The 72089-nt window shown below is 43.4% G+C and overlaps 1 protein-coding gene across 1 annotated transcript; it reads left to right on the forward strand.

Moving 5' to 3' along the window:
- The first annotated feature begins 13833 nt into the window (after window positions 1–13833).
- On the forward strand, window positions 13834–28852 carry LOC129153544 (uncharacterized). Its single transcript, XM_054732901.2, has 3 exons — window positions 13834–24226; window positions 24546–24717; window positions 27707–28852. The coding sequence occupies exon 1, from the start codon at window positions 20258–20260 to the stop codon at window positions 21482–21484; it is 1227 nt and encodes a 408-aa protein (XP_054588876.2). The 5' UTR covers window positions 13834–20257; the 3' UTR covers window positions 21485–24226; window positions 24546–24717; window positions 27707–28852.
- Window positions 28853–72089: the final 43237 nt, after the last annotated feature.

The raw sequence follows: 72089 nt of genomic DNA on the forward strand, positions 1-72089 counted from the left end.
ACATGAGGAAACACATGGTTAGAAACATCCTACATAAATAAAGGTCAACAGTTTTTGCATTTTTCTTTTATGGTTGAGTCAGGGCACTTGGACTACAGATGTAGATGTTTTCCTAATTAACTTTGTATCTTAAAATAGAAGAAATAGATGGATTTGCTTTACTTGGAGGAATAGGTATCACACTGATGTGTATGGATCTAAAGTAGCTGTTACCAGTTGAAAAAAGAAAATAAACAATAAAAATAATTGTAATGATAATTTTTAAGCGCCTTTCATGACACCCAAGGACATTTTACAACAAGATAAGCACAGTACAAAAATATCTAAAACACTATAATGAGAAAATTTAAAAAACATAGTTAAAAAACAACAGTGAAATATAACTAGATGCTAAAGGCTTGTCAGAAGAGGTGGATTGCTAGTTTAAAAAGAAGGAGAGAATGAGTGGTGAGAAGGTCAGGGGGAAGATAATTCTAGAGGTGGGGAGCAGAGCGGCTGAATGCTCTGCTCCCCATGGTGACGAGGCAAGCTGGGGGAGCCGAGAGTTGGGGAGCAGAAGACAAATTAAGTGAATGGACACGAGTGGTGATGAAGGAGATCGGATAGGCAGGATGGTGCAAGGTTGTTAAGAGCTTTGACTGTGATGAGCAGAATTTTGAAATTGATTCTCTGTGTGATGGGAAATAAATGTTGCAGAATGGGGTTGATGTGCCAATGTATTGCAAATTTATTAACAAAAAAATAAAAGACATTTAAAAAAAATATAAGCTAAATTATAAATAGTATCCTCATAAAATGATGTCCTGCAAAAACTCCTACGAATAATTTTTATTAGGTCAACTTTTGATTAAATTACATTTTTATTTTTGCTTCCACAACCTTAAGAAACAATGAAAACACAAATAAAAACAAAAATACTTCACATTTAATTGTGTGGTTATTTTGTACCACAGTGAGCAAGCATGTTGTGGCAAACCTGATCAACTTTGTTGCTTGGAATTAAAGATGATTCTCCACGGTACACTTAACTAGTTTTTTTCCACTTATGCTATTTTTCAGCAGTCATATTTTTAAAATGCCATAAAAAAACAAGATTAATAAAGTAAAAGTGTCTTTTTATAATTGCTAAATTATGTGAATTTATTTTAAAACACTAAAGTTGTGCAGGGGGCGGGGCTTATAGAGTGAAGCACTCATCGGGAGCAACACATCCAAGCATTGTGATTAATGTTTAGGATAAAAAATGTTTAAAACACTGAAGGAATTCTTCTTTTAGCATCCTACATTAACAAAACTGATATGTTGTTGAAATAGGGAATTAATTCTTGAGTTTCCTTCCTACACAGCCTAATAACGCCACAGATATATTCACTTAGCTTTTAAAGACACTGTCTGCTCAGATAAAGTTAAGACAGACTCATGTCCTTGTTGGGTTGATAGACTTCATAGAGTGCTCTTGCCCTTGTACAGTGAATCCTCCCCTTTTTCCATTCCCCCGTGGCAGCAATTAGCCCTCGCTCTGTCGGAGGCTAATGGCTTTCTAATTCAGTCTCCACAGGTAATGTACCTGTTTCCAGAGGTCAAACAGGGACAGGACACTGTTCTCCACATGTAAGGTCTTCCACATTTAATGGTTTTCACCCTACTGCTCCTGAATTAGTTTGTTCATGTGTTGCTCACATCTGAACGATTTCTCTGTTAAAAATGAAAAATGTTGGTTTGTGTGTCCTCAATCATATACACACACACACACACACACACACACACACACACACACATATATATATATATATATATATATATATATATATATATATATATATAAATATATATATGGGGCACTTTGAGGACATAGAGAACTACATCAGTGCATTGCTACACTGCTCCATCCTTCTTTTATTCTTGTTGAAGTATCTCATTCCAACACACTCTGCACTCTGCCTATCCTCTTACCCGGCTTCAATCTTCTTTCCAATATCCCTTTCCAGAGGTCCATTTTCCTCTTTCCATTATCATTCCCACTCAGTGCTCTCTTTTTGGAGCCCGTGTTTCATTCTGATTCTACGTGTGAGTCATTTTCTCTTTCTGCAACATCAATCCCACTTGCTGTATTTTTTATTATCATTTTTTTGCTTTCTAATTATTTGCCAGTTAAATTGGCCATTTGTTAAATGCTACTAATGTCTTGATAACATTAATTGGCCATTTGTTAAATGCTACTAATGTCTTGATAACATTGACAGAAGTCACACAAGTGCCTCATGATTTTTATCTTGAGAGGCAATATATGAGATTGTTTCTTCTTCTTTCTTCTAATTGCAGACAAAGCGAAAATGGGTGTATAGTGCAATACATTTGAGGCTGATCTAATTTTTGCTCCAAATGCTTACAGAAATAAGGAATGGATTATTCTAGTTGTCTGACATGTCTTAATTTCAAAATATGCGTAACCCATGGTTTTTGGCACCTGCCTTTAATTTTGCTACAGGTACGGTACATTCCTCACCCTGCAAAACCTGTATGAAATCTATCATTTGCAAATTAGTTGTCCTGCACCAGTATAAATAAGCATAACTATATTGTAGGTAGGTTTGACCTTCAATGCTCCTGAGGGGAAGACGTTGCATCATGAACAGTCAACTCTAGATCCCCCCTAGAACTATAGTTGTCATGCTGTCAACTGTCTCCTCCTCATGCTGACTCTGCTGCACAGTGTCTGCACATGAGCTGTGCGTGTAATCTTCACACTGGCCAGGGGGGGGGCTTGTGAACTCTGGTGTGTGCTCTTCCAGGTGAGCCAAATCAGGCAATCAAGAGCTCACCACTAGTGGCTTCTTAATGCATGCAGCAGTCATTCAACCAGTGTGTGACAAAACTGAGATGGCAAGCAAACAATTCAGCTGTGAGGAGGACTTTGATCTTGACAGGCTATCGGTAAGCTCTTGGGGTGATTCACATGGACTTGTTTCTGAGCCAAGTTTTGTGGCAAACAAATGTGTTGGGAGGAAGTTTGTGTTTTTTCTTTGAGTTTATCAGAAAAACTATGGGTTTCCATTAGTGATGATGATGTGAAGCCTTTTGAACCAACAAAGCTTTACAATCCAATTGTATTGAAAAAAGGTTCAAGGGTCGATGCATCAAAACTCTGTGAGGACATCTGCTGGTAAATGTTTGTATTTCATTGTATTGTTTTCAGCCAATTGTACTGAAAATGAATGGTGTATTGAACTTTATGGACAAATAAAGCATTAAAAAGCTTCCTCAGGATCATATAATAAAAGTATCTTGAACATTACATTAAATATAATAAAATTGCTTTTCTTGGTGTGAATACTTGAAATGAAATGAAATGATGTTTATTTGGGACAGTGCATGTTAATGGACATACATGTAGGGACAACATGAATGTAAACAGGCCAGATTGTAGCCTAGGGCTGATTTCCATCTATAGTCCCGAGGACTTCGTGAAGGTGATTTTGGTGAGGGGGGTTGTGAACAGGTGGTTGTGCTTGGTGACAATATGGGGATCAAATGTCATTTTTATTCAAAAACAGAATTTGTTCAACAGTTCCAGGGCTGAGCCTATTTCTTCTTTTGCTGACAACCTCCCCAGCTTTGGAAAAAACCCTTTCACAGGGAACAGAGGATGCTGGGATGCACAAAACCTCCTTGGCAAGTACATATAAACTAGGGTACACGTTTCTGTTTTGCCCAATATTTAAGAGGGTCCTCTCCTCTTGGTATGTTTGGTTCCACAAGATATTGCTGAACCTCGACTGTGGCATTTGCTGTGGCACTGGACACCTTCCTTTTCTCTGAGACCTGGCTGTCCAGCAAATCCCACAGGCCAGCCACTGATCACAAACAAAGTGTCAGAAAAGGGCACCATTTGCTTGAGAACTTTAAGCTGTTACCTGAGGATTCTGCCGATGAGGAAGCTGCAGGCTGTGGTGGGTCAAGGGTTGTGCTACTGTTACGCAGCAGAGTGGCACATTTGGCGGTCAGTCTTTTTACCGCAGTCTCTGAATTTGTAGCATTACAGAACCCCATCACCTTGAATCTGGGGTCCAGGAGAGTGGCGAGAGAATGTTGACTGGCTGTCTCATAGTGGCTAAGCTTTTGGTTCATGAGCTGCACAATGTTACTACACAGTTTGCTGGCCACAACACCCCTGACCTGCCTCTGCTTTGAGGTGATGCTGTGCCTCAGCATACGAATTAAGGGTATTACTTTTGACCCTGACACGGATTTCTCTGCCGACAGCTCCACAGTTGCTTCTTTTAAGGGTGGCAATACCGCGTCGTATTCTGCAGAGGTCAGGGGAGCCACATCAGTATGTAAGAACGCCAGAGCTGCACTTACTGGTTCACGCTGCTCATACGGCCTGGACAACATATCAAAAGTGCTGTTCCATCTTATGTCCACCTACTGAATCAATTTATGGACAGGGGCCACTGCCTCCATCTGCCTCTGTAGGAAAAGCAGCCTCTCTCTGGCCAAAGTACTGGTCCTGAAGTAGGTAGCAACCTTTCTGGCCTTGCCCCTCATGCCCTAAAGACCAGGGGTCAAATCAAGAGCCTTCCTTACTACTAGATTCAGGACATGTGCAATGCAGTGACTGTGCCTTGCATCCAAATTATTTGCACATGCCAGCATGTTTGCAGCACCATCAGTCACAAGGCACATAAGCTTGGACTGTATGTTCCATTCCTCCATCAAAGTAGCCAAAACTTTAGCGATGTTAGCTGCTGTGTGTTTCTCAGGAAAATTCCGAACAGTCAGTAACATAGAAGTTAACTCATCACTTTCATTAATGAAGTGGCAGGTTATGGCAAGGTAGGCATCCATGTGAATAGATGTCCACATGTCAGATGTCAGACTAACTGCAGGGGCTTTCTGAATGATTTCCTTGGCCTTCTCTTTCTCCCTCTTATATCTGGCATCAACCATGCTCTTCAGTGCCAGCTGTGATGGAAGAACATATGTGGGATCCAAAAGGCTTACAAAGGCTCTGAACCCTTTCTCATACACAATGCTAAAAGGCTGCAAATCTTTAACAATCATATTGACCAGGGCTTCATCAATGTTGTCCTTTCTGCTGTCTACAATAAAACAAAACAAGTTATTTAAACAGATAATGTGACATTAAAACACATACATACTGACATTTACCCTGACTGCTGGCTGCAGCTCGAGCACAAGTGTCATGCTTGGCACGAAAGTGCCTCAACATTGATGAGGTGTTGTTATTGTAAGCCAGTTGTTGGTTGCAAATAACACACTGCACCTACAACACATAACTATTATTGAAACAATACGTTTTTATGGGATACGTGATGAAATATATCAAATTTACACATATTAACATTCTCTACATATTCAAATATTTTACTTTTCACATTTCTATTGGATTATTAGGCAGGAATAATTAGCTCAATTTACATATCTTTTTTACAAATAGAGTAACAAAATGAAAATTAGAAAATTCACATAAGGATAGGACATACTAAATTCCATTACACGCACAACCAAACTGAAAAGCTCATCAACTATTATATTAATTACCAATAAAAGAAGAAAAATCATACCAAACTAGATTTTAACGTAACTAAAGGAAAATGACAGACGGTCTAAAAGATACAGCCCTACAATATGCAACAATTATTACTACTATAAAGGTAATTTACTAGACTAGACCAAATACATTTTCAAACTTTATTTGGAGAAATTAAACTGAAACATTCCCACATCTCAGAACGCCCTCTTTTTGCTACAGGATCCATTTTTGCGACTCGGTGTTTAATCACTGAATACTGAATCCTAAACCGTCAATCTCAGGTCATACAAACCTGCGCCTCTCGGTTTGCGTTGCTTTAAATGTTTGAAACGACGTGTGAAGCGGTCACATGGGTGGAAGGGTGAATCGAAGCATCGTTGCTCATTGGTCACGTGACTTTCAGTAAACAAATCAAGCTCTGACACATTGCTTTGCTCTGCAATGGTTCGTTTTGGTGATACAAGCTTCGAATCCTGCGTGTCACAGGTAACATCACTAGTTTCCATCCCAGTTTATGGAAATTTAATATTTAAAAATGGTAACCCAAGATTCTTTGTTTAAATCCTGAAATTAGTGAATATATTTAGTTAAAATGTAAATAAAATTCTTTGTAAAAATCCTTACTTAAAACCTTAATTAAAATGTTTAAAAAACACAGGTTAAATACTGAAAATGTAACTGTGAAAGTAAAAATTTATAAGGTAGTAAAATCTGAGGGAAAAAAAACTTTTCTTGTTTAATTTAAAGACTAAACATATTCTAATCTTTTCTTTCATCGTGCAGTTACCCACTTCTGGGATTGGCAACTAACATGGTTAAAGTATACTTTTACTTAGAACTTAAGTACTTCTATTTAAATTACAGATGTTGGTTGAAATTAGTTTGTGTTACCTGTAAAATGCATGTTTAGTTTTGTTTTCTGTGTGATCTTTAAAAAGTTCTATTTTTGTATTTAAAGGTTTTCACCTGATACTGATGTTGACTTATGATGATCCTGAAACTGGTCAAATAAAGACATATCTGAGTGAAGCCAAAGTCTGGTCTTTTAAAGTGTAGACACCTCACAGAAAGAAGAAATACTTGACAATAGTGATAGTGTAGTTGCTTCCCCTGCTATAGAAGGGTAGTAGGTGAGTATTTGCACCCAATCACATGCTTAAAATTAGTGACTGTTTTGCCTAAATTAATATAAGTAATGACAGTAAACGAAGCAGCAAAAACTCTAATTATACTGGCTGCATTTGATGCAAATGTCAATCACTTTCAATGTGTAACTCTCTTACTGTCTTTAGTTCCATGCATTAGAGGAATTTAGTAAAAACTGCACATTTAAAATAAACGATGCACATTCCGGCAGAAATGGTAAAAAGGTAAATGGCCTGTATTTGCTGTAGTGCCTTCTAGAGTCCTGGAACTCCCCAAGGCACTTTACAACACAATCAGTCATGCACCCATGCACACACACACATTCACACGCTGGTGGGGATGAGTTATGGTGTCGCCACAGCTGCCCTGGGGCACACTGATGGGGCTGAGGCTGCCGGGCACAGGCGCCACCGGTCCCTCCAACCACCACCAGCAGGCAAGGGGGGTTAAGTGTCTTGCCCAGGGACACAATGACAGCGACAAACTGAGCGGGACTCAAACCTGCAACCTTCCAGTTATGGGGTGAGCTATGGGGTGAGCACTTAACTCCTGTGCCACCGTCACCTCGTAAGAAAATCAATACAATCTTTAAAAAGGTATAAAAAAAATGTAGCCACAACAATGTAATGATTTGTTAGTTACATCTTGCGTAAGGAACCATCAAAGGTGAGATTCCATAGAAAATATGAAATCAGTTTGACGTATCTTTGAATATTACTTTACATAGAAGATCGGAACTTTTTATTGCAGGGATTAGGTAACACTTCGTATTAACCCAGAGTCAAAGAGAGAGAGAGACAAGTTTTAAAGTTTAAGATTTATTTCTAAACAATTTAAAACAAGGCTAACCAACTCTGAACACTCTGTGTGATGAATGGATCTAGGTGTGAATGAGGCAAGATGGATGGTGTAATGTGAATGTTGTTATCAGAACTCTCATTTCCAGAGAAGCATTAGTTCTGTGTGAGAGCAAATGTTTTTGCTCTAAACTACAGTCGGAGTTTCAAAACCACATTCAGACGCCATATTGCCGCTCTACATACCCTTTGCGGAGACCTCCATGTTAGATCCAGAATGCCAGGTCCTCGGACCCCTCTGTTGGTACCGGAGTTGATGAAACAGCGTACGATATGACAAACTTGTCTTGGGATTGCCTCCAGGTAAACGACAGGTGATGACAGCGTCAGCGGGACCCTGAAGGGTCAGTGAGTTCAGCTTTACTCTGCAGGAGCGTTGCATTCAGGTGTAGCTTGCAATTATCCAGCTTGTCAAGGTTCTTTGTGGTTAAAAAGTTACGAGTGGCTGGCTCGAAACTCTGGACCGTTTAAACACAGTTAAGGGTGACGTGGGAATTAGTTTTATAATTCAGATGTTTTGATTTACTGTTGAATCAGAATTTGACATCAAAATTAAACACAGCACAGACCACGCCCCGCGTCAGAAAAGAAAGCTCTGATTGGAGAGACAAATTACCTTAACATTACGTGTGATCAGTCTAGTGTCTAGTTTAAAGTTCTATTACTTATTATATACTGTCATAGGATTATAATTAGGGCTGCAGCTATCGAATATTTTTGTAATCGAGTACTCTATCGAATCTTTTTTTCGATTAATCGAGTACTCTAATAAATTACCCTTTTGTGTTTGTAAACCATTATATCATATATTGATGAGCCAAGATGGCGCCGAGTATGGCTGCCTCGTCGCGAGCTCCACCAAGTTCCAACATTACATGCTCCATACTGTACATTAATGCCACTGTTTTGCACATACCAACCTCTGTACATTTTACATCTCTTATCTTATTGTTTACTTTATTCATTTGTATACTTAGATTAGCCATTTTTATATTTTACTTGTTTTTACATTACTGTATTTTTGCACAACTCTGTTGCTGTGAAGCTCGCACACAAGAATTTCACTCGCATGTACTGTACCAGTGTACCTGCACATGTGACGTGACAATAAAAGTGATTTGATTTGATATCAAATAGCATGTTATAATTATGAAAGACCTCTTGAAATGAGAAAGCAATTGCCAGTTATTCTTCAAGTTTTATTCAAAATTAGTTTGCAAAACTTCAGCACTTCAACTTTACTTCACTTTAAACAAATGCCTGTGCAAAAAATAAGTAAACAACCTGAGCCGATTTTCCCCTCGTGCGAGAATCTGCCAGCCTGCAAGCCAGACAGAAACTAGGAGGATAACTGTTGAAGTAGCGCTGCGAGCGGCTGCGGCCCAAACAGAACCAGAACTGCTCACGGCGCAAACAGCTCGCCGGCTGTTTCCCTATTAACACACGTCCGTTTTAATTTCTACACTTTTTTTCTCACACTAACAAGGATTGCCAAAAGCATGTTTGCTGTGGTTTTGTCAAATTATACTGATCACAAAACATTTATTTACTTTCTTTCGTTTTCCTCTGCCACTCATAAATACCCGTGTCCTCCTGCAGAAACCCCGAGGGACAACAGACGTCAATAACAACACAATAAAAAGTCCGACGTGTTGTGTAAAAACTGCTATTTTTTTTGGCACATTTTAAGTCTGACGTGTTGCTACCAGACGTATGGTGTGAGCTGAAACTGAGTGCTACAAACGAAAAAGTCGCAGCGTCCGCAGAATATATAGAAATACAGGCTAAAATGCATTATCTTGTAGAGGCTCCGAGTCCGCTTGCAGAAGTGACATTTACAGGTGCTGCAGGATGTGGTGTTGTGGTAGGCTAAATCCATTTTACAGTATTTATACTGGACTACGTTTTCCACCTTACGACGTGAAAAATGGTCCCACACCTTTGACATTTTCTGTCTTTTTCGCACTCCACCGGGGTCCACGTTTTCTGCCATGGCTTAAGAGAAAGTAAAGTTTTATTCGCTACTCGCGTGTGCATTCAGTCCAGTGGGCATGTGCATCACTTATTTCGGTCTGGGTGAAACGGGCGATTGCAAAGCCATGAATTTATTAAACATGAATTAAACGAAGCCTCGAGGCAGAGAATTTGACTCGAGGATTTTTTGTACTCGAATTATTCGAGGTACTCGAGGAATCGTTTCAGCTCTAATTATAATATCAAGTAATTAGGGATGTAAGAAAATATCTATATGGCAATATATTGTGATATTTTTTCCAGCAATATTATATCGATATTCAAAAGCTGTGTATCGGAAATATCGATATGGCAATATATCGTGATATTTTTTCCTGCGGTTATTACATCGATATTCAAAAGCCGTGTATCTAATTTTTGAAAGAATTTACATGCAAACATTTGTGTATTTTCTTTTCGTTTTGTGCAATCCAATCGCCACCTGCTAGTTGGAAGCAGTGTGCAGCGGGTTTTGTTTCCACCACTGAAATGTAAATCCCTCCATCACGGGTCAGATACCTCATGTTAAACATTCTACGTATCAATTTGGACTGTTTATTGAACATTCTTACCATAAATTTAGTAAAAAAAATTGCTTGTACTGTCTGACTGAATGTATTTCAATATATCGTGATAAATCGTATCGTCTCCCCTGTATCGTGATATGTATCGTATCGCCAGAATTTTAACAATACACATCCCTGCAAGTAATTAATATTCTCATTTCACAGATTGATTGAACTTTAGGCTTCACATGATTATTTGGACTAACAAAGTTATTTGATTATTATTTAAAGAAAAAGAGTTCTTGGTCTTCTTTCTTCTTTCTTGTGCTGTAGGGGGAGGCAAATAGCTAGTGAAAACAGTTTAGATGCAGAGGCATCAATGGCCTTGAGCAATATCTCAAGGAGATTAGTTCTTCATGAGGAGAGAGGGGAAATGACCTTTAGGTGGAAAACAGTCCCTTCATGACGCTACAACAATAACAGACAAAATCATCATGGACAAGCAGAATAAATGTGCTTTGTGGGGCTAATCAACGGAGGAACTTGTCTGCGGTTTTGAAGGTTTTCAAATCCATGCACCCGGGAAGAAAAATTTATTAGAAACAGCACTCTAACAAAAAAATTTGAAGTTAACAGTAACACGTTGTGTACGTGTGAAATGTAATATGACCTGCAGTGCTTGATTTCATTACCAAACTGGTTCTGTGTTGGCGTCTTGCACACCACTACAGAGTATAGCTTGTGTGGTAAAGGCTTATAGGCTTAGGTTTTAGTGATGCATATAACTGAGCCAATTTAGTTTTAATTACGGTAGTTTTTTTTCCCCCTTTTGTTGCAATAGTTGAGTTTGTGTAAGATTGCTGAGTTGAATGAACATTGTTTTGGTATAGTCAACTCAGGAAACCGCCATGTGTCACAAAAGATGTGACAGTAAAATGCAACTAAAGGAACTGAATAATCATCAGCTTACATATTAAATTTAACATATTAATTCAGTCAAAAATGTAAAAGCAGAGTAAATTGACATTTTCCACATTGCACACTGCGTGTAAAGAGATTTCTTCCTCTTTTACTTTTTCTCGGGCCAAAGTCAGAAAGTTGAGAAATCCCTCAAGTGACTCGGAATAAAGTAACCCTGCCCCTCCTTCCTCAGAACACACGGGCAGTCAGCTGTGAATGACGGCCAAAGAAGTTGAACCCCTTGAGCTTTTACCCCTTTTGGAAAAGATGAACTCATGTGACGTCTCAAGAGGAAATGCTGACAAGAGTTACAAAATACACTGTAAGAAATGATTCAGGAGGTTAGTTATTAGGACTTAAAAACAAGACATTTTTTCAGCATAAAAATTAGAAATTGTTACATGTCCATTGTTAAGTTGAAAAGAAGTTAAACAAAACTAAAACTAGTGAAAGCTGTCTTAACTCAGATTTTGGATAAGCATTTCTGCCTTCACTTAACAACAAAGAGTAATAAGTTATTGAAACTTAATATTGAATTATAATATTAAGTTGTTGCAGCAGCCTTTCACGTCACGTATGCATGGAGTGAAACCAAAGAGTGAAATGAAACCAACGGCCATTTTATGCTGCCAGACTCCAGCAGCAAAGCGAGGGAAAGACACCAAAGGTCAAGGTTAGATTAACTTTAATTGGTAAGTAAATATGTTTCTCTTAATTTTCTTAATTTTATGTGCAAAAGCAAGTAACTATCAGCGCTCAATTACACAGCATTAAAATGGAAAGCAGACTGCTTCGTCCTCAGGTTTAAGCTATCAGTTAGCTAGCTAATGTCTTCAAAGTAACTTAGCTAACTTATAAGTGCATTACAATTGGCTTAACTTATAAGTGCATTACAATTGGCTCTAAGGTGCTGAAACTTGCAGTTCTAGAACTGCTGGGCACATTAATGTTTAGTTCTACTTTTTGCAGACATCTATTTTAGCTGACATTAGTGAGGAAATGTAGTGGAAAAGCGCTAGCCGTTAGCAGTCTTTAGCTCGCCAAGGGGGAAAGACCACCATCTGCTTTGTGCAGAACAGTCCCGCATTTTCATTACTTTTCACACCTCCAGTAGGGCTGCTCAATTAATGAATGTTTAATCACAATTACAATCTGAGTTTTGAACGATTATTAAAAACAAAACAAGGCGGTTATTTGCTCCTCTCTCGTGGTTTACTCCAAGTTACAAATCGAGTACACCTCCTAGTGACTTTGTCGCTATTTCTTACTTTTCTGATCCTCTTCTTTGACCTTTTTTTTGAAAGTAGCTAGCCAACAACCTAGAAACATTTCTGGTCACCATTAGCTACTTTATGGAAAACTGTCGTTGACATTTCATACAGGTTAGCAAAACACTCAGCCTGTGCTCCGGACCGTGTAGTGAAATGTTGTTCGCAAACGAAACGGGTCTCAGAGACACACACTGTACTCGCAGGCTCCCGAGACACTAAAAAACGGAAAAAATTCATGCGTGCTGCACACGCACACACCAGTAGAGTGATTGCCGTGAGATTGGGAGAGGGTGTGTGTGCACGTGTGTGAGTTGCAGCGCACCTCCGATTGCTGTGAAAGCAGGAAGAGGGATGGCACGCACAATATGTCTGGGACATTTATTACAACAACTGATGGGACTTGTAAATAATTAGTTTAAAAATAGTTATAAATAACTTAAGAGGAACTGTGAAATGGTATGGAATAGTTTGCTGTTTGCTTGTTTAAGTTCAATTAAGATAATTATTTTATGTATATTTAACAGTAACATTAAAGCCAATAGGCAGAGTAAAAAAAAATTTGAGCTGGTTTTGACTGTATTTTTCTTTTTCAGAAAATGACTAACTGGTTGCAAGATTTCCCAACAACTGTTCCCAACAACAATATCAAAAATTTCAATAACAGCATATGGGCAAGTTTCTGCTGCACGACATTCTCAATTCGCAGGCAGGAAGTGATCAATGAAGCACCACCAGTCATTGACTTAAAAGACCGATGGCCTGCTCTTTTTGATGCAGTTTAGGTAAATATTTTTTCATAATGGTTTGCATCATGCACTGTATTGGAATTGATAACAACATTAATAGATTAACACTAAAAACAACTTTTATTTTTCTTCCCTTTATTTCTATACAGACAAACCAAGAATTCAGAAGAATCACTACAGTGAACTTGGAGGCAACATTTATGGCAAAACTGGACAAGTACACCCTGAAAATAATGTCATTTGTTGTTGGGTTACAGCTGAGTAGATGGAGGTCTAATTGGTCCACCACCACTGAGAACTACATCTCCCAGAATGCACCCACAAAAAGGCGACTGATTGCTGATAAAAAAAACACCTATGCAGGATGGTGGCTCTCAGTCCTCAGTCAAACAGGAACAGCACAGCAAGCTCTACTCATGAGTTGACTCTAAAGACGCCAATGGTTGGTGAATATTGCTTTGTTTATGATATGAAGTTATTTAGGTTGACCACTAAAGTCATGTTGTTTGAGTTTGATTGAATACAGGTGTTTTCAAGCATGTAGACATTTGATTTGTCATTGTCATTGTTACACGTGATGCTTTAATATCCCTTTTTTAAATGATTGAAAACTTGATTTATTGATTGAATTTTAGTGATTCAGTCACGTTTTAATTTATTCATTTACACTTTTAGTGTAGGAAGATTTAGTTTAGAAAATTTTCATAAAATACAATAAACAAAGAACTATGTGATATTTAACACTTGTCTCTGTTCTTTGAAGGTTATGAACCTGATAGTCACTGAACTGAAATTAATAAAGATTGCTGGAAAGTGAAGGAGTTCTCCCAAAGTGTCCCTTTGGAGTAAAACTAGAGTGGAGCTTGACAGTTGATAACCACAGAGCACCCTGGATGAGAAGATAAAGGGCTTCAAACCAGAAAAGCTGTGGACGCAAGAGGAAATAAAGATGGCAGAAGAGGTCTTGGGGAAGACGGTCAAACTGCTGAAGCAGGAGAGGACCAGTGCTAAAAGCAGCTTCACCAGACTAGCCAACTATATTTCAAGAGGAGCAGACACCATGCTGAAGACCGAATTAGAAGAGGAATTTGGAAGACTTTCACACCGGTTCAGGTCAGTTCTTGACTCTAATGATGACTATAGGTTTGGACTGGAGGCTGATGTCAAGGCAGCGGATGAAGAAGCAGAACTTGATGAGCAGCAACTGACCAACATTAGAATGACTATAAACGATGCAGAGAAAAAATGAAGGAAGTTACTGCCATTGTACAAACTAACATGTGAGGAAGGAATGGAGAAAAGGAACTTAAAACATCAATTCATGAAGCAGAGGAAGTAGCTGATGAAGCTGAAAATATGCAAGTCAAAAGTGACAATTTGGAGGGCTGTGAGGTTCACCTCACGTTATTAGGTGAGAAGGCTAGTTAAACCATCTCAGCTATGTCTGCGTGGGAGAAGTGGATTCCTGAATCATCGAGAGATGCAGTGAATGGGAGACTGGAAGGACTGAGAGCGGCCCACAGCAGGCTAAAACTGAGGAAAGCTGAATTTGCCATATCAAGGAGGCTAGCTGATCAAGGCACGAACGGTAAACCTATCCAACCCTTACCACCTGTTGTGAAGATAAAACCAACTACTCTTCCCATCTTCCAGGGAAGTATGAGAGAGTTCTACAGGTGAAAAAAAGACTGGGAGAGCCTGCAAAGGCAGGGAGAGCCCACTGGCTCACCTGAAGTGCTCAAGATTCAGCTCCTGGAGAATGTGAGTGAGACCATTGTGGAAGAGCTGAGACTGTCAACTTATACAACTTCAGATGATATGTTCAGACTCCTGGAGAATAGATACGGCAACAAGTCTACCATTACAGTTGAAATCCTTGAAAAATTAGACAAAATGCCGCAGGTGAAGGGGAACCAGCCGAGGAGAGTCATTGACCTGATTCAGTCTGTAGAGAAAGCCCTGGCAGACCTGACAGAGCTGGGGAACATTGAAGCCATAAAAAATCCGTTAGTCATTAAGTCCATTGAAAGCAAGTTACCTGACTTCATATAAAGAGACTGGCTAACACTTCTAGTTAACCCTAAAAATAATGTCACAGCAGATACTCACTTTGACATGCTCTTGAAGTTCCTGAAGAATCAAGAGGAGATATTGGAAAGACTTGAACAACTGAGAATTGTGGACAAGGTGGGCAAGCCAGAGGAAAGGCATGCAAGAAAGTCTACATCAGCCAGAGCTACAGCAAAAGAAGTTGAAAAGGGTTGTGGTGTCCGTGGTAATTATGGGCACAGCAACAAAATCTTCTTCTGCAAGAAATTTAAAGCTTTCTGAAAAGAAGTCTGTTTTGAAGAAGCTGGGAGCATGCAATAAATGCTTAGGATACCATGATGATGATGGATACTGCAAAGACAATTTCCTATGCAAGAACACGTACTGCAAAAGGGGAGAAACTGGTCCAGACCACCATTATTTCTTGTGTCCAAAAGCTGAAACCAGAAGACAAGGGGGCACAGTTGAAAAAGACGGAGGAGGAAAAGGAAAGTTCACAGAAGAACAGGAAAACATTTTATCACTACTTTCCCCTGAACTAGCAGATCAGTGCAGAAAGGCATTCACAAACAAATCTTCAGTTACACTCAAAGCTGCAGACCAGTCTGAATTACTGAAGAGGAATGAGCTGGTTGAACTTCCGGTGATCATGATGCTGATGCAAGTGATGGCCAATGCAGGTCAGAAGATAGGCACCCTCATTGACCTAGCATCAGACACCAATTACACAACTCACAGAGCTGCTGAAAGATTGGGCCTCAGGAGTGAAGAAATAACCCTGGTTGTACATGGGATTGGTGGATTGACCATGAAGTTGTCACAAGGAGGTACCTCCTAAAAGTCAGAATCAAGACTCCAAAGGGGACTGAAAGAGCACATCAACTAGTCTACTATGGCTTGGATGAAATTGCAAAGGTTTATCAAGCAATTCAGCCTGAAAAGTTAAAGATTCTTCCCAGACGTCCAGCTCGAAGACCTGAAAAGACCAGCCGAAGTCGAGCTTCTTTTAAGCCATCGAGAGGGAAGACTTGCACCCCAAAGAGTTAGTCATTGGAGACCTTGTTTTGTGGGAAGGCTTATTGGGAAAACCAGTGGGCGGAGCCCATCCTGATTTGTTTGAAGAAGTAGAGGTGGCAGCATATGAGTCAAGAACCCATTTTGCTCGCTCTATGCGAACCGCTGCTGTCAAATATCAGGAAATTACAGTTCCAGTAACCAAGCCAGCTTGGCAACAGCAGGAAGATGTGTCTCTGTCCAGATTTACATCTGCCAGTAAATGTGAGTTCCTTGAGTGGTGGCACTGGGACAGCATCGGAACCGCATGTGAGCCAAGATGTGGAGGTTGTCGATGCGGAAATTGTCCACCAGGAGGAAGAGACATGACCTTGGCTGAGGAGAGAGAGTATGAGATCATTAAAGGAGGCCTCACGTACATGGAGAAAGATGCTCACACACCATCACCACATTGGGATGCAAAGTATCCTTGGACTGAAGATCCCGCCTCCCTCCCCAACAACAAAAGGGCAGTCCAGGCTTGTTTCTTAAGGATGGAAAGCTGAGCAAAGAGCCAGAATGGAAAATCGCTTATGCAACCCAGATCCATGACATGGTCGAAAGAGGTGCAGCTATGAAACTCACCAGTGAAGTCCTGGACAAGTGGACAGGTCCAGTGTGGTACGTTAGTCACCTGGTGGCACTAAATCCTCATTCGGTGACAACACCAGTCCGCAGTGTATGGAATACAAATACAAAGGTGTGAGCATGAACGATCTTCTCCTGAAGGGACCAGATGTCCTTAATCCCATAAGAGCTGTCCTGCTAAGATTCAGAGAAGGAGTGCAGCTCTGGGAGATATAAAGAAAATGTATAATTCTGTCTGGTTGGAGGAGCGAGAAATGCATCTACACAGATTCCTGTGGAGAGACAGCCCTGCAGAGGAGATCTGTGAATATGCAATCACCAGAGTCAATGTCGGCGACAAACCTGCAGGTTGCATTGCGCAGTTGGCCATGAGGAAGGCCACAAGTCTACCTAACTTCGCTCACTTGGAGGATGAACGAAGAGTTATTGAAGAGGACAGTTATGTGGATGACCTCTTGACCTCCCACAATGATTTGCACAGGCTTGACAATATTACAGCAAAAGTTGAACTTTTTAAAAGGTGGGGGTTTCTTCCTTATACCCTGGGTCCGGTCAAGGCAAAGTGGGAGGGAAGGAGCCGAAGCAGATGTGCTAAACCAGGATCAAAGGAAAACCGTAATTCTTCCAAACCAGAGGAGAGAGGGAATCAACAAAGCCCTGGGCATCGGCTACCAAGTAGATGAGGACAAGTTCTACATGCTGACCGCAGTAAACTTTTCTAAAAGGAAGAAGATGCGAGTTGGAAAAAATCTTCTTGAAGAAGAGGTGAGAACAAAAACTCCTAACCCGCTGACTAGGAGAGTGCTCTTAAGCCAAGTTGCTGCACTATACGACCCAATTGGCCTAGTTGCACCAGTGAAGCAGAAAGGAGCGATTCTTGTTCGTAAAGCATTCCAAGAAGGAGGGGGTGTCAAGCTGACCCAAGAAATCTGGGACGAACCTCTCTCAAACAGTCTCTGAGAAGAAGCCATACAGCTTTTTGAAAAATAGGTGCAGCTTAGTCAAGTAAAATTCCATAGAAGCCTCATGCCATCCGACTGGAAAGGAAAACCTTGGGGTATCACATTCTCTGATGGAAGTGATAAATCCTATGGAGCTGTGATGTACTTAAGATGGGAGACAAGTCAAGGCATTGTATTTGTCATGGGTGATTCTGCAGGTTGAGTGCTTTGCAGTCTTGTTTCTGGTTTTATTGTATTTTTGGTACTTCCTGTTTTATTTTGTGGATTCACTTCCTGTCTCATTACAGGCAGCTTCACGCCATGAGGCTCCTCACTAATCTGCCTCATGTCTTGCACCTGGGTCCTGGCTTCTCCATTTAAGTGTCTTTGCAACAGTTTCCTTTGCCAGTTTGTCTTCTTCAGTTGAGTACTGTGAACCTGCTCTCAGTAACACTTTGTGAGAGTGTATTTAGTTAGTTTTTGGACTTGTTCAGTTGTGCTGTACTGCCAGGAATCCCTTCTGCTGATTAAAACTGTGTGAGCTCTGCATTTGAGTCCTCTTTGTGCTTTGATAGTACAAACTGGCCACTAATGGACTCAGCAAGCTCTGACTCAGTTTTGGGGGCCCTGGGGGCTCAGGGGAAGAGGCTCCTCCAACAGGAACAACAGATGAGCCTACTGCACCAGGAGATGGGGTAACTCAATGCTCGACATGATCAGTTTGCTACCTCTGTCAGTGATCAACTCAGTTACCTGGTGGAGAAGGTGCAGCAGCTCCAGACCTCTTCAACCCAGCCTCCAGAGAAGAACCACATGCCGCAGCCCCAGAGTAACGAGGTGGAGGTGACTCCTGGAACATTCTCTGCATCCCCTGGCCTATCTGTTCATCTTGCTCATCCTGAGAGGTTTTCTGGGGACTCTGGTGATTGTCAAGCATTTTTGACACAGTGTAGCCTCCACTTTGAACTGCAGCCCTTCTCTTTCCCCACGGAGAGAGCCAAGATTGATTTTCTCATCTCCCACCTTTCGGGCAGGGCCGAGGCTTGGGCCACGAGCGAGTGGGAGCGCGACGCGGACATTTGTAAGTCACTTGATCTTTTTACTAAGCGTTTCACTCAAATTTTTCAGCACACCAGGCCTGGGAGGGAGACTGCCAGAGCTCTATGTCAGCCGCAGCAGAAGAGGAGACGTGTCGCTGATTATGCTATTGAATTTCGTACTTTGGCTGCTGCATGTGACTAGAATCAATCAGCACTTTTTGATGCCTTTTTGAGTGGTCTTTCCAGTGAACTCAAGGATCTGTTAACCCCTCTGGATCTGCCGGAGGATTTGGACTCTCTCATCGCTCTGGCGATCAAGATTGACAAGAGGCTCACAGACCGACAACGAGAGAGAGGTTTCAACTTCCCTTCTCCTCCGGACCGGTGGAGGCGGGGCGCTGCTAATGGTGGCTCCAGTTGGCGTGCGTCAGCCCCTGACTCTTCTCTCAACGTGTCCTCAGCTTCACCAGCTTCATCAGAGGAGCCCATGGTGATTGGCAGAGCCCACCTTCCACCTGAGGAACGTCAACACCGCTTTCGGGAGGGTCTCTGCCTGTATTGTGGCCAGCCGGGTCACCAAGTCAGCGACTGTCCAGTAAACAAGAAGGGACCTCTAAGGAGGTTTTCGTTGGTGAGTTGCACCTCCTTTTCTAATGACATCCAACGTGCAAGCCCCACTGTCCAGCTCTCCACTCCTGAAAAGACTGTTGAGCTGGTGGTGCTCATTGACTCTGGTGCAGATGTTAACTTGATGGATGCTCAATTTGCAAGACAATTGAACTTAGACTTTTTGCCTCTTGAAAGGCCCCTGCAGGCTGTCGCCTTGAATGGACATCCGTTGTGCTCTGTCTAGTCGAACCCGACCTGTTAAAGTGACTTTCGCTGATAACCATTCTGAAATGATTACGTTTTTCCTGTCTGATTTTCCTCGGCACCCGGTCATTTTGGGTCATCCCTGGCTTGTTCGGCATAACCCTAACATAGATTGGTCCTCTGGTTCAATTTTATCTGGGAACTACGACATTGGGGATCGTGAGCTATTGGCCATCACAGTGGCCTTGGAGGAGTGGTGCCACTGGCTCGAGGGGTCCAAGCTGCCATTCATCGTGTGGACCGACCACAAAAATTTAGAGTACCTGAGACGGGCCAAGAGGTTGAATCCTCGTCAAGCCAGGTGGGCCTTGTTTTTTACACGATTTAACTTCACTGTGTCTTATCGACCCGGTTCGAAGAATGTGAAGCCTGATGCTCTGTCCCACCTGCCTAACAGTTTCCTCTGTTCCTGAGGTCCCAGCACCAGTCCTCCCCTTGTCTTGTGTGGTTGGAGCAGTGACCTGGTCTGTGGAGGAGCAGGTAAAGCAGGCAGCTGCTTTGGTTCAGGCCCCTGATGGTTGTCCTGCAAACCGGCTTTTTGTTCCCCCTACCCAGATGTCTCAGGTTATTCACTGGGCCCATGCTTCCCATTTTTCGTGCCATCCGGGGGTCAAGAGAACAATGTTTGTAATTCAGTAACGGTTCTGGTGGCCATCTATGAGACATGATGTTGCTGAGTATGTGGCAGCCTGTCCAGTATGTGCTCGACACAAGACCTCCCACACACGTCCTTCGGGCCTACTTCTCCCTCTCCCTGTTCCCACTCGGCCCTGGTCACAAATCTCTCTGGATTTTGTTTCCGGGCTACCTGTTTCTGAAGGTAATACCACTATTCTCACTGTAGTCGACAGGTTTTCTAAGATGGTGCACTTCATTCCCCTTTCTAAGTTACCCACGGCCAAGATGACCGCAGAGGTATTGTTGTCTCAGGTTTTTAGGATCCATGGTTTCCCGGTTGACATTGTTTCGGACCGTGGCCCTCAATTCATTTCCCATTTTTGGAAGGCCCTTTGTTCCCTGTTGGGGTCTTCTGTCAGCCTCTCTTCAGGTTACCATCCCCAGAGTAACGGGCAGGCTGAGAGGCTAAATCAGGAACTGGGAACCGGTCTACGCATCCTTGCCGCTGAGTGCCCCTCAACGTGGTGTAAGCACCTAGTGTGGGTGGAGTTTGCCCACAACACCTTGCCAACCACTTCTACAGGTCTTTCCCCATTTCAATGTGTGTATGGTTATCAACCGCCTCTGTTTCCTGCTCTAGAAGGGGAGGTCAGCGTCCGGTCTGCCCATGCCCTTGTTCGGCGTTGTCGTAGGATCTGGGTTAGGGCGCGTCGCACCCTCCTGAGACAAACTACGTCCTACAAGTTGGCTGCTGATCGTCTCAGGGTCCCTGCTCCGGCTTACAGGGTGGGACAGAGGGTGTGGCTGTCTACTCGGGACCTTGCCCTCCGTACGGACTCTCGTAAGTTGTCCCCGAGATTTATTGGGCCATTTCCTGTGTCAAAGGTCGTTAACCCTGTGGCTGTTAGACTCAAGCTCCCCAGGTCCATGAAGTGCCACCCGACGTTTCATGTTAGCCGGGTTAAGCCGGCCAGGGAGAGTGCGCTGGTTCCTGCCTCCCGGCCCCCTCCTCCCCCCCGGATGGTTGCGGGGGGCCCGGTCTATTCTGTGCGGCGGCTGTTGGCTGTGCGGCGTCGGGGTCGGGGTCGTCAATTCCTCGTTGACTGGGAGGGTTATGGCCCTGAGGAGAGGTCTTGGGTTCCGGCGAGCGATGTTTTGGATCCCTCCCTGATTCGGGACTTTTATGACCGGCACCCGGATGTTCCTGGCCCGTCAGGCGCCGTGCGTGGGGCGGGGGGTGATGTCATGGGTGATTCTGCAGGTTGAGTGCTTTGCAGTCTTGTTTCTGGTTTTATTGTATTTTTGGTACTTCCTGCTTTATTTTGTGGATTCACTTCCTGTCTCATTACAGGCAGCTTCACGCCATGAGGCTCCTCACTAATCTGCCTCATGTCTTGCACCTGGGTCCTGGCATCTCCATTTAAGTGTCTTTGCAACAGTTTCCTTTGCCAGTTTGTCTTCTTCAGTTGAGTACTGTGAACCTGCTCTCAGTAACACTTTGTGAGAGTGTATTTAGTTAGTTTTTGGACTTGTTCAGTTGTGCTGTACTGCCAGGAATCCCTTCTGCTGATTAAAACTGTGTGAGCTCTGCATTTGAGTCCTCTTTGTGCTTTGATAGTAGTCAGGTTTGTGGAAGCCAAAGCCAAGCTGACACCCTTAAATCAAAAGGGAGATGCCATTAAGGCAGAAATCTGTGGCGCAGTCTTTGCAACCAGGATCAGGAAGTACGTGGAAAAGCATGCTCGAATGAAGATTAAGAGGTGGTTCCACTTACTGGACAGTCAGACAGTCCTAGGAGCTGTCCAATGAGACAATTATGGATACCAAACCTTCTTTGCAAATAGAGTGGGTGAAATCCAGAACGCCGGGCCAGTGAAGTACTGGTGGTGGATCCGTGGAGATCTAAACATAGCTGATATCTTAACCAGAGGAGGCGCTCCTGACGATTTGAAGGAGAATTCCACATGGCAAAATGGACCAGAGTTCCTGAAGTGGCCAGTAGACGAGTGGCCTATTCGATCGGCTGGAGAAGTGGCAGCCCAGGCCAGAGAGAGTGTAAATAAGCTGCAAAGAAAGGCATTTTCAGCTGCATTGACAAGAGCTCAAGCCAAGATGGGTCAGAGAAAAGATCTTTGTAAAGAAGAAAAATCCACTCTACCAAAAAGGTTTCCCACTGGCTGGGTTAAACATCTCGTGGACATAACACGATTCAGTAGTCTAACCAAACTGAAGAGTTATTGCCTGGATCCGTCGAGCTGCTGAGCAGTGGCTAAAGAGGACCTCAAACCCAAAACAGCAAAAATGGATTGCAACAACACCTAAGCAGGCTGGACTGAGAAACACAGAACTTCAGGATGCATGCGATGACATATTTTTCTCATCTCAAGTGGGTGTAACATTTCCAGACACAACTCTCAGCAAATTGGCAGTATACAAAGATGTGAACACTGGACTGCTACTTTGTGGAGGTAGAATCCAGGTGTTCAATGAAGAGAGGACTGCTGTGCCTGTTTTGCCATATGAATCCTGGGTGTCTACTCTGCTGGCACGAGAATCCCATGCAGCTTACCATGAGGGGGTAGCGGGAACCCTTCTCCGGATGAGGAAGACAGCTTGGATAATAAAAGGCCAGAGAATTGCCAAGAAAGTGGTTGACAGTTGTGTGCGCTGCAGGAAGAACAGAGCAAGACTGTGTCAACAAATAATGGCAAACTTGCCTCCGGAGAGAACAGGCCCAGCTGCTCCTTTTGAATTCACTACCATGGACCTGTTCGGTCCATATGAAGTCAAAGATGAAGTCAAGAAAAGAACCAAAATCAAAGTATGGGGAATCGTCTTCTGTTGCATGGCCTCCCGTGCCATACACACAGGCGTGGTAAGTGACCAGTCATCCAAAGGTTTCCTTCTGGCCTACCAAAGGTTCACTTCACTGAGAGGGCACCCCAGGAAGATCTGGTCAGACCCTGGCACTAACTTTGTAGAGGTCAAGCCTGCTCTGGAAAAGCTGTACAAATTCCTTGACCAACTGAACAAGTCTGAAGTTGAAGACCTAGCTGCCAAACATGGGACAGAATTTGTTTGGAAGATCCATCCTGCAGACTCTCCCCAGAGAAATGGTGCAGCAGAAGCTGCTGTAAAAATAGTGAAGCAGGCCCTAAGCAATCTTGGTGGAGAGGGCATCTTCACCTGGGTTGAATTCCAAACCTTTCTTTTCATGGCAGCCAACCTTGCTAACGAAAGACCTATTGATGCCAAAACTCAAAGCAGGGAAGACTGTGTGGGATATATCACCCCAAATTCTCTGCTTCTGGGGCGTGCAAACCTTAAGGGAGACCCTGGAGACTTCCAGTTTGATGGCTACCCATACAAAAGACTAAAAAGTATTCAAACAGAGGTCAGTAAATTCTGGAAAAAGTGGAGCCAATTGGCTGGACCAAACCTCTTTGTACGGAATAAATGGCACACCAAAGAGCGAAATGTCGCTGTTGGAGACGTGGTCTGGTTGGCTGACCAAAATGCCCTGAGAGGACAATACAGGCTGGCCAGAGTTGTTAGTGTCAACACTGACAGGAAAGGCATTGTAAGAGACGTGCTTGTGAGGGAGGACCTTTCCTAGCTATCCGTTTCCCATCAGAAAGGCAGCTGGAAAGAAAGCAGTCGCAGAATCCATTAGGCTTAAACAAAAAATCCCAACCACTATCCTTCACAGAGATGTTAGACGCCTTGTCATTCTAATTCCCGTTGAAGAACAAAACAACAAAGTACTTGTGTGACCTCATTGGGTTTGGGAAACCATGAGCTCAAGTGGGAGGTGTTGGGTTACAGCTGAGCAGATGGAGGTCTAATTGGTCCACCACCACTGAGAACTACATCTCCCAGAATGCACCCACAAAAAGGCGACTGATTGCTGATAAAAAAAACACCTATGCAGGATGGTGGCTCTCAGTCCTCAGTCAAACAGGAACAGCACAGCAAGCTCTACTTATGAGTTGACTAAAGACGCCAATGGTTGGTGAATATTGCTTTGTTTATGATATGAAGTTGTTTAGGTTGACCACTAAAGTCATGTTGTTTGAGTTTGATTGAAAACAGGTGTTTTCAAGCATGTAGACATTTGATTTGTCATTGTCATTGTTACACTTGATGGTTTAATATCCCTTTTTTAAATGATTGAAAACTTGATTTATTGATACAATTTTAGTGATTCAGTCATGTTTTAATTCATTCATTTACTTTTAGTGTAGGAAGATTTAGTTTAGAAAAATTTCATGAAATACAATAAACAAAGAACTATGTGATCTTTAACACTTGTCTCTGTTCTTTGAAGGTTATCAACCTGATAATCACTGAACTGAAATTAATAAAGATTGTTGGAAAGTGAAGGAGTTGTCCCAAAGTGTCCCTTTGGAGTAAAACTAGTGCGGAGCTTGACATTTGTGTCTTAAAGAGGAGGGGCTGCAAGAGTGCCTATTCAGCGCATAATGAAGATGGTGCAAGAGGTATGAATAATGTGATTCAAGTAAAATAGAAAATCCCCCTTTTCCTGTTTCTTTTTCTTTCCACTGCTCCTCCTTCTTGTCTTTTCTTCCTCTTCTCCTTTCCCTTTGTCCGGTTCCTTTTCTGCTGCTTCCCTAATCCTCTTCCTTTACCACACTCCTCTTCTACTCCTTCCCCCCTTTTTTCACATGCTTCACTGCAAGAACTCAAAATCAAACAGAAAATATTCAATATTTTTGAAGTCAAAATCTCTCATTGATCTAAACATTGAGACATTACCTAAAAGTAAGTTGTTTTTTACTTGTTTCCAAGTTAGATTCGCTTATTTCAAGCTAATTTAACACTTGGATCAAACAGAAAAAAAAACTGCCAGTGGAACAAGGGTTTGTAATGCAGAAAAATCTTATTTCACTGGCAGATTTTGCTTGAAATTTGTGAAATTGCACTTGAAACAAGTCATAAACAAATCTGTTTTCTGGTAATGTCAATCTCCTTTTTAATTCCTTTGCATTATACTCTTCTTCTTCCTCCTCTTCTCCATGCTTCTCTAAACCTCTCTCTTTCACCTGTCCTTGTCTTCTTCTCCTCTTCCCTCTTGTCCTGGCCCCTTCCTCCATTTTCTCCAATTTTACTGTCTTTCCCTTATCTGTCCTCATGTTCCTTTTCTCCCCGATTTTCTCCTCTTCCTCTCCTCCTGGAGAAAAAACCTCATTATTGCCTCTTATTAATAGGGGAGCTGCAGTTTTTTGCAACTTGGACATCATTTCTAAAATGCAAATGCTTATTTACTCATCCAGACAATTTTGGTACCGTTTGAGTTTTTTGAGATATATATATAGGTAGGTTTAGCGGCCAGGGCTTTCAGTGCCATCACGATCGCCCGCCATCTTACCCCGGCTTTCCACCAGAGCCGTCAGCAGCACGTTACTGCAGCAGCACGTCTTGCTCGCTTAAGCTGCTGCTTTGCCCTTCCCACAAGACGCGAAGCAGCAGGGGAGCAGCTGTCACCGACAGAGCACGAAGTCACACGTGACTGTCAGTAAACACAACAACAAGCAGGAGAAAACTACAACATGGCTCCAAAATGTTTGTGTTTTATGTTCTGTCCGTTTTATAATCGCCAATACGGACCTGAAAAACAAAGTAGACCGCTAGCTAGGTGATAGTAAAGCAACCGGAAGGAAGTACGTTTCTTTATTCTGAAAATCTCGGGAGCTTCGCTCCATTTCCGCGTCCGATTTCCTGTCTTTCCTTCCCCCAAAATGTCGAACCTGACCCGTTTCAGAGGCGTCGCGCGTAGAAAATAGAACCGGCGCGTAAAGGCCGCGACATGATGCTCCTGAGACGTGGCCGACTCGCGCTGCTGACGGCTGCCGACGGCTCCGGTGGAAAAGGTTCTGTTGACCACAGCGGTTCCTATCAGCAGCTATGACGTGCTGCTGCAGTGACGTGCTGCTGACGGCTCCTGTGGAAAGCCGGGGTTAGTTGTAGTTTGAGCAGAACTTTCACTCTGTGCTCTGTGACGGTTGGTTACAGAATTGTAGGAAAATGTACAAATGCTGCTTGTACAACAACTAAGATGGCACGTGGCCATGACATCACTGAAAGCGCCAGCTACTGACAGTTAAGCGCCTGCTAGTTGTACTAAATAACTGTAAAACATCCTGGATAATATTGTAGCGACCCCGAGCGTCTCAGCAGCAGGTTTATAGTCCCCAAATCAACCAACAGGAGGCAGTAGTGGTTCACACCAGACCTTTATTAGGCTTTTTCTTCAACACTTTGTAACGCTACAGACTAGTGATGTGTCGGTCGCGAACGAACCGGCTCTAAGAGCCGGCTCTTTGAAGTGAACGACGGGAGCCGTCTCGTCATTGGGAGCCGTCCCCTACCCTCCCCCTCCCCTCTTGCTTTGGTGAACGCTACAGGCGATTGGTCAACATGTGTAACTGCGTGACCAGACTGTCCACACACAGAGCAGTAGGGACGGGGAAGAGGGAGGATCAGACTCAGACACACAGCAGAGTACATGCGGGTGGAGGTAGACGAGAGGGAATGAGGAGGAGGAAAAAGGTGAGCAAGATATAGAGGAGAGTGTGACGAAGACGGTGAGAAAATGAGCGCCAGCAGTCGGAAAGTGAAGATTTCTTAAAGTGTTCGGTTAATACATCCATAGAAATGATAAACATTTGATATATTGCATTTGTTTACATTAGTAAATCATTTTACATATAGTTTTGCATTATTTTGGTTATAAATGTACTCTACGCAACAGAAAATCTGAGGAGCCATTTGGGAGCCGAAAGAGCCGGCTCTTTTTGGTGAGCTGAGCCAAAAGAATCGGCTCTCTAAAAAGAGCCGGAATTCCCATCACTACTTTTTTTTTTTTTTATTCCCATCACTACTACAGACACCGATCCTCTATCACGCTCCTACCACACAGAGTCACGGTGTCAGTTAACCATGCTAATTCAACCTGCTCCACAGAACACACATCACCTTCCCTGTGGCTTACATTAACACAACACTCACACAACACGCAAATCAACACCTAGGAACTGGCAGAACGATAGGATACATATAACACAATACCCAGAATGCACCTGGCTTACAACCCCAGCCATGTCATTACACTATCAATGCTCCGAACTATCAGGTGAGTAGCGCTAGCGATTTATACCAAAACATTAGTAAAATGAAGGCATTTTGTGACAGATAATACCTTATTTAGAGGCCATTTACATTACCTATTATCTCATTATATATGGGGAAAACCTCCCGGAGGACTCAGATAGCACCAAAGTTGATTGATTGATTAAATTAACGTTTCGCATGCTAGAAATAAGGTCCAGGTTACAAATAACAGCAGCTCCCCTTTAAACTACTTAAATACAGTCATGGAAAATGGGGTTAAGTATAATGAAAAGAACCCTGATTAGAAACCCTTCCTCATATAGGAATACGTTAATATTTTTGTCATCTTATTCACAGGATGATTCTATGGAAATGAGGAGAGGTTTCAATTCATGGATTGGTGGTGTACATCAGAGAAAAGGAGGAGAATCTCTTTAAAGAACAGTGTGTAGGTAAATCTGACACAGAAAAGCAATTTTTGTAAATCTTGTTTTTAACAGTTTTTTGTGTTTTTAAATCTGATCTTAATTCTGACCTATTTATGCAAGTTTGATGGGGATCTTACCAACGTAGTGTTGAAAATCATTGTAACCAGATGTGCCTCATCTGATCCAGCCAGCGCCCAGATTGTAATTGAGGGAACAGAAGTCCTGGAAGAAGTAGACATACCCAGAGCCTGTGCCTTGCTAATGGGACTGATCTACTCACTCAATCTCAGCTACCCAAAGGAACTTAAAAACACCTTTGAAGTGTTTCAAAAGGTATTTCTTGAGCTGGATAGCCTAAAAGCAAGCCCAAAAGTAATGTCTCTGAAAAGTAAACAGCTGTTCTAAAATATCAGAACTGTCCACTATTTGAGCAGGAAATGTAATTTGTTAATACGCTGTGTTTACATGTTTTTAAGGTTTACTTAAAGTACACTAAGGTTACACCTGAAATGAACTTGAAGTTTAATAAAAGTTAATATCTCAGGTTATGTCTGAAGGAAACTGCTGTACTAAAAATGAGAAGAGTTAAGCTGTCCAATTATTCAGCAGGAAATGTATGTACATACACACTTTGCAAGTTTTGATCTTCACTCTTTATTCTGTACAGTTACAGTACATTTAATAGAAGACAGTGAATGAAAAGGTGAGACGAGAAAGAATGTAAACAAGGAAGGTGGGCTAGAGAAGAGGAAAGGGCTAACAGAAATATTAGAAACACACAGAGACACACATTTTAAAACGTTCTGGTTCATCACACTGTTTACATTTCAAATTTATTCCAGTAGTACAAAAGTACACTAAAGTGTAAGTTAAGTAAGTATTTTTTTTCCTAGTTGATTGAGTGATGCTGATGAGGTAGTTTCTGTACTGTGCTGACATTTTGCACTGAAACTGGATATTTAGACTGGGCTTTAGCAATGATCACATCTGCAACTATGTCCTTCTTCCAATATTAGTGTTTGATTGCAATAAAAATTATTAATACAAAGGTCAAAATAAACACCTTTTTTCACTGTAAAACTGGAGTTGTCATGTCCAAGTTATTCTGACTTAAATGAAATATGTTGGTAATACTCAATGAAATCCCGTCCCGGGTGGGGTACACCCTGGAGTGGTTGTCAACACAGAGACACAACAGACACACAACCATTTGCACACAAAAAAAACCACACACATTTAGCTTTGCAATGAATTCTGCTGGATGGGCAGAAAATACTCGTTTATTTGATTACAAATCTAAAGGGAATAAGCAGTTTGAAAATGAATGAATATTTTTCTGCAGTTTATACTTGCCTGACTTTGCACAATAAGTTGTGAGATAGGAATTTTATCAAGCCACTTGATTAGGAGAAATAGTTTGGTCTTAATACAGCAATTAGCTCTGGTTTCCTTGATGATGTCTCAGCAGGAGATTTCACACAACAGCTTCTCACTAAAGGTCACATATTTTTAAAAATGCTAATGAATCAGCTGATCACCTGAATCAGTTGATCTTGCTTTAGTTATACACACCCTAAGGCTGCAGGTGTATAGCTATTTCTGGCAGGCTTTGCTTTACTTAAAGATCTTAGTTCTTTAAGTGTGATTAACAGATTATGTCTTAGTTCTCGCAACAGCAAAAATAGGATGGAAAAGCTTTTATTTAGATTTTTGAACAACAGTAACACCAACTGGAAAAGTCCTTCTCTGGAAGTTATCAATATTAGCTTAGTGTTAATGAGCATCATCGTTGCGACTATAAATGTCAGGCTCCCACCTCACTAACACACTCCGTCTGGACCTAATCAACTTCCTGCTCCGTCATTGGACCATTATCACTCACCGCTCCAACGCTCAGTGCTCGTCTTGCCACGACCAGAGCTCCTGACTCGTACTCCACGTTTCGGATTCCAGTAAAACCACCATGTTAACCTCCAGTCCTCTCTCCACTCAGACTCTCGTATTCTCCGTGGTCACAGATCCCCGTTTTCTCTCCTCTGTTTCGCACATTCCTGGATTCTCTCAGCTCAAGCCTGCCACTCTCTGCGTGTGGATCGCCAGTTAAATCCCAATCCCAGCCTCGCTGACAATAACAGCTCCTGTAAGCACTGTGTTTGAGGCTTTATTTTATCGTCTAAAAGTCACGGTCATTATCAGTTCTGTAAACACAAAAACACTGAAAAGGACCCAAAAAAGCGTAACAACTATGCCAGACCTGTAATGTCACCACAACCAGATAACAAAAACAAACAAGGTGTGCAGCATGCACAAACACGCCCCTTTAAACTCAACATGGTGAAGATGGGTTAGGTTGAAGGTTAAATAACAGCCTTCAGAATGTAGAGTTTTGACAACCAGTGAGGAAGAGGAAGAGCCAATGTTATGTTTTCTGATTTGATTTTTCATTTCTTTTTTTGACATAAATTCCTTAGAGTTTCCAGGTTAAACTTGGTTTTATTGTTTATTTTTTACTATTAATATTGATGCTGTGATTGCTTTTTTTATTTTTATTTTTTACAATATCCGCCTTTTATCTATTTCTATCATGTTCCTTGTGTTAGTGGACAGCACCTTGGGCCTCCGCAGAGGTGGTGGAAGCTGCTATAGAAATAAAATTGATGATGATGGTGATAAAAGAACTTAAACACCTACATCTAGTTTGTTACATCACGAGAGCGACTGTAATGAGGTGAATAAAAAAGTCGTGCACATTTTGTCTTTTTTTAAAAGTCGTTTGAAAAGCATAACCTACATTTTCTAGCTTCCTCCACATTAGTCTTTACCTATTTAGTATAGTGGATAATTTCTCTTGAACTGGTCTTTGTTATGGAATTCACAGATACATTTGTCTGCTTCTGTTCCTCATTCGCACTCACTTTGATCTGGGCATTGAAGCGGAAAATGACTGTGTGCTCTGTTGGACTGTTTTTGTGCATGTTCGTGGGCATATGCATGTACTTGTGCATATTTGGAGTGGATGTTGCTCTGAAGATATGTTGGATTGTGTGCATGAGATGTGCAATATTTTCTTGTGCAGTTCAGGGACGGCATTTATCAGTGGTAGACAGTCTAATTAAATGAATGAAACAAACTCTTGTCTTTTGGGTTTAGGTGACATTCAGATTTTATGGACCATGTCAAAACAGGTCTTCTTAATGATGCTGCTTTGGAAAGCAAAAGTGTGTGTGTGTGTGTGTGTGTGTGTGTGTGTGTGTGTGTGTGTGTGTGTGTGTGTGTGTGTGTGTGTGTGTGTGTGTGTGTGTGTGTGTGTGTTATATTTCTGGTAGGTGAGAGTGAAGGAGGAGTGATGTGAATCCATGATTAATGCGGCATCGCCCTTGTACGTTTCAAAAAGGAGAGAAGATGGAGGTAACAGCATTAGCATTCTGCTAGTGCTCCTGGAGGAGTCAGCTATGCCCTCTGTAAAGAGGGTTGGCTGCTTTCCACATTACTGAGCAGATATATCAGATAAATCAGGATGGACACACACCAACAAGGTGTTTTCCTCAACTATTCCATGTGGGTCCTCTGTGCATATATCGAGTGTTAAGATAGGACAAGGTGTGTCTTGTGAATGAGTATGACTTTTGTTGTCACCGATCCAGTTTATTGCAATGTATATGTAATAGTGAATTTTACTTTCAATGGAGCTCATGAGTTTAAGTATTTTAAGTAATGACTGACGTTTAATATTTAATACAGGATCTTTTGGGTTGTTTTATGAAGTGATGACAGCAGCCTCTGGTTAGTGGTATGCAGAGCAGGATGCTTAAACACTTAGAAGTTCTGCTGATCTGACAACTTTTGACACTTCTGTTGGTGTTCTGCATGGTAAAGTAATTTGAAATATGAGCCTCTCTCTCTCACACAACTTATCTTTGTCCAGATTTTGTGGTTCTGGAGGCCTCGGAGCATCACCACCTGTCTTCAGACTGCAGAAATAATCGTTGACCCAGTTAACATTATTGTCTTCTCACCTGTGACACAGATCTAAGAGTTTTGTGTCTACAGCTGAAATTGGGACGTGTTTGCTATACAACAGCACCTAATCAATGCAGTACTTTAACTTGGATCAATATTTTACTGGGCTGCTTGTCTTTTTAGAGAGTTGGAGAAACAACTGCAAGTTGGAATCACTCTGAAATGGTTCCTTTTGCATGTTAAAACTGCAAATAAGTAGCACGGTTTGCATGATAGCACTGTTGTCTCCAGTCAATCACATCTTTGTTTCACAGATCAACCCCTCCCAATGCCGTCTCCCATTCCTCATACCTTCTTATCCGCAAAAATTAAATTGAAGTAGCTCTGGATGGGTTCCATGAACTTGAATTTTTTTTCTTATTTCTTTCTTTCAGGGGGGGGGGGGGGGGGTCTAATTCATATTTTTGCACATATTCAAAACATCACCAGCACAAGAGCAAGGAAACTTGCATGAAGAAAGTTAATAAACGCTACGTAGTTCCTGTGCAACTAAAATCAGAACTATAATAGTGTTCTTGACCTCAATTCCCTATTGGTCCAACGTACACTGAAGACTGCCAGGGCACTGTTTGTCCTTGATGAAAAATGTGATATTTATTTACAGGATCTCAAGAAATAGTCTTAAATCTGCACCGAAGGGCCTTGAGTATCTGTTAGTGCAAAGCAAAAGTTTAAGAAGACAAAAACAAGTACTATCTTCCATTGGGAAAGAGAAGGAAACTCATCTGTGGGTAATCCTGTTGTCTAGTAGCTCCGGTTTGGGCCAACTGAAAACAAGTGCAATCAGGGGCTGTGAACGAGCTGTTTCTCCCCTCCCTGAAAACACTCATCAGGTGATCTAGGCCTCAACCATTGATATCAGCTGCTTCATGAACACCTGTTTCCAACTCGTAGCACAGCATAAGTTTGGTGGCATAACTGAAGCGTCAGCCCTTGTGTCTCAGCCCCTCCGGTGTGAAGACACTCCGGGGTAAAGACATACGTGTCTACCTGCGCGTGTCCACAGTGCAAGTACACAGAGCAAACAAACTCGACCCAGATGCTGCTCCATCGACACCTTGCAAAATGTGCCATTATCCTATACCTGTGATCACTGGCTTCAGAGGAACGTCACACACAGCAAACCGCTTTCGCAACCTTCAAAACCTCAGCTTGCTAAAAACCAACTCCCCCTGAAGACACCCACCTGTCTATGGGACTGTGGAACTGCCAGTCAGCTGTAAACAAAGCAGACTTCATTACCGCATATGCAAACCACCTGCCACTTGATGCACTGGCTCTCACTGAGACCTGGATCAAACCATGTGACAATGCTACCCCATCTGCTCTCTCAGTTAACCACATTTTCTCCCACACTTCTCGTGCATCTGGCCGAGGTGGTGGAACGGGCATGTTAATTTCCAGCAAATGATATACAGTCAGTTGCTACCCATCACTGAATACAACTCCTTTGAATACCATGCCATCCAGGTAACTGTACCGAAAAAATTATTTTTGGTTGTCATATTTCGCCAACCAGGTCAACTCAGAGACTTTCTTGATGAACTTGACACCCTGCTTTCCTCCATTCCTGAGCACGACTGTCCCACAGTGGTCCTTGGAGACATGACTATTCACCTGGACAATCCCAGCTCATCAGGCTTCCTGTCACTAATGTCATCATTTGATCCAAAACTAGTACAAAGTCCTCCAACTCACAAAGCTGGAAAATCACTTGACCTCGTTTTCACTGAGACTGTGCCATAGACACAATCTCTGTCACACCGCTGCATCTTTCCGATCATTACTTCATCCATTTCAGCACGACTCTTCAAGGGAGGTCCACTGCTTCCTCCCCAATGGTCTCATTCCCCCGCAACCTCCGCAATCTGGCACCCAACCACTCCTCCTCTCTTGTTGCCTCCACTCTTTCATCTCCCAGCACATTCTCGGCTTATGAAGGGAATGATGCCACTGAGCCACTCTGCCCCACACTCTGCTCTTGTCTCAACAACTTGTGCCCTTTAGCCACTAGACCTGCTAGATCCTCTCAGTCGCATCCTTGGCTAAATGATACCCTCCGTCTCTACGCACCAATCTCAGAGCTGTGGAACGGAAATGGCGCAAAACAAAAGATCCTGGTGATGAATTGAATTTCTCATTCTGCCAGTATCACTGATGCAAAGAAAGCTTTATACACTGACAAAATTCTCAGCTCTACTGACTCTCAGAAACTATTTTCGACATTCAAATGTCTGCTCAACCCTCCGTGTCCACCTCTTACCAACAATCCATCAGCTGACACCTTTTCCTCATTCTTTACTGACAAAGTGGCAGCTATAAGCAAACACTTTACTCAACTGGCCACTTCTGAACATTCACTACCACAAACTCCTTCTAGCCCAACCATCTCAGGCCCTACTGCTTCATTTTCTTCTTTTTCCCCTCTCACTGAGAACTGTGTGTCCACGCTTCTCACGTGCAGCCACCCTACTACATGCCCACGTGACCCCATTCCGACTAAGCTGCTCCAAGCTATTGCTCCTACAGTAGCCGCAGCAGTCACAAATGTGATCAACGCTTCACTGACATCCGTTACATTTCCCACCTCTCTCAAGCATGCTCAGGTTAAACCGCTGCTAATAAACACATCTCTTCCTCCAAATCATGTGGAGAACTACCGACCTATCTCTCTCCTCCCTTTTTTGTCCAAAATCATTGAAAGTGTGGCTTTCAAGCAGATCACAGAATATGGCTTCTTTTTGTCCACACTCTAGAATGGGCATCACGGAGAAAGCACACGCCTGGTTTGAATTGTACCTCACAGGACGATCATTCAGTGTATCTTGGCTTGGACAGTCCTCTACCGTGCACCATCTTGCCACAGGAGTCCCCCAGGGCTCTGTACTAGGACCTCTTCTCCTTGCCATATACACCACCTCACTGGGTGAGATCATTCGATCACATTGCTTCACCACTGCTATGCAGATGACACCCAGCTCTGTCATTTCCACCAGACGACCACACTGTCTCTGCACGAATATCAAACTGTCTCTCTGACATATCAAAATGGATGAATTCTCACCATCTCCAACTCAACCTCTCTAAAACTGAACTACTTGTCATCCCAGCAAAACCATCCATACAGGACAATATCTCAATACAAAATGACTTCCTATCTCTAGCTCCTTCAAAGGCAGTTAGAAATCTGGGTGCTATGATTGATGAACACATGACCTTTAAAGGACATGTTGCCTCTGATCTCGTTCATGCCGCTTTGCGCTGTATAACATACGAAAGATCAGACTATACCTAACACAACATGCCAACCAGCTCCTGGTGCAATCTACTGTCATCTCCAGCCTTGATTACTGCGATGCCCTTCTAACTGGTCTTCCAGCATGTACTGTGAGACGTCTTCAAATGGTCCAGAATGCAGCGGCGCGTCTGGTCTTCAATCAGCCAAAAAGAGCACACGTCACCCCTCTGTTCATTAAGCTCCACTGGCTACCGCTAGCAGCACACATCAAATTCAAATTGCTAACACTAGCATACAAAGTCCGAGATGATACGGCTCCCATTTACCTGAATCCTCTTGCAAAGGCTTACGTCTCGGCCCGGCCGCTCCGGTCATCACAGGGTCGTCGGCTAGCAGTGCCTACACCACGCTCAGGATAATCCAGACTCTTCTCATGCATCGTTCCACAAATGTGGAATGACCTACCAAGCACTACCAGAACAGGGGCTTCCTTTTCAATTTTCAAGAAACTCCTGAAGACCCTGCTCTTCAGATAGCATCTTCTAAACTAGCACCCTCCCTGCACACGTCCCCCCTCTCTACTGTCCACTCTTTGTTCCCTCTTCTCCGTGATTGATGTCAAGTTGTTGTTGTTATTATTGTTGTTGGCCTCAAGGGCAACATGCCGATCATCACTTGTAAGTCGCTTTGGACAATAGCATCTGCTAAATACATAAACATAAACATAAACATGAAATAGTCATGGAAATGTGGGAGTCTGCTTTAGGAATGCCTGGGTTTCATCTCTACTTTTTGCAAATGTTGTGGTTCTGTTGGTGTCTTCAAGCCTCAACCTCCATCAGGCTTTGGGGTGGTTCACAGCTGAACGAAAGGCAGTTCCTCCAAGACTGATTTTAACAACTGCTAAAGGGTGGAACTAAAAGTTGAGGGTAGTTTCTTTCCCCAGTTAAAGGAGGTCAATTACAGAGGGTACGGAAAGTTTTCAGGCTCCCGTCAATTTTTCTCTGTCATTTTGCAGCCATTTGCTGAAATCAATTAAATTCACCCCCCCCCCCCCCCCTCAATAATGTACACACAGCACCCCAACAGAAAAACACATAGTTTTAAAAATGTATGCAGATTTATTAAAAAGAAAAACTGAAATATCGCACACATCCATGCACTGGTGGTGATGAGCTACAACGTAGCCACAGCTGTCCTGGGGCACACTGACGGAAGTGAGGCTGCCAAACCCTGGTACCACCGGTCCATCAAACGACCACCAACAAGCAACGTGGGTTAAGTACCTGAAGTACACAATGATTGCAACAGTACCTGCAACCCTCAGGTTACAAGACGGGAACTTTACTCCTCTGCCTCCATGGTGCTTGTGTTGTGATGTAGATGTCATCAGCTAAAAGAAGAAAGACTGAGCATTTCAGAACATTCTCGTGTCAGAAGAGTGACCTGCGCTGTCTGCATGTAGTGGTGGAGTTGTTCACAAGTCCATTTTGAGTTGAGCAGACAAATCGATTCTTACATTTACCCACCAGTGCTTGTCATATTCATGTTCCTTCAATCCCAATCATGTTGATTGCACAGTCCGTTACCTTCACGTCTTCCTGTTTTCAAAGGGTTCTGCTCTTCTTTTGTTGTACCTTAACATATCATATTTAAAATGTTCTGAAATGTCTGTGATAAAATTCATTATGATAAAAATAAGCATTATTAAATTTAATTAAATCTCACCTGCTGAGTCACTTTCTCAGAAACAAGAGTAGTTTTTTTTGCTTTATATCTCATGACTTACAGTATGGCGTTTTCCTGCTTTGATCACTTTCATTCCAAGGCATCTGACTCTGATGGATGTGATCGCTCCACACCCTGTTTAAGGGCTGGTGGTGGTGGTGGTGGTGGTGGTGGTGTGTGTGTGTGTGTGTGTGTGTGTGTGTGTGTGTGTAGGGGGAGGGTGTTATTGTTTTTTCTGATATGGAGATATTTGGGCAGCAGTAGCTCAACAGGTTGAGAGGGTTGTCTAGTAATTGGAAGGTTGCAGGTTCGATCCTGGCTCCGGATAGAGAATTCTGCTGTTGTGTCCTTGGGCAAGACACTTATCCACCTTATCTGCTGGAGGTGGTCGGAGGGACCGGTGGCACCTCTGTCAGTGTACTGCAGGGCAGCTGTGGCTACTTCGTACCATCAGTGTGTGACTGTGTGACTGTGTGTGAATGGATGAATGATACACTGTAGTGTAAAGCGCTTTGGAGTCCTTACTCTGAGAAGCGCTAAACAAGTGCGGGTCATTTATCATTTATCATCATCATTTGTTCTAGCTGAGCTCATCCAGCCTGTAGGTGTGTGTGTGTGTGCGTGTGTGTGTGTGTGTGTGTGTCAGGATCTGCTCTTGCAGCCCCCCTGTGTCTTAAGTGTTACCCCTTCTTTCCACCGGAGCCGTCAGCAGCACGTTACTGCAGCAGCATGTCATAGCTGCTGATAGGAACCGCTGTGGTCAACAGAACCTTTTCCACCGGAGCCGTCAGCAGCGCAAGTCATTCGCGTCTCAGGAGCAGCATGTCGTGGCCTGTACGCGCCGGTTCTATTTTCTACGTGCTACGCCTCTGAAACGGGTCAAGTTCGACATTTTTGGGGAAAGAAAGACAGGAAATCGGACGCGGAAACGGAGCGAAGCTTCCCGAGATTTTCAGAATAAAGAAACGTACGGCTTTCCGGTTGCTTTACTTTTAAAAAAGTTACTAACTGTGTGGCCCCGTGAGAAGTTATCACCTAGCTAGCGGTCTCATTTGTTTTTCAGGTCCGTATTAGCGATTATAAAACGGACAGAACATAAAACACAAACCTTTTGGAGCCATGTTGTAGTTTTCTCCTGCTTGTTGTTGTGTTTACTGATGAAGTCACTCGTGTGACTTCCTGCTCTGTCTGTGACAGCTGCTCCACGTCTCGTGGGAAGAGCCAAGCAGCAGCTTACGCGAGCAAGATGTGCTGCTGCAGTAACGTGCTGCTGACGGCTCCGGTGGAAAGAAGGGGTTAATTTCACTCACCTGCCCTTGTTACCCTACCCACCTGATTCCCTGATTAGGGGGTACATCCTTCAGTAGTTACACAGCGAAACAGATAATGTCATATAAAGGCTGAATTCCACTCCTCAACCTGTACATGGGGATTGTTCTGGAACACTGCTTACAACCAAATTTATTAGAACTGGATTGAAGCCCACATTAACACAATATTGCTTATTTTTAATTGAAATGATCTGCAGTAAAATAGGTTTTGTTGGCTAAGATCAGCTGTGGTGGCCTTGTTGAATTGGACCCACTCTTAAAGGTATTCTTTTGTGGATGTCTATCCACTGATGATGCACTGGATTAAAACCAAATAATCATTGATCGGAAATTTACATTAAAAAGAAATTGAGTAAACGATGAGCTTAAGAAAATAAGGCATAGCTGATGCTACATGCAGAACACGTTACAGAGGTGATTGACATGTTGTTAGGACTGGTCTTTGACTACATCACCTGCAAGAGTGTAACAGGTTTTTAAAGCATGTTTTTTTCTATTTAGGTGTATTGAACAGACCCAAAACGTGATATCAAGCGTCAGGTTAATAATCATATCACACAGGGTCTAACAAAGTGATGCTGCTTCATGGTGGCAGAGACGGCGGATTGAATGAAGGACAGTAAATCAAGAAAGACAAACTATTAAATTAGAAAGACTTTTGGCCCCGTTCCAGTCGATGTCCAGCAGAACCTCTCACAGCTCCGTCACTGTCAATCCTCCAGTTTCTGGTGTCCTGGCAGGCTGCCGCTGATGAAAACAACGAAGTGCCTGCATGGAGTGAGCCGCTACCTGCCATCAATCTCACCAGTTTCTGGCGTCTATATCCCATACAGAGCTCCATCATATTTTAGGGTACATAATTCACCTGTCTGAATTGAGAACACTCAGTTTGTTGTTGCAGAGGAATCGGTAATGTGATGGTTCTTCTAATTCATTTGATTCAGGTGAGGTGGAAACATAACTAAGATCAGAAAACTAATAGTGAAAAATTACAATACCTTAATGAAATCTACAAATCTCCCATTCATGAAAATTGTGTGGAGTACATCTACTTTAGCCAAGATCTTTTTATGTAATTTTAGAAAACTTTTCCAAAAAATGTTACATGCACTGCTTGAATAAGACATGGGGGGCTGGTGCCCATCTCCAGTGGTCAACGGGCAATAAGGCGGGTTACACCCTGGGCAGAGAGCCAGTCCATCGCAAGGCAACACAGAGACACACAGGACAAACAATCATGCACACACACTCACACCTAAGGACAATTTGGACAGACCAATCAACCTAACAGTCATGTTTTTGGACTGTGGGAGGAAGCCGGAGTACCCGGTGTAGCTTCCAGCAATGGTCAGTTTAGGTACAGTCTGACCTTTCAACATCCATTCAGTGAGCACAGATTAATGAAGCATTTCATTATACTATAATTATTATAAGTAGTAATAAACAAATGTTTGTTTAATGATTATCTAGATTATAAGTCATGGAAGAAGTTCATATTGATTTAAGAAATCATTCTTGAATTTAGCAATTGATTCAAGCTGGAGATCTTGGAGATGGGGAGAACCCACACATGCACAGGTAGAACATGCAAACTCCATGCAGAAAGATCCCAAGCAGGGAAGCAAACCCAGGACCTTCTTGCTGCAAGGCAACAGCTATAACCACTGCGCCACTGTGCAGCCCTGCTATTTATTATTGCTTTTTGAAAACAAACTGATACTTTATATCTGAAATATATACTAAGTCAGCACAAGCAGCCTTTTTACATTACTAGATATATGATTTGAAGGTAATACACGTGTTGCCTTTAAACATCTTCCGTGATTATAATCCGTCGTAGTTAACAAGCTCTAAAGTTATTGAACTCTAACCTCGAGTGAGCAAAGCACACATCAGAATTCACCTTGTCATTACTTGTTACACAAAATCAAAGCCAGAAGGAAAACTTATGTAAAGAATGATCTTGTTGCTTTCAGAAAACTAAAAGGGGAACACATCAGACCAGTTCCTGATCAACTGATCACCATTACTGTGAGCGTCTTTATCAAAGCAGCAAATTTGGAAGTTTACTGGTCTGGAGCATACAGCTATGTGTTGACACCAAGGACAAAAGGACTCAGAGATGTAACTGTTGCTGCCCCTCTGTCTTAGAAACAGAGTGAATTCTTCCACTGAGAGAATGATTATTCACAACTGGAGAAAACTGCCAACTTCTCCATAAGCGGAAGTCACAACAAGTTCACCCCAGGGTGAGAGCGTGTTCACGGAAATTGTAAATAGCTCAAGAGCTGCAATGCTGCCTGGTGACTAGGCAATGAGGTCGGAGAGACCAGTGGCACCAGTGTTTGGCAGTCTCGCTTCTGTCAGTATGCCCCAGAGCAGCTGTGGCTACAGTGTAGTTCATGATCACCAGCATGTGAATGTCTGTGTGAATGGGTGGATGATTGATTGTGTTGTGAATTGCCTTGGGGGGTTGTAGAACCCTAAGAAGGTGCACCACAGTCCATTTTATATTTTATTTGTTGTATTATAATTAGATTTAAACAGATGAGTTGGGTCTGAGCCAACAGTCAGGGATTGCTGTGTTGTGTCAAAGGATTCAGGATGTCAAGTTCACTTTCACAGCATTGTGCCATTTTACCATTAACTGAGGTTGCAGGTTCAAAAGCCAGCTGCAATTTTTCTGTGTGGAGCAAGTCTGGGTTTTCTCCAGATACTCTGGCTAACACCCATTGGCTGAAACCTTACAGGTTTAGGTTTATCGGCTTCTCTAAATTTTAAACAGGTGTGCTATTTGTCTCTGTGGGGCCCTGTGATGGATTGGAGACCTGCCTCTTACTCAATGACTGAACTAAGCACCTGCTCCCTATGGCTCTATAAGACAAGCAGTCTGGAAAATGAATGACTTAATCCACGTAGAAAACTCAAAGCATGAGTTTTCTTGAGAACCTAAGGCTTCAATGATCAGGTTAGAGGTCAAAGTTAAAAATAATGTTGCGACATGAATGGCCTCATATTTGTGACCCAAAGGTCACACTTCCCCAGCTGGGTCGAGCTGTACTTTGTTCCACAGCTTATCCATTGCAGGAGCCCTGCAGTCTGCTAAACACCATTTTTTATCTGTCTGCTGTTCCATCCCAAGATGAAGGATACTTCAAGATTTTAAAATAATAATTTTAATAAACAGTTTTAACTGTTTATTACAGTCATATAATAATCATCATACATAATCATCATGGTTCAGTATAAATGCATTTAATTACTAAAATAACTTATTATTCTTTGGGTTAATAATAATAATTATTTATGATAATCAGTAATGTTTAATCAGTAACTAGAAGGTCATTCACATGTGTACACATCATGTGTCATAGTCTGCGTCTGCGTCTTCCCTCATGTGTCTGCTGATGTTTCCCCATCCCTCTCTAGATTCCCTTTTGTGTCTCATAGCACCCTCATGTGTCCTTTGTCTCAGTCTCATTTATGTGTTTTCGGTTTGTAGGTATTCGATCATCCCCATCCGCTCCAGTTGTAGCTCCAGCCTCTTTGTCCCCAGCTCGGTGTCTGTGTGGGTGTGTGCGTGTCCATTCCCCAACTCAGTGTATGTGTGTGTGAGTGTATGTGTGTGTTTGTGTGTGTGTGTGTGTGTGTGTGTCCATTCCCCAGTTCAGTGTGTGTGTGTGTGTGTGTGTGTGTGTGTGTGTGTGTGTGTGTGTGTGTGAGTGTATTTGGGTGTGACTGTGTGTGTGTGAGTACTTCCCTCAGTCTTTTAGTTTAGTTTTATGTTTTATAGTTTTAGGTTTATCTGCCCTCCTTTGGTTCTAATTCCCCATTTAGATAATTGTTGTCACCTGTCTTCCCTCCAGCCCTCACTCCACACACCTGCTTCCTGTTTCCCTAATTGTTCCTCCCAGTGTATTTAAGCCCTGTCTTGTCTCTGTGTTGTGTCGGTCCATTGGTATGTTATTCTGTCAGTTTCGTCTCATTTTTGGATTACTAGTGTTTTTGGCCTTCTCGTGTTCAGTAGTGTTTTTGGATCTCCAGATCTTTATCTGGATTTTTGGATTTTGGCTTCCAGCCTTTTGGATTTATTTTTGGTTTTGGTTCTCCTTAAAATAAAGGATTTTACTTAATCTTCCTCCCTGCCTCGTGTCATCCTGGGTTACTGTATTTTGGGTCCTACCAACCTCGTATCGTGACATCATGCAGAACTGAATCCAGAGTAAAGGTAACCACCTCACAAGTCTTTGCTCCATAACAACAAGCTTTTTTATTTTTATTTTTTTCCCCGTGTCCTGTCTGGCTGTGAAGCAAACAGAATTGATGTCTGAATGCTGGTAACAAGCCTTACAGATTTACTCTCAGGTAGAGCATCAACATGTCTGCTTTTAATGTCACGCCTGATACTTAAAACTTTATTGTTATTGTTTTTGAATGCTTTGTAATTCCAACCAGACACGGAGTCAGAGGTGAAAGAGAAAGGAAAAGACAAAGGTGGAGAGAGAGGGGGAAAGGGGGTGGGGGGGGGTTCCACAAAAATAAACAATAATGAACAAGAGTCTGCTTCTAGACCTGCAGAAAGAGACAAGAAAAAAAAGCAAAAAAAAAAAGGGACACAACAACAAGATCAAGCTATCACTGCGTCAACGTCATGAAGAAATATATAATCAACATGGTTTAACTGAACAGTCACACGATAATAAATCACAGTGCATTAAGTGCCCACCATAGTCTTAAGATCTGTGTTGAACGTGCCCAAGCCCATACTTTTGAGAGCACCATGTGAGCAACTGTGTGTGCACACGCGCTTGTTTATGTAAGGTTTATCTGTAGGAGTGTCCAATAGAGAGTATGAAGGACCACAGATCTGCCCCCCAAAGATGCGTAGGAAACGGGGGGAGCTCCAAGTCCCAGAGATCCAGGCGCTGCCCCAGAACACAGGAACCCCAAGGAGACTGCAACCAGAAAGGCCCCCGCGCCCCCCGAGAGGCACAGAGCATTGCCTCGGGGGGCCACAACCAGCAGCCGGCAGAGTCCCGGGAGACATCAGCGGCAAGCCCACAGGCCTGCCCGCACTCTCCAACCCCCTAGCCGGCCAAGCCCAGGACCCAGGGGCGACTACCCCTGCCGGGGACCCAGCAGAGCCCAAGGACCCAGACCCCACCAGGCAGCCACTGGGATTGATCAGGCAGACGCCAAAAATCTTAAACCCCCTGACCCGGGAGCCACGAACACTCAGGCAGACCAAGGCACCACACCCCACACCAGGTGTGGCAGTGGGAGGGGAGACAAAGATCTATATAATCAAAAGAAGTCCCAGGAGAGGGGAGGAGTCAAAGGCCCCACCTGACATATACAGTCATACACACTCCCTCCCTCATGCTCACTCATGCACATACAACCAAAGACTTACAAAAATGCATGCCGGACACCCACTCATGCTCCCCATACACACCCTATTCACTCTGGTCCCGGTACTGCTGCACATGGGGTACAACCATCACGGGTTACCAGAGTTTGACCCTTTCTGCTGGGGTGCTGATGAGCAGGCTCCTCTGACCAACGCTGAGCACAGCAACCCACCACCCCAGACCCCAACCAGGCGGCCATATCTCCCTCCTAGCCTCCAGCCCCAGGAAGCCAAGCAACAACAGAGGTGTGCCAACAGCCCTAGTCTCCCTCCACCTGCTCCAATATAGTGTTGTGTGTTAATGAGGTGTATTCCATGGCTGTGGTGAGCGGGCATTGTCTGGCCTATGCCAGCTGATGCCACTGCACCACCCCACTTGCACCCACAGCCCTCGGTGTCTAAATGTAGTTTAAAATTGGAAGTGGGCACCCACACTCGGGAGGAGGCTGAGAAATCCCCCTGCCAAGTGCTGTTGAATGTGCTCACTCCCAAGGCCCTAAGTGTGTGTTTGCGTGGAATGTCGTCGGTGGAAGTGTATAAGGTGCAAATAAAATTGGGGGGCAGGTTGCCACAGAAATGCGGAAATGGGGTCCATACCCACACTCCCTGACTTGTCCACCCACCAAGGTCCTATGTGTATGTTTGTGTGATGATGTGAGGGAGCAGGAGGAGAGAAATATGCGGGGATGGGGAGGAATGGCTGGTTGGGCTTAGCCCTCCAGGGAGCCAGCTCCCCCACTGGCCCCAATAGGCACCTCTGTTGTCAAACTGCCACCCAGGGCATGGAGACCCCAGCCCATCCTGTCAGGGCCCAAAACAGCAGCATTACAGAGCCTCACGGAGTCCGAGGGCACCAACCCAGCCCCACCCCAGCAGAATATATATGTCCATCCCTGCATTTGCACAACTTCCAGAATATATAAGACATAGGACATCCAGGTAAGGTTGGGTCCTCACCCTCCTGGACCTCCCCCTCCCATGTGATGGGACAGCAGAGGAGCCAAGGTCTATCCGAGGCCCCTGAACCCAGGCCAGGCACTGCTGCATGTTCCTGCCTTCTTCCCGGCAGCATACATGTCAGAACCCGACCCCCAAGGCCCCACCCAGATCCCCACACAGGGCCGGCCACCCCAACACCCCGAGCCCTCAGGCCCCCACCCAGACCCGCCCAGGGGCAATGCAGCTGCCAGGCAGTGACCCATGGCCGCCGCCAATACCTCCAAGGGGCCCCACACACAACCGCCAGTAGTCCACCCCCCGAGGCCACCCAAGCACCTCCAGAGGGGGGCAACGGTCCCCCAGTCCCAGACATCCCCAGTGAACCCACCCCCCAGGGAACATCCGGATTCTCCAAACTCAGACCCTCCACCCCCCACCCACATCATCCCGCAGGACAACATCAATGGTCCCCCATCATTGCTATGTGATGGAACCGATCAAAGGAGCCCAGAGAGATTGTTTAGAAGTGGAAGCAGAGGCTAAATCAAGTGTAATATGATCTAACAAAACATTTATATACTGGTTAATGCAGAGAGTTTCTCTATTTTTCCAATTCAAGAGGATAGTTTTCTTAGTGATGCATATGGCAGTCAGAACCATGTGAACCAAAGATGTTTCAATCGGGACATCGTCCAGGTTTCCCAGTAAACAAAGAGAGGGGGTGGTTGGGATTTGAAATTTCAGAGAATTTGACAGATCTTCACGTACTCTACCCCAAAATTCCTGGACAGGTGGACAGGACCACAGTGCATGATTGTAAATGTCAGGAATGTTGTTTGTGCAGTGTGTACAGGTGTACTCTGTGTAGAATTTTGTACTGAATTAATTGTAAATTGGAGTGTCTGATCATTTTAAAGTTTTTAAACAAGTTTGGGACCAGAAGTTCTGGTCAAAGCTGACTGATAGATCCCCCTCCCATTTTTCAATAGGGATTGCTATTCTATCGTCTATTTTGGACATTGTCTTATATACTTTAGACAGTAGTTTGGGGGGTTTGAGATTATAGAAGTCTAATACCCTTGGTGGTGTTTGTAATTCTATTTTATTGAGCTTACATTTTTGTTTGACTACAGATTTAATTTGGTGGTATTCTAAAAAGCTATTCTTATCTATTCCAAATTGGGAGACTATTCTATTAAATGGGATGAAGTCCAATCCTTCATATATGTGTTCCAGGTATAGGATTCCTTTATTTTTCCAGTCCGGAAGGTTCATCATTTTATTATTTAGCAAAATATCAGGATTATTCCAGATAGGTGTGCGTCTGCATGGTACTAGTAAAGACTGTCATTTTAAGATACTCCCACCATGCTGTCAGAGAGGTGCTGATACTAATACTTTTGAAGCCTTCATGTTTTCTTATGCTTGAGCTAATAATTGGTAAGTCTGAAAGCTCTATTGTATTGCAAAGTGTCTGTTCTATGTCTAACCAAGACTCATCTAGTGGGTTATCATACAATCATCTTGGTATATATATTGCAGCCTGTTGGCTAAGAAATAATAAAAGTTGGGTGGATCCAGTCCTCCTCTATCTTTGGTCTTCTGAGGCGTTTTTAAGCTAATTCGTGGAGGTTTATCCTGCCAAAGGAATTTGGTAATTGAGGAGTCCAGAGATCTAAACCAGTCAGCTGGTGGTTTGTTTAGGATAATTGAAAATAAGTAATTTATTCTGGGTAAGACCCTCATTTTAATTGTAGCAACTCTCCCCATGAGTGATATCGGTAAGGATTTCTATCTTGCAAGATCATCTTCCACTTTCTTTAAAAGTGGGATGTAGTTTAGTTTGGTTAGATCTGCTAACTTAGGAGAGACATTAATTCCCAGGTATCTGATATTCTCTAACTCAATTGTGTATTAAGTAAATTGACAAAAGAGAAATTAATTGGTAGAACTGTGGATTTTAACCAGTTTATAGAACAATCTGAAACTTTTGAAAAAGAGTTTATCAGTTCTATTGAATGAGAGAGAGATGATTGAGAGTTCCTGAGAAAGAGTAAAACATCATCTGCATAAAGACTGATCTTATGTTCTATTTTCTTACTTTATCCCTTTAATACCTGTTGTTTGCCTAATTGCTGCTGCTAGTGGTTCAATAAAGATAGCAAACAGTGAGGTAGAGAGTGGTCCCCCTCTGAAGACAGAAGCTAGCTGATATGTGGTCGTTCGTCCTGACACGTGCAGTTGGTGAACTGTATACTGTTTGTACCATGTTTATGAAGAAGTTCCCAAACCCAAATTTATGTAAAGTTGCAAATAAGAACTTCCAGTTAACTCTACCAAAATCATTTTCTGCATCTAGAGATAATATACTAGTTTCTATGTTTCTACTGTAAGAGAAATCTATCAAATTAAGTAATCTACGTGAATTTGTGGATGACTGTCTACCCTTGATGAAACCAGTTTGGTCAGGGTGTATTATGAAGGGGGTTACCTTTTCTAATCTTTTTGTCAGGGCTTTACAAATTATTTTGAGATCAACATTAATAAGGGAAATTGGGCGATAGCTGGTAGGAAATGCAGGGTCTTTGCCTGGTTTTAACAAGACTAACATTGGCTGAATTCATGTTTGGCTGTAATCTGCCGCTCTCTTCAATATCCCTCACCATTCTGAAAAATATTGGAGCCAGAATGATCCAGAATTCTTTGTAGAACTCTGCTGGAAACCCGTCTGGACCTGGAGCTTTCCTATTAGTCATGGATTTAAGGGCTTCCTGGAGCTCCGCTGATGTTAGTGGCAAGTCCAGGACTGTAACTTGGCTGTCTGATAATTTAGGAAGTGTTATCCTTTCAAGGAACTCATTGATCTCGTTATCTGATGGGTTTATCTGTGGTGAGTACAAAGTTTGGTAAAAGTCTCTGAAAGTGTTGTTTATACTTTCAGGGTCATAAACTATATTCCCGGTTGAGTCTTTAACAGCAGATATGGTAATTTTCTCTTTATTAATTTTTAACTGGCTAGCCAAAAATTTACCTGATTTATTTCTATGTTCAAAGTTTTCTATTCGTAGTCTTTGTGCTAAAAATTGTGTCTTTTTGTCAATAATTCCATGACGTTCTAATTTAGCTTTATGTAATTTGCTCATTAACTCTTCTTCTGTGGATGCCTCTAAAGACTTAATGATTTCCTCTAACTCCTGAACACGTTTGTTTTCAGTTTTTTTTCTTATGTGATGAGAAAGAGAGTATTTTACCTCTCATCACTGCCTTTCCTGCCTCCCAGAGAACAGATGCTGATGTTCCAGGCAGGTCATTATGTTCTAAATATAAAGCCCACTCCTTTTTAAAAAATTCTATAAAACCTTCATCTTTAAGCAGTGATGTATTTAACCTCCAGTTTTTGCTTGGTGGGATTGTCTTCTTGTTTACCAGAGTTAAAGAAACCGGAGCATGGTCGCTGACAACTATGGGGTGTATCTCAGTGTCTGAAATGTCAGCCAACAATGAGCTGCTGACTAGAAAATAATCCAAACGTGAATGAGAGTGATGGACGTGCGAAAAAAAGTATATTCTCTACGGTTAGGATGAAGAGATCGCCATGCATCACAAAGCCCATAATCACTCATGTACTGTTTAACTATATTAGTGGATTGCCAATTGCACTGAGTCCCAGCTGTACTGGGCCTGTCTGTTAAAGAGTTCATCCAAAAATTAAAATCCCCTCCAAGTATAAGTGGACAGTCCAAGTGTTCGAAGAGTACAGAGAAAAAATTATGAAAGAATGAAGGGTCATCAATATTTGGACAGTATATGCTGACAATACATAAGCATTGATTCTGTACAGATATTTTTAACATTATAAATCTACCCTCTGGGTCAGAGACTGTGTCCAATACTGTAAAATTTATGTTTTTGTGTATTAAAATAGCTACACCTCTTTGCCTAGAGTTATAGCAGGCAGAGAACATGCTGGGAAACTCAGGTGTTTCAAGTCCATCTGCGGATGTGGCAGATCTATGAGTCTCTTGTAATAATATTACGTCTGCATGCACTCTCTTTAGCTGATCAAAAGTCTTTATTCTTTTCTCTATGGAGCCAGCTCCATGTACATTCCATGAGACAAACTTTAGTGCACCCATAGACGTGTGTGTGTGAGTAGCTAAAATATGATGCCTTCATGTGAATAAGATGGAATAAGTATCTAAATGTATAAAATAGTATGTTAATAAATAACAGAAAAGTAAATAATAATAATAATAATAATAAAGATCCAACAGTGTTTGTGGTTGTATTATTTGACTTATAATTTATGATATTGTGCTGTGGATTTTATATATATATATATATATATATATATATATATATATATATATATATATATATATATATATATTTGTGTGTGTGTGTGTGTGTATGTGTGTGTGTGTGTGTGTGTGTATGTGTGTGTGTGTGCGTGTGTGCCGAGTCTGACGTGTTGGAAAGTTGTGTGGTTGTACCATACAGGTGCAAAGGTACAGAAGCAGGTAAAGAGGAAAGAAAAATACAGATGCATGTTAAAAAAGAAGAAAGAACTAAAAAGAAAAGGTGATAGGGGTGTGAGTTGGTGATGAACAGGTGATCTCATCATCTAGAAAACGGATTTAACAGCTGTTTAATCCTGACATGATCAAACCCAGTGAATCCTGATAATAATAAATGTCTGACCTGATGTTGGGCTAATACAGCCAGTCTGTCACTCCTCACTCCTTGTAAAGCTTATTGTCCACATAAAGCTTATCCACAGAGATGACAGCTCTCTTCCCATCCTGGATAAACTTTTTGCGCAGCGGAAAGAGGACTCGGCGCCGATCCAGGATTTTCTTAGGGAACTGGTCATTTACGCTGAAGTCTTTTCCTTTGAGCTCTCTTCCGTGACTTTTGACAAGATCCTTCTGCTTAAAATGTTCAAATTTAGCCACGATAGGATGAGGTCTTCTGCTGTCCACTCTTTTAGCTCTAAGGTGATGTTTTTTACCGTTTCTTCGGGTATCTTCATTTGGGTCTGGAGAAAGTTTTTTATTGTTTGTTCGCAGTCCTCCATCCCTCCTGTCTGCTCCGGGAGGCCTGCGAACACCAAATTATCCCTCATGCTACGGGCCTGAAGGTCCAAAACTGTCTCCTTCAGAATCTTGTTGTCCTGGGTGATCCGCGTCATTCCCTCTTCCAGGGAAGAAACGGACTCCTGCAGAGACGCGTTCTCAGCGGCGAGCCGCTCCACCTGCTTCTGGCTGAACTCCAGAGACTGACGGAGGTTTTGAAACTCCTGGTGAAGAACCTCAAGCAGATGAGGACGCCCCTCAAATCCCAGAAGCCGTTTATCTATAGAATCCAATAATTCTAATATGTCCTTACGGGAAGATGAGGCCTCAGGCAACTTTCTAAATTTTCTTCACTTACCTCCAGGTTGAGTGAATTATAATTACCAGATAATTTTTTGAGTTGTCAGTAGATAAATTAGGCGAAAATGCGTCTTAAGTGTGGATGTCTGTTAACGAGCTGCCATCTGCTTCAAACGCTGCCGTGTATCCGGTGCTCGGCCGTCAGCGTCAGCGCATGCTCACCCTCCAACGAGCTTTCTGATGCTGAGAGGGCGTGTTCTGAGGTTTTGTTCAAACCAAAATCTCCGCAGCTCAAGTCCAGTTCTTGAACTAACCAGAGGAAGAGGGTCGGCCTCCTGAAGCCTCACTAAGCTGTTCTGTCACGCAGATAGAATTGCTCCAAATTAACGCACCTGTAACCAGCTGACACAAAACTCCTTCAGAGTTATTGATTTTGAGACGCAAATAGTTTCATCAGTCGTTGTGACCTGGAGACATCTCAGGACCGATTTGAGTCGCACTAAGGTCCTTCTACCAACCTCATGCTCGGAGGAAACCATCTCCACCTGACATCTCGGATCCACAGAGGGTCTCCTGAACTGGGTGAGGTAGACACTTTCCGACAGATGGCGTCCGATGTTGTTCTCTCTAAGAAACATCAGTTAGCTGCAAAACAACTTTTTCACCCAGAACGCGTTTCTCTCTCTGAAAGAAATCTTCTGAGATCATCAGCGCATCCAAACATCACATTTCATTTTAGTTTTCCATTCAGACACAGGTTTGCTTTTAATAACAAGTTTTAATATCAAAGCTGTTACAAATTGTCAGTTACAATTGCCATTTCTTTAAATTGTCATTTCAATTGTCATCTTTAAAAATTGTCAGTTATAAATTCTTAACTTTTTTTAAATCTGACTCTTCTTTGAAATGAAACACAGAAAGGTGTATATTTGGTTATTGAATAAGCAAAGAATCCATTAAATCTTCTGTTAATTAAATTAATAGCAAAAGTTTATTTATTAATCTTAAATTAACATTAATATTTGGCTTAAATATAGACCAAGCCCGTTGGTGTATGACTTTCTATCGATTGCATAAATATCTAGGATATTTATGCATAATATAAGTTCATATGCTAATGTGTCCGATCTTTTCTCAGAATCTAACAAAGCTGATAGCAAACAGCATTAATTCTAGTATGTAGATTGCCCACGCTACAATAATCAGAAAATAAACTGAACAATGATTTGTTTCCCAGTATTGCAGTAGAAAGCGCCTTTGTGAACAAACAGGGGGTGGGCTCATGATCTGGGCTCTTTTTGGTGTAAATAAGACCTGCATTGCCTCCTCTAGAAGCATTCTAGAGTCTATTAAGCGCCTTGTGTTTTTTATCTTGAGAGGCGCTATAGAGATGATATTCTCTTCTTTCTCCTTCTATTATGAGTCCATCTGTCTGATAGGTGAACCTAGGCTCACACTTGGCCATGAAACAGAACAATAATCTCAAACTCACCAGCAGATCTAAAACAGAATGGCTGAAAGAAGCAAAAATCAAAAGTGTGCAACGATCCAGTCAGCACATCTGAAATGTAGCTGTGGGACATTAAAATAGCTGTGCAGCATGGAATGTTAGTCAAAACGATGGACAATATCGATAAAGTCAAACAAAAACCATAACTTCAAGTTATTGTGGCTAAAATTGGTTTTACGAGCTGGTGAATCTTCATACACTTCATCGTACAGCTTTTGCATGTTAGCTTTGCTTCTTTGAATAACCAATGACATGTTGTAATATGGCATCAGATTTGCTTGACTGCTAATGCAGAGGTACATAATTTTGATAAGTGTTGCCACACTTTTCACCATGCTGTTTAGAATCATTCCAGCCTTTTATGTGCATCTTTTGCTATTTGAAGATGTCAAACTGTAATGTCACTGATGTAATCTTGGTATGTGTTGGCTGAGCTGATTTCTTTTACTGATTGCAAGCATATCCCCATGACACTTTTATTATCTTTGGTACAAAGCAGATAGTCCAGTAATCTAAAGGTTGTAGGTTTAATCCCGGCTCCAACTAGAGAATGCTGCTGTTGTGTCCTTGTGTCCAAAGTCTTCTGCAGTCTTGCTTCTGTCAGTGCACCCCAGTGCAGCTGTGGCTACATCGTAGCTCATCACCAGCATGTGAATGTGTGGATGACTGATCATTTTGTGAAGTGCCTTGGGGGGTTGTAGAACTTTAAGAAGGCGCTATACACATACAGGCCATTTACATTTAAATTTTTGATTATAATTAGATTTAAATAGATGAGTTGTGTCTGAGCCAGCAGTCAGGGATCAGGCTAAGTTAACTTTGACAGCATTGTGCATCATGCTGTCCCGTGTTGCTATATAAATCTCTGACCTCTTCATTTATCACTGAAACTAACTGGATAAATGAATTAGTTCCTGTAGTCTGAAACTTTCTCTTCAGCAAAGTTCTCAAACCCAGTCACAAATTGTTGTCCTTGGCAACGGTTTTCAGTTCTGTATTAAATTGCACTGAATAAATATTGTATCACATACAGGCCGTGATCAGTTACACTCACACACACTGGTGACTAACCAGTTTTTCTAGAAGTAAAGATAAAGAAAAACAGGATGATCTGTGTATAACTCAAGAAGTAAAAATAAAAAAAATGTGTCAACAATTAATGTTATTTCACCATAACAACAACTTTGATGTATATGCTACTGTATGGTGTGCTGAATATATATTTTTTGTTATGTTTTTTAAACGTTTTAACTCTATTACTTATTTGTGCTTTTTCTCTGTTTGTTCAGGTTGTCATTTCTCTACAATAAGCTGAGGGTTGTATAATCAAGACCATGTGTCACTTGCCACCAACTTGACTGGGAAGCTGAGTAACAAGGCAATTTGGCACACCATAGGTCCTATAATTAACAGTATGTGGAGTCCCACTGCCAGGACTCCTGAGTGTATTTTTACAAAGTCACTTTCCAGCTTTTCAGAAGATTCCTTATTAATTCTAATCATTGTGGAGTTGCCAGAACCAGTTTATTTTAAGGTTCATGTTTCACCGTGTGATCTTTGGTGTATGTGATTCATTCTTAACCTCACACATTTATACACACGCTTCAGCTTTACAACGCCACAATGTTTGCTGTCTCAGTATTAACATGGCAGTTCATGATTAATTATACAATCACAGAGATTACTCAAAGTCCCTTTTCCATGTAAATTAATTTGATCCTAAGAAAACTATTTCTGCTACAACTGTAAAGAAGTCCTCAGTGTACCCAAAAAAGGCCAGCAAGAACCAGAACCATCTTCTGAAGTTTGTCCAACTGTGGGCTCAAAGCTCCTACAGTACAGAGCTTGCTCAGCAAGTGCGAGTGCATTGTATGTACAGTAAGGAGAAGACCTTTGGAGGATGGCCTGGTGAATGGAAGGGCAGTAAAAAGCAACTTCTCTCCAAGAAGACCTTAAGTACAAACTGATATGCTGTAAAACATTTAGGGATTGGACTGGTGAGGAATGTGGAAAGTAATTTTCTCTGGTGAATCTCCTTCTGATTGTTTGGGCATCCAGGGAAAAGGACTGGAGAACATGTTTATGTTTATGTATTTAGCAGACACTTTTGTCCAAAGCGACTTACAAGTGATAATCGGCATGTTGCCCTTGAGGCTAACAACAACAATAACAACAACAAAATTGACATGCGCCACCATTGGGCTGCGCCACCATTGGGCTGCATGGTGGCGCAGTGGTTAGCACTGTTGCCTCGCAACACGAAGGTCGCAGGTTCGAAACTCGACTGCGGCCTTTCTGCGTGGAGTTGCGTGTTCTCCCCATGCATGCGTGGGTTTCCTCCGGGTACTCCGGTTTCCCCCACAGATCACAACATGCCCTATAGGTTAAAAAAAAAACTAAACAAAAAAATATATATATATTTGTAAGTCGCTTTGGGTAAAAGCGTCGGCTAAGCACATAAACATAAACAAACATAGACATCAATCATGGAGAGGAGGGAACAAGGAGTGGACAGTATAGAGGGGGGGAGGGGGTGCTAGTTTAGAAGATGCTCTCTGAAGAGCAGAGTCTTCAGGAGTTTCTTGAAAATTGAAAAGGAAGCCCCTGTTCTGGTAGTGCTTGGTAGGTCATTCCACATTTGTGGAACAATGCATGAGAAGAGTCTGAATTGTCCTGAGTGTGGTGTAGGCACTGCTAGCCGACAATCCTGTGATGACCGGAGCGGTCGGGCCGAGACGTAAGCCTTTGCAAGAGAATTCAGGTAAATGGGAGCTATACCATCTCGGACTTTGTATGCTAGTGTTAGCAATTTGAATTTGATGCATGCTGCTAGCAGTAGCCAGTGGAACTCAATGAACAGAGGGGTGACGTGTGCTCTTTTTGGCTGATTGAAGACCAGACGCGCCGCTGCGTTCTGGACCATTTGAAGAGGTCTCACAGTACAGGCTGGAAGACCAGTTAGAAGGGCATCGCAGCAATCGAGGCGGGAGATGACAGTAGATTACACCAGGAGCTGGGTGGCATGTTGTGTTAGGTATAGTCTGATCTTTCGTATGTTATACAGCGCAAAGCGGCATGAACGAGCAACAGAGGCAACATGATCTTTAAAGGTTAGGTGTTCATCAATCACAACACCCAGATTTCTAACTGTCTTTGAAGGAGCCAGAAATAGGAAGTCATTTTATATTGAGATATTGTGCTGTGTGGATGGTTTTGCTGGGATGACAAGTAGATCAGTTTTAGAGAGGTTGAGTTGGAGATGGTGGGATTTCATCCATTTTGATATGTCAGAGAGACAGTTTGATGACAACTGGCGACAGATTGGACCCAGTGGATCCAGAATCCAACACAAACAGTTTTGTGAAAACCAACGTTTGCGTCATTCTCTAAACCTTTAAGCATCCCTGTAAAATAAATAAAAAATGCAAGAGGAAAAAAATAATTTTCAAGCAAAAATAAATGAAAGCAATAATATAAGAAATAACCATTTTGTCCCTCATAAGATATAATTGTTTATAATGTAAGCCAGTGGTTCCCAATGTTGGGGTCAGGATCCTACTGTTGGTCATCAAGAACTACACTGGGGATCTTGAGTTAATTTCTAGGAATCAAAATTAAATTTAAAAAGAGTTATCAATTAGGGATGCACTAATACCAATACTGGTATCGGGCCAATGCCGGTAAAAGTTAACCGATACCAGGAACCAATATGATGCAGTTGCCTGAAAGTGGCTCCACTGTAACTTGTCATTTCTATTCCCCTAATATTTTGGCATTGTGAGAAGTTCTACTGATATATATATATATATATATATATATATATATATATATATATATATATATATATATATATATATATATATATATATATATATTTTTTTTTTTTTTTTTATCTACCTCACAGTATTTTTTGCAGTTGAAAGTAGAGATGAAAATAAAACCTGTATTCCATTTCATTGCATTGTTTTGTGTGGTAGAAGTATCGCTATCCGGAATCGGTATCAGCGAGTACTCAGATCCAAGTATCGGTATCGTATCAGTTTGGAAAAATGTGGTATCGTTCCATCCTTATTATTAAGAAATATTTCTTGCATAATTGTTACAAAAACTCAACCAAATTGTTGTTAATGGTCGTAAGTGAAAATGAGTCAGAGCACTTTTCTTTATGCACAGTTTTTAGCTTTTAAAGGATGTTTGTTTTGTCAAATCAGAGATATCTGGGGTCACTTGGTCTTTTGTGGGTCTATTTCTGAAAAGTTTGTAAGCAACAATTCCGAGAAATGTTAAGATTGTCTGTTTTTAATATTTTGTAAGGACTGTTGCAGGTCCAGGTGAGTAATTATTTGTCAATAAAGATCTTTAAGCTTCTTTTTAAAAGCTGCAGCGCCAGAAACATGACTTTAGTAGTATCAATTAAAAACTGAAGAGGCTTCGGTATAAATTTAGATTAGGTAATGGTGGAAAACAATGACCTCATTTTACTTCTAATGAAAACAAGAAACTATTTTTAGATGCACTTAAGTTGCCTTGAAATATTAATTTCTGGAGTACACACATCTGGGAAGACTTCCTCTGCAGTTCTGATGAGAGCAGTTTTCTTTTGACTGTACTTTTCAAACGCAGTAAACATTTGTGAAGCCAGAGTTTGTGAAGTGCCACTTGTACTCATCATCACCTATTGTAAGTGTGAAAGTCCAGACATGTTGCTCCATCTGTCTGAAGGGAGCGGTGATTATTAGCTTGTGTTAGAGCTGCTACAAGGGACAAAATGGCCATAAAAGTCATGTGTTCATGGACAAATGTTCAAACTAAACTAAATGTTCCAACTAAAAGCATAATGTGAAAAGAAAGTTAATTTTTTAAACTGAAGAGGTAGAAAATTAGTAAGGAGCTACCATATAGATATTTCTAAAGACACTAAACATTTAGCAGACAATAGATACTGTAATGATCCATAAGGGGTCACTCTTTTGTGTTCTGGGTAACGGTTATACTGGTGCTGTCTCTTTAAAGGGGCATTATGGAAGTTTGACAGCCAAAAGATGTATTGAAATAATACATTTCTTCTTCATACATTCTCCTGCAATGCCCTGGTCCTGTAGAATGAGCCCTGGCATTTTTACTGTGATTGCCTATTTTTCTGCAAGATCACAGAAAAAGAGAGCTGCTCGGGTCGAGCAGGCTGCTTCATGCGCGTTCACGCTCAGGCATAGCCCGTAGCATTTGCTATCAGTAGCTTTAGCAGCAGAGAGTGAGGTAGTGCCAACTCAGCGACTTTGTCGCTATTCCTAACGCCTAGTGATGAACCTAGCTCCATTTCTGAGGACCCTTAGCTACTTTCTTCTAGATATTTCCTGCAAGTTAGCAACAAAATAGCCATTTTCGCTCCGAACCGTTCTTTGAACGTTGTTTCAGCTGTCATCAAGGATATAAATGTTACAGATGCAAGTGGTAATGGTATATTTTTTTACAGTAAGACGCCAAAATTTTTATTTGAGACTCGCCGAACGGCATTGAATTCACAGATAAAAAAGATGTGGATTCAACTTTCATTTTGGAACAATTTTTCAAGCAAGGGAAGGGAATGGTCTGAGCATGCAGGGAGACTGACCCAAAAGAAAGGTACAGAACCAAATTATTTAATTAATTAGCTGCGTGTTCTCCTGTCCTCTGTCCTCCGGGCCACACACACACACACACACACACACACACACACACACACACACGGGACTGTCTCAGCTGTTATTTTCGTTAAGGAGTGTGCACGTACAGCATGGCGCCTCGTGCACGAGCCTACTATTGAAGCTGCCGTTACGCTTTTGGCCTGAGGGGGCAATCACGAGCATAAAAATTCAAAACTCCGTTAAGTCCCTTTAAGAGATGGGCTCTTGTGTTGTTAAAAGAGAGATAGTGTGGGTGGGACTAAGAAAGGATGTTCATGTTGTCTTTTTGTTGTTGTCGGCTAAGAAGTTCATGAGCAGAGAGGAATGATTATTTTCCTGTAACTCAAGCCATTTTTCTTAACACGTTAATAAATTCCTGTCCAGAACAAAACGTCTGGTGATTTGGTGTCAATGTTACACTAGTGTCAGAAGTGTAAGCCACGAGCTGATGTGCGGAGTGGGAGCGACAGTTTCCTGGTCAGTGACACGTTCTCCGACAATGTTGGCGGACAGGATTAAGAGGGAGGAACAGGAGTTGGGTGCTCGGTCTCGTTCTCCTGTGTAGAAGGTTAGAGAAACTACCCTGCAGCTGTCTGCTGAGGCCGGATTGTCCCCGGGCTTGTCGAGGCCGGACTCCTATTCGTGCCATGACTGTAGCTCTGGCTGGAAAGAGTGGAGTTTCGGGGATGCCTCGTCACGTGATGTAAACAAAGATGGAAGCGCCCATGGGCAGCTAGCAGCGGTAAATATAAAAACACCGAAGGTCAATGGAAAGACACCTTGGGATGTGTTTATAGCTCAGTTTGAACTGTTAGCTCATGCTGCCGGTTGGTCTGAGGAGCATAAAGCACTCCAGTTAGCTTTATGCCTGTGTGAGGATGCAGCAGGATGCCCGCTTCTGCTGACTGAGGGGGAGAGGAGAAATTATACTGCTCTGGTCGGGGCACTTCAAAGATGATTTGGACAATATAACCAGCCAGTGTTACTGAGGTCAGAGTTTCACAACAGATGCAGACTGCCAGAGGAACCCCTCCGTATTCTAGCCCATGACATAGAGTGTTGATGCAGGAGGGCATATGACAGTATGCCTCTATCAGTTCACGCAGCGCTAGCTCAAGATCAGTTCCTCCTGGCTCTCAGTCTCAAAGAGCTCTGCATACAGACCCAGCTCGCTCGCCCAGCTAAGCTCAGTGCAGCCCTGGAGCTGGCGTTAGAGAGGGAGATGCTGACAGGGTCCTCTAGCCCTCCCACTGTCCTAATGGGTGTGACTTCACTAGGAAAGTTGACCATTGAGCAGGGTTGATTGTTTATCCCTTGGGTCCATGTGGCAGGGGTGAGGTGGTGCTCACTCCTCACCCCTGCCACGTGGACCTCAAGGGATAAACCAGGAGTGGGGAACCCTGGTCCTTGAGGGCCGGTGTCCTGCATGTCTTTGCTCCAACACTTCTGATTCAGTGGTTGATTCACCTGTTCTGCAGCTCATCAAGCTCTGCAGAAGCTTGTTAATCACCTGCTGATTGAAATCAGGTATGATGATGGAGGGTTGAAACTAAAACATGCTGGATAGCGGTGTACAGGGTCAATTTACATATTATTTAAGGAACCATAAGACATAAGATTCCATAGTAAATATGAACCCAATCTTATGGATCTCTGGGTACTTTTAACCAGAAGATTGGAACTTTTTGTTGCAGGGATTATGTAACACTGTATTAACTGAGAGACAACAGAAGAGAGTGTCACCTTTAAAACGTTTAAGAAGATTTATTTCTAAACAATTTTAAACAAGACTAACTCTAAACTCTAAGTGAATGGATGGATCTTGGTGTGAATTAGACGTGAGATGAATGGTGTATGTGTGAGTGATGTTGTAATCAGAACTCTCATATCCGGAGAAGCAAGTCTGAATGATGTTGTGATGTTTTGCTCTTAAGCTATGATTGGAGTTTCATGAACACATGAGACATCATTTTGTCCCTCCACACATACCCTTAGGATGAGACCTCCATACAGATCCAGAATGCCAGGTCCTCGGACCCCTCGCTTTAGTCCCGGAGCCGATGAAACAGCGTCTGCAGTACGACAGACTAGTCTTTGCATTGTCTCCAGGTAAAAAGCATCAGTTGGTTGACAGCGTCAGATGGACCCGGAGGGTCAGTGAGTTCAGCTTTTATTCTGAAAGGAACCGTTGCTTGGTTGGTAAAATGCAACAGATTTTATCCAGCTTGTTGGTTCTTTGCTTACAAAGGAAGTCCGGATGGTCGGTCCGATACTTCTCTTAGAATGCGTTGAACTGCAGAGAACTGAACTAAGATGGCGTGGGGACTCGTTTTATTAATCTGGATGTTTTTGATTTATGGATGAATCAAAGTTGGCAGATTTATAAACACCACAGAGACTACAGGTATACCACGCTTCAGAAAGGAAGGCTCCGATTGGATGAGTAAAAGCAATGTGTCATGCGTTTACATTACGTGTGATCAGGGTGTCTAGTGCAGCTAGATTAAAATCATATTACTTATTAAAACATACTAATCATAACATTGTCATTTCACAGATTGGTCAACATCTTATTATTGACTAACACTTTGTTTGATTAGCTTTATTAAAAATAGAGTTCTTTGATTTATTAAAAGGAAAGAGTCCTTTATCTTCATTCTTCTCTTGAGCTGGAAAGAAGCAGTTTAGAAGCAAATGCATGACCTTGAGACCGTCTCATGCAGATTAGTTCTGTGTCAGAGACATCTGAGGAGAGAGGGTAAATAACCTTCGGTGGAATAGCTCCTTCATCACGTTACAGCGGCCCTTGATGGACTAGGGTTCCCCACCCCAGGGATAAACCATCAATCCTGCTCAATGGTCAACTTTCCTCGCGGGGTCAGACAGTGGGAGGGTTAAGGGAGCTAAGGACTCACTGATGGTAGGGAGGTCAGAGGTGCATCACAGCATGGTGGAGTTTCCGGGCCGCAGGCTGGGCCAGGAGGGCATCAGCACCTTGGAGGAAAAAGTTAACACTATTAAGGAATGGCACACCCCCACGGACCAAAAACAACTTAAAAGCTTCCTGGGGCTGGCTTTGTATTACAGGAGGTTTGTGAAAGGATTTTCCTCCATAGCTGCACCACTTTTCCACCTGCTGCACAAGGACTGTTATTTTGTCTGGACCCAGGACTGTCAGCAGGCGTTCAACTCTCTTTGCAGCGCACTGACAGTCTCCAGTTCTTACCCTACCTGTCCCCACTCTTGCCTTTTGTCTTGGACACAGATGCCAGCAATGCGAGCCTGGGAGCTGTGCTATCACAGGTTGGACCTGGTGGCGAGAGGGTGGTGGCATACTTCAGCCAGATCCTGAATAAGAGTGAGCGACACTACTGTGTCACACGCCGAGAACTCCTGGCGGTGATGATGGCAGTGAGACACTTTAAATACTGCCTCCGTGGCACAGCATTCATCATCAGAACTGACTATGCTACCCTCCAGTGGCTGATGTCTTTTAGAGAGCTGGAGGGGCAAGCTCACTGGATAGAAGAGCACCAGAGCTTTGATTTCTCAGTCGAACACAGGGCAGGAGCACACCTTGCAAAAGCAGATACCCTTTCTTGCCGCCCTTGTGCAGCAGCAGGTTGTCGCTACTGTGAAAAGCGAGAAGTGAGGGAGCAGGAACTCACAGCAACTGCTTACGCAGCACAGCTCTCTTGTAGAGGGCTCCTGGTGGTGGATACAGATGAGTGGAGGGCACAGCAGGAACAAGACTCTGAACTGTTACCAGTCCTAAAATGGTGTGAAAGTGGACAGCAACCCAACTGGGAGGAGGTCACTGGGATGGCTGTACCCACTAAGGGACTGTAGGCCAAGTTTGATGCCCTTAGAATGAGCAAAGGGGTGTTGCAGCATTCCTGGAAACATCCAGCCACAGGGGAGGACAGGTGGCAGGTGGTGGTGCCAAGGTCACTGAGGCCTGCCATACTGGAAGCCTGCCTTGGAAGCAGCGCACTGGGCACTTTGGTGTCTCTAAGACATTGCGCCGCCTGCGTCAGGGTTACTACTGGGGCCATCAGCGGATGGATGTGGAGGATTTCTGCCACAGTTGTGATTCATGCTTCTCCCACAAGGGGCCGTCTGACCAGTCTCATGCCCAGTTGCAGCAACAACCTGCAGGAGCACCAGTGGAACCAGTGGTGGTGGACATTATGGGCCCATTTCCTCAAACAGAGAGAGGGAACCATTATGTCCTTGTGGCCATGGATTATTTTACCAAGTGGCCAGAGGCATATGCCATCCCAGATCAAGAGGTGGAGACGGTGGCTGACACACTCCTGGAGGGGATGTTCAGCCGATTTGGAGCAGCTGAGACCCTGCATAGCGACCAGGGCCGAAACTTTGAATCCAGGGTGTTCACTGCCATGAGCGAACGTCTGGGAATGAAGAAGACCCGCATCACACCACTCCACCCTCAGAAAGACGTCCTGGTGGGAAGATTTAACAGAACTCTGGCACAGCAGCTGGCTATACTCACCACAGAAAACCAGCGGGACTTGGTCCAACATCTCCCTCTCATTCTCATGGCCTACAGGTCGGCAGTTCAAGACTCCACCCTGTGCACACCTGCACTGCTCATGTTAGGGAGAGAGCTGAGGATCCCAGCTGAGCTGGCATTCGGGAAACCTTCCGATGTGCCAGAGGCGCCACCAGGCCCAGATTATGCAAGGAAGCTACAGGACCGGCTGGATTCTGCACATTCCTACGCCCAGGAACAGCTGGCAAAGGCTGGACTGCGGCAAAAGAGGAATTATGATGCCACTTCAAAAGGGAGGCACTTACACACTGGAGAGCTGGTGTGGGTCTACAATCCAATGAGAAAAAATGGACGATGCCCCAAACTGGATAGCAGCTGGGAGGGGGCCTGCAGCATAATTGAATGGGTTGAAGAGGTGGTTTAAAGTGGATGGATAGGCTGGCCCCTTACAGAGGACACGCTGTTCCCCCTTTTCTGGAAGGATCTGAGCAGAGCCCCCATACCTCTGTACCTGTGCAGCAGAAGTTGGCCACCTCTCCCCATAGCCCGTCTCCTCAAACCCCAATGGGTTCTTTTTCCCCCAGAGACCAAAGAGGCATCGCAGACTGCCTCCCCACCTCAGGGAAGGTGTTATTCCCTCAAGGACGAGGAACTTATTGTTGGGGGGGGGGGGGGGGGGGCAGTGTAATGATCCATAAGGGGTCTCTGTTCTGTGTTCTGGTAACTGTTATACTGGTGCTGTCTGTTTGAGAGATGGGCTCTTGTGTTGTTAAAAGAGAGATAGTGTGGGTGGGACTACGACAGGATGTTCATTTTTTCTTTTTGTTGTTGTCTGCTAAGAAGTTCATAAACAAAGAGGAATGGTTCTTTTCCTGTAACTCAAGCAATTTTTCTAACAAGTTAATAAATTCCTGTCTGGAACAAAACGTCTGGTGATTTGGTGTCAACGTTACAATACACTGAGAATTTGACCCAACTTCCTGGAGTTTCTGTGCATTAAGGATCCCCTTGGTTTTGTCCATTTATAAGGCTTTTTTTTTGCAGGAAATAACAATATTACAATTTTTAACCTAAACTTTTGTGTTAAACAGTTGTTGAAAACTTGCAAAAAGTGCTTTTACAAAGCGAAACCAGCAGCATTAGAGGGGTCCCCAGCTGAATGTATTGTTGTTGTTAATGATTTATTGCAATTATAATTTTAGGCAGTCACATATTTAATTTCTCACTCTCAGTTGGAAAACTTTACTAAGGAGCCCAGCACCTGCTGGATAAAAGATGAAAAAATATGTAATGAGATGATTGCAGTCTGCAGGATGAAAACAAGATACTCCCAGCATGAAGTCTGATATGCTTTTATGAGCAGAAAGCAGACTGTATGTTATTGCAACAGCCTTCAAATCTTTAAAGAAATGTTTAATTTTACACATTCAGTGTTTGCATTTACCTGGGGATATAATTGAAAGGGTTTTTAAAGAGGAACTTTACTTAGATTTTTAATATATTTGTAGTGACTCCAGGAGGATAGCAAGGTATGATGAAGCCGCACCTTGTAGGGCCTTGTATGTCAGTAACAAGACCTTACATTTGGCCCTGTGTTGCACTAGAAGCCAGTCAAGGCATGCTAACACAGGAGTGATATGCTTGTTTGAACAAAGAAATCACTAAAATGTGCTGGATACCGACCCTCCAGGCCCAGAATAGAATACCCCTGCCCTAAGGTGTTTATGAGTAAGTCACGCCCATCTACTTCTGGACCAGAAGAACAAAAAATTTAATGCAAGTCAGTGGGGCTAAAAACACAAATTTTTTAATTCCGCTTGTTATGTGCCATGAATTTCACTTACTGTATGATGTCCGTGATTTTTAAAGACACATTTTGATAACAAGAAAGCGCTTATTTCAGATCCATCAACCTTCAGCTGATGTACATCTGACAATCACTGGAATATAGAAAGATTCCCCAACGGTATTAGGTAGATGGCAAAGAGAAGCAGACCCAGCACAGAATCCTATGGCTTTTATCACAAGCTGTCACGATTCCAGCCCTCCAGCCATCCCACATCGGTATTTGCCTTGCATCATCAGGCTCACTCTATATCAGGAAGCTCACCACAACAATCATGGCTCGGTCATAGTTTTCTATCCATGGCTTTGGTGTTTCCCATTTTTTGTCAGATTGTGTCAGATACTGGCGCCTTGCTCAGTGGCACTTTTTAGTTTCCTTCTCATCATTTACTTTTCCAGCAAATCGGCTTGAGAGGTCACGTCAAGCAGCTGGAGCTTCCGCGTTCACCTCACTCAGTGGATTCCTGGCTGTTGCAGTTCATGATTCACGCTAGGTGGTCACAGCTCACATCCGTTCCAGTCCAGTTCCCAGTCCCATCCAGCCAGGCTCCCTCTCACTCCAGTCCTGCTGGTCAGCTCTCCAGTTTTCCAGCCTGGCTGGTGAGCTGCCACGTCAGATCGGGTCCACTCAGGATTCCTCCAATCTTGTACAGCCCCCTCCAGTAAAGTTCCTTTCAGTCAACTCCAGTCCTCTTCAGTCAAGTCCATGCCAGTCCTTTCCAGTCCAGTCTTTTCGGATGAAGTCAGGTTCAGTCCTTCCCAATCAAGTCAAGTTTTTTCCAACCAGATGAAGTCCAGTCCTCTTCAGTTGGGTCTGTTCCAGACATCCATGTTTTTTTTTCCTCTTCATGGGCAATGTGAGTCAAGTGTTGCGTCATACTAGGTCAGCCAAAGACCCATTACCAGGTTAAATGATTGTTTACTGTAGCTTTTCAATAGTTTCTGGTTATCATCATTAAAAAAAATAAACATTTGAAACATACCAGCATGTGTGTAATGAATGAATCCAAAATACAAGTGTCTTTTTTTTTTACGGAATTACTGAAATAACTCAACTTTGTCATGATATTCTAATTTATGATGAGCACCTGTATATTCAATTGATCAACAGGAATGATCGCAGGATGGCGCCGCAGATGGCAGCCTCGGTACATTGCTCTCTTTTGTTTGTGTTGTTTTTGTATATTTTTTTGGAAATCAGCGATGCAAAACGGATTACTTTCAGTAGAGATGAACTACAGGGTATCAGGCAACAAACCACAGAAACGGATTTTCAAAAATTTGAGGACCCGGGGAGTTTATTGGAAGTTTTGATCAGAGGAACTGCTGTTTGTTGGAGAAGGAAGCGCAGGAGGGGTAAACGAGCAGGATCGCTGGTGAGACTCCGCCAATGGGGATTTCGTATGCCTCTCCCAGCAATACACCTAGCGAACGTCCGATCCCTACCTAATAAAATGGACGAGCTGCTCCTTCTGAACAGGACCAACCGAGATTTTGCACACTCCGCTGCCCTCTGCTTTACGGAAACGTGGCTCAGTGACTTGATTCCTGATAATGGCTTATACCTGCCCGGGTTTTGTTTACATCGCGCAGACCGGGAAAAAGAGCCATCAGGGAAGACGAAAGGAGGTGGAATCTGCTTCTACATTAATGAATGTTGGTGTACAGACGCTACAGTTCTCAGTAAACATTGTAGCTCAAACTTGGAGACAATATTTTTGAACTGTAAGCCGTTTTACTCCCCGCGGGAAATATCATCATTCATTTTGATTGGAGTTTACATACATCCTCAAGCAGATGTGAGTGTTGCATTGCAGACTCTCGCCGATCAAGTTACCTCCACAGAGAACAAGTACCCAGACTCAGTGCTCATTATTTTGGGTGATTTCAATCAGGCTAAACTTAATTCCGAACTACCGAAATACAGACAGCACATCAGATGTCCGACTAGAGGCAAAAACATACTGGATCATTGCTACACAGTTCTTAAAGGGGCATACCACTCTGTCCCTCGTGCAGCTCTCGGCCTCTCTGACCATAATTTGATTCATCTTATCCCCACTTATAAACAAAAACTAAAATCTGTAAAGCCAGCCATCAGGACAGTGAGGAAATGGACAAATGAAGCAAAAGAGGAGTTACAGGACTGTTTTGATTGTACGGACTGGAGAGTATTTGCAGATGCCACAGGTGATCTGAACGAGCTAACAGACACTGTGACATCCTACATCACCTTCTGTGAGGAAGTGTGTGTGCCAACAAAGACTTTTCGCACCTTTAATAACAACAAGCCATGGTTTACAGCAACTCTGAGCCAGTTGAGACGGGCAAAGGAGCAGGCTTATAGGGCAGGAGACAGGCCCCTGTACAAATCACTCAGGAACACGTTGAACAAGGAGATCAGAGCTGCTAAAATTAAGTATGCAGCAAAGCTGAAAAACCAGTTTACAGCCAACAACCCCACATTATTATGGAGAAACATTCAGCAAATTACCAACTACAGGAGACCATCCTCCATTTCTGATGCTAATCATGGCCTTGCTGAGGAGCTAAATGGCTTTTATTGTCGCTTTGAGGAAAGGAATGTCACACCCCTCCTCCACTCCAGCATAGCGGCAGCCGCCACCCCTCACCTGGACAGTCTTACTCCTCTTTCCTCTAAAGCCGGGCGTACACTGTGCGACTTTTTCACTCGCAGCGTTCAGCTTCAGCTCAAACTGTACGACTTCCTCGCAGAGCAGATCTCACGAGTCATGCGCTCACACTGCACGACCCAGTTCTCGCATGCGACCTGACTGCTCACACTGTACGTCTGGTAGCAACACGTCGGCCCTAAAAATGTGCTAAAAATAGCAGTTTTTACTCAACACGTCAGACTTTTTTGTCTTGCCTGTTGTTCTTCGGGAGTGCTGCAGGAGGACACACAGGGATTTATGGGGGTTGGATGAGGAAAACGAAATAAAGAAAGTGAATCTGTGTTTTGTGATCAGTTTAATTTGACATGAACACGACAAACACGCTTTCTTGACAATCTTTGTGAGTAAAAAAACGTGTAGAAACAAAAACGAACAGCGTGTGTTATTAGGGAAATAGCGAGCGACCGGCCGGCGTTGATGCAGGATTGCGCGCGCATGCGCCGTGAGCGGTTCTGATACTTTTTGGATCGTAGCTGCTCGCAGCGCCGCTTCAACAGTGCGATACCCTCACGAGGGACGAGCGAAATATTAAACACACCAGAAGTCCCTGCGACCTCACGACTGCTGATCGGCGGCTGGTCACGTGGTGTTAATCGCCTCTCGTAACCCCCTGTACACTACACGACCGCTCGGCGCAAAACTCGCCCCGATGTCGTGGCTTCTCGCACGACTGGAAAATCGGCTCAAAAAAGTGAAAAAGTCGCACAGTGTACGCCCGGCTTAAATCACAAGCTGCGTTCCTTGTGAAGGAAGAGGATGTCTGCAACATCTTTAGGAGACAGAAAGTACGGAAGGCACCAGGCCCAGATGGAGTAACTCCTGCCTAAGGACCTGTGCTGTCCAACTAGCACCTGTCATCACAACGATATTCAACAGATCGCTGGAGCTGTGTGAGGTTCCATCATGCTTCAAAAGCTCAACTATCATCCCAGTACCGAAGAAATCCTCCCCTACAGAATTGAATGACTACAGACCCGTGGCTTTGACATCAGTAGTCATGAAGTCCTTTGAGCGCTTGGTGCTGTCCCATCTTAAAAGCACCATAGGCCACCAGCTGGATCCCCTGCAGTTTGCATATAGGGCAAACAGGTCAGTGGATGATGCAATTAACATGGGGCTGCACTTCATCCTGGAACATCTTGATCAACCAAGGACCTACGCAAGGATATTGTTTGTGGATTTTAGCTCTGCTTTTAACACCGTTATACCAGAAATCCTCACCTCAAAGCTTTCTCAGCTCACTGTTTCCCCTGCTATGTGTCAGTGGATTTCCAGCTTCCTGACGAATAGGAGCCAGCATGTGCGGTTGAACAATGTTACATCTGGCACAAGGCTGATCAGCACCGGTACACCACAGGGGTGTGTCCTTTCTCCACTGCTCTTTTCATTGTACACCAATGACTGCACCTCTAATGACTCAGCTGTAAAAATCCTGAAATTTGCAGATGACACCACTGTCATTGGGCTCATCCAGGATGGTGATGAGTCTGCTTATCAGCGAGAAGTTGAGAGGCTGGTGGTCTGGTGTAGTCAGCACAATCTTGAGCTTAACACCCTTAAGACAGTGGAGATGGTCGTGGATTTTAGGAAGCTTCCCACAGTGCTGCCCCCCCTCACAATATCCAACAGCCCAGTGTCAATGGTGGACTCATTCAAGTTCTTGGGAACTATCATTTCCAGGGATCTGAAGTGGGAAACAAACATCAACTCCATCCTCAAAAAGGCTCAGCAGAGGATGTATTTCTTACGGCAACTAAGGAAGTACGGCCTACCACAAGAGCTGCTGATCATCTTCTACACTGCTGCAGTCGAATCCATACTTTGCTCATCCATCACTGTCTGGTTTGGGTCAGCCACAAAAATGGACAAATGCAGACTACAGCGTATTATTAAAACTGCAGGAAAAATCATTGGTGCCCAACTGCCCTCTGTCCAGGAACTGTACATCAGCAGGACCAGGAAAAAGGCAGTGAATATTGTCCAAGATGCCACACATCCTGCATCTACTCTCTTCCATCTCCTCCCATCTGGCAGACGCTATAGATCGCTGTACACAAAAACCACCAGACACAAGAACAGTTTCTTTCCTTCAGCCATTTCTCTCCTGAATCTGTAGATTATTTTACCTTCCTTTTACTATACTTTTTAATACTTAATCAGTATGCTTATGGATATGTGTGTGTGTGTGTGTGTGTGCGCGTGCGTGCGTGTGTCTGTGGGTATGTATATATGTATATAGGTGTGTGCGTAAATGAACATGTGTGTGGGTATTCATGTTCTTATGTGTTTTTAGGTATTTTTATTCTCATTTATTATGGTTGTTGTATGTTTTAGAGAGCGAACATCTACCGAAGACAAATTCCTTGTAAATGTAATTTTACTTGGCCAATAAATCTGAAATCTGAAATCTGATCAGAGTCTTGCTCATTCACTGAGAAGCCATGTACAGTCACACACTCTGAGTTTCATATGCGTGAATGCTGAATGTGAAAAAGTTCATTCCATATTGCCTGCATTAGCTGCTGAAAGGAAACAGGCAAGGAAGCAGTTAGGTATGAAAAACCAGACAGCTTATTGTTATCCTTTCAGCAAGGTTTTGAGCATCAGCGTAGGCCATCTGGGCCCAGACGCGTAAATGGTGCTTAACCTCTGCAAAGTGTAGTACACAGCAGTCAAGCACCTTTATAATGGATGGGAGCGTTTCATAGCCTTGCCTGCCAGACTGCTCCTCTGTTTAATTCTGCATAGAGAAAGGGTCTGGGAACTCTCCCATTCAAATAGCCCTGCCCCCTGAGAATTCTAACCGAGCCAATCAGCGCTGAGTAGCGTGCATCACACACCACAATGCCGAGTTTATCATAAACATGGCGACTGAAGCTGTCACAATGGGTGTAGCTAACCGCTCTGAGTTTTCCTGTTTGCAGGTGGGTGCGCCCGGAGAGCAGCTGCTGCAAATTCCCTCATCAGCTCGCAGGGGATTTAAGGAGCGGTGTGACAATTCACCAGTGCTGGATGATTACTCACATTGGGTAGTTTACTACAGCTCTAGACCTGTTTCGGATTATTCTGCATCCTGTTCTGCCTGTTTTAAGCCTCGTCATCATCTGTCCCGTTCCTCCATTCTCCCGCCCAGGTACTCTCATCATCTGCCTGTTACCAGCTCTTCAACCTGCACTCTCACCAGTTACTACCCGGAGCCTCTGGATCTCCTGCCCACCAGCCACACCGCTTCTCTTGGCCGCCTGCTCTCCTGCGCTCACCTGCCCGCTCTTGGAACCGGTGCTCAGCTCCCAGCCTCCTCCACCAGCTACCACTCAGACCTGACACGCCCTCCTCTCCGCGCTCCACTACCTTCCTGGAATCCGTAAGCCTCTATTCGATCGCACCTTCCCCGTTTGCATTACATTTCTCATTTTTTTTCTCTATCTCAGAACGCTGCCAGAACCGTCCCCCTCCGACGTCTCCCCAGCCTCATCAATCTCAATAAATTATATATTATTTTTACTCACCTTGTCTCTTTCGTGATTCTGCATGTCGTGGGTCAAAAGACTCGACCACACCATGACAGAATCATCCAGCCAAAACACAGACCCACTCGCTGAATCACATCCGCCTGATCTCGCCACAACTCTGTCCCAACACGAGAGCTCCATTCGGTCCCTCCATGATCAGCAAGCTAACACCAATCAGCATTTGTTCCAACTGGAGAGTCTTATCCGGCAACTCCACGAAAAGATCTCTCCTCCTGCGCCTTCATCGGCTGCCCAAGAAACCCCCGTTCAAACGCTTCCAACATCTCGTCTGCACTTCCGGGTCCCAGAATCCTCCCCATCTGTCACCTACAGCGGTGAGCCTGAGCAGGTACGGGGTTTTCTGTTTCAGTGCACGTTACATTTTGAAACCTACCCTGAAGTGTTTTGCACTGATCAGATAAAAATTTCGCACATAATTGGTCTGCTTCGGGGCCGTGCATTAAAATGGGCGGAGGCTAGAGGCAGAGACCCGTCATTCATTAAAGGTACACTGCGCGAATTCCTGTCAGAATTTAAACTAACTTTTGACCACACAGAAACCCCAGCAGAAATATCGAGGACCATCTGGAACCTTAAACAAGGTAAACAAACAGTTCAGGATTTTGCCATAAGTTTCAGGACGCTGGCCACTACTTCCAGTATGGATGCCGACTCATTGAAGGGAACATTCACCCAGGCTCTCAGTGAGAGAATTCAGGATCAGCTCGCGTACTGTCCTGAACCAGAGAACCTGGAGGACCTAATCAGTCTTGCAGTACGGATAGAGAAGAGGCTTAAGACTCATCAACCACGTTCCCAACAGTGTTTCCAGCCACTTCATCCCAACACGCCGACCCACTCATCGCCACCAGTCAGCCCAGCCTCAGCCCCAACCAACCAGGGGGAGCCCATGCAGATAGGCCGGGCCGGTCTGACTCCGGAGGAGAAGCAGCGTCGGATCACCTCTCGGCTGTGTCTTTATTGTGGGCTGTCCGGACATTTCCTGATCAACTGCCCCGTTCGTCCAAAAGGGAGAGCCCACCAGTAGGACCGAGATTATTGGTGGGTGGAAATCTTGATTCTAAGATATCTCGGTGCCTGTTAACCTGTTCCATCCTTTTTAACCAGCAGAGTATTCCCGCTAAAGCCCTAGTGGACTCCGGGTGCGAGAGGAACCTGCTTGACCTGAACATCGTGGATCAACTTAAAATACCCACGACGCCCCTGTCCAACCCCATCAGAGTCTCATCACTGGAGGGCAGCTCCCTAACCACTATTACTCACCAAACAGTACCCATCAAGCTGCAGGTTTCGGGTAACCACCATGAAACATTGTCATTTTTTGTTTTTCCCTCACCCCAGTCACCTATTGTCCTGGGACATGACTGGCTCACTACCCACAACCCTCACATTGATTGGAGGACCAGCCAGATACTTTCTTGGAGTCCGTTTAGTCTCTCTCACTGTCTCTTATCTGCTAATCTGTCCTCCCAGGCTCCGGCACCCGTACCCCCCACTCCTCCTGACCTGTCTCTAATACCCCCTGAATACCACGACCTGCAAGCAGTTTTCTGTAAGGACCGAGCAGCCTCACTACCTCCTCATCGACCGTACGACTGCTGCATCGATCTCCTCCAAGGAGCCACTCTACCTTCCAGCAGACTGTACAACCTGTCCAAGCTTGAACAAGAGTGTATGGCCACCTATATCTCTGAGTCCTTGGCTGCAGGCATCATTCGCCCATCCACTTCTCCACTTGGAGCCGGCTTCTTCTTTGTGTCTAAGAAGGATGGATCCCTGCGCCCCTGCATTGATTACAGACGGCTCAACCAAATCACGGTAAAAAACAAATATCCATTACCCCTGCTGTCTTCAACTTTTGACCCAGTCCAGAATGCAACCATTTTCACTAAACTGGACCTACGAAATGCCTACCACCTCGTCAGGATCCGGGAGGGAGACGAGTGGAAGACGGCCTTCAAGTCTCCCCTGGGTCATTTCGAGTATCTCGTCATGCCCTTCGGCCTTACCAACACACCCGCCGTTTTTCAATCCCTGGTAAACTCCGTTTTAAGTGACTACATAAATAAATTTGTTACCGTATACCTGGATGACATATTGATCTTCTCCAACACCCCATCTGAACACTACCAACATGTCCGAGCAGTCCTGCAACGCCTCCTTGAAAACCGCCTTTTTGTTAAAGCGGAGAAATGTGTGTTCCATGCCCCTTCAGTCAAGTTCCTGGGTTTCATTCTGGAGAGTGGGCGCTTACGGACAGATCCCGAGAAGGTGGAAGCGGTCCGAGAATGGCCGACCCCTACCACCCGCAAGCAATTGCAGCGTTTCCTCGGCTTCGCCAATTTCTACCGACGTTTTATTCGTGGCTACAGTCAAGTGGCCTCACCACTCACCCAGTTGACCTCCACTAAACACCCTTTTGTCTGGTCCGAGGCTGCAAACAACGCCTTTCTTGAGTTGAAGGACCATTTCACTCAAGCCCCCGTCCTCTCTCGCCCCGACCCTGCT

Source organism: Nothobranchius furzeri, chromosome 4 (assembly GCF_043380555.1).
Source record: "Nothobranchius furzeri strain GRZ-AD chromosome 4, NfurGRZ-RIMD1, whole genome shotgun sequence".
Classification (NCBI taxonomy): domain Eukaryota; kingdom Metazoa; phylum Chordata; class Actinopteri; order Cyprinodontiformes; family Nothobranchiidae; genus Nothobranchius; species Nothobranchius furzeri.

Bases quoted from the DNA above. Each gene is read 5' to 3' on its own strand.
- LOC129153544 (XM_054732901.2), top strand. From the start codon at position 20,258: ATGAGACATGATGTTGCTGAGTATGTGGCAGCCTGTCCAGTATGTGCT.